Source organism: Mytilus edulis, chromosome 9 (genome assembly GCF_963676685.1).
Source record: "Mytilus edulis chromosome 9, xbMytEdul2.2, whole genome shotgun sequence".
In the NCBI taxonomy this organism is placed as follows: Eukaryota; Metazoa; Mollusca; class Bivalvia; order Mytilida; family Mytilidae; genus Mytilus; species Mytilus edulis.
The window spans coordinates 24,082,138-24,143,085 of NC_092352.1; the positions used below are offsets into that span (position 1 = coordinate 24,082,138).

At 33.5% G+C, this 60,948-nt stretch overlaps 2 protein-coding genes across 2 annotated transcripts; one reads left to right on the forward strand and one right to left on the reverse strand.

Annotated features, from left to right (window-relative positions):
• Positions 1-39,066: 39,066 nt before the first annotated feature.
• On the reverse strand, positions 39,067-40,571 carry LOC139489878 (uncharacterized). The gene is made up of 2 exons (XM_071276724.1): positions 40,323-40,571; positions 39,067-39,738 (listed from the first exon to the last, which is right to left on the reverse strand). Exons 1-2 carry the CDS (start codon positions 40,569-40,571, stop codon positions 39,067-39,069), a joined length of 921 nt encoding a protein of 306 aa, XP_071132825.1.
• A 528-nt stretch (positions 40,572-41,099) lies between these two features.
• LOC139489879 (uncharacterized) lies at positions 41,100-41,986 on the forward strand. The gene is made up of 2 exons (XM_071276725.1): positions 41,100-41,619; positions 41,880-41,986. Exons 1-2 carry the CDS (start codon positions 41,238-41,240, stop codon positions 41,984-41,986), a joined length of 489 nt encoding a protein of 162 aa, XP_071132826.1. The 5' UTR covers positions 41,100-41,237.
• The last annotated feature ends 18,962 nt before the right edge of the window (positions 41,987-60,948 follow it).

The following is a 60,948-nucleotide window of genomic DNA, read 5'->3' on the forward strand; positions in this document are numbered from 1 at the left end:
TTTATGGTTCAACGTATTTTGTAATTCACAATAGAAATACATCATATGACATAAAATAGGACAATATTATACTGACGGGATCTTTTGAAGTACAGAGTCACGATATAAGAACCAAAGAACTACAAAAGGTCGCATATACAAAACACGCCACCATAAAATGAAAGACAATACAATCACATTATGAGCCCTGAAGTTGGGGAATTTCAAATATAAAAACAAGCATGTCTGAGAGTACTGCATGGCAACTATGCAAACACATTGTCCCGTACGTATACTGGTTAAGAATTCATTGTTCTGAAACAAAATTCTGACTTGCCTATAACTTGTCATGGTGTGAACTATATTTCAAATATAAAGTTAATATACTCCTGCATGGCGAAGATAAATGTGGGAAAATAATTATTTAATTTTACAAGTCCAAGGACCATCACTCTGCGCACAATCATCAGACTGGAATATATATCAAACTTATTCTGTAACTTGCCATGATTAAATGTGGAAAACTGATTTGCCTGACTGACGGAAGGACAGACAGACAGGCTAAGTGCAAACCTAAGTCCCCTTCGATTTCCTTGGAAGGGAACTACTTATTCTACTCTATACAGCAACAAACAACTCACTAAGTTCCATGATACTCTTGACTTTGAGGATACACACAGATAATAAAGTAGGGTGGTTGATTTGATATGTTGTACTGGCATGTTTTTTGGTCATTTCTGTTACAAATGTATTAAACGTACTCAGCTTAATGTGTTCATCTTATAATGTTGATTGCAAGAGTTGCTTGTAATTGACATATTGTCCTTTGTTGTTGGGATGTACCATGTCCACTTGTATTTTTGTCCATCTGATGAGTTGGGCCCTTTTCAACTCATTGTATGTATGTGCCTGTCCCGAGTCAGGAGTCCACTTGTATTTTTGTCCATCTGATGAGTTGGGCCCTTTTCAACTCATTGTATGTATGTGCCTGTCCCGAGTCAGGATTAGGGGTTGTCGTTTTTTTATGTGTTGCATATTTTTTTTTCTTTTATTTTTTGCAATGTTTACTTAAATTAGGCCGTTAGTTTTCTCTTTGAATGTTTAACATTGTCATTTCGGGGCCTTTTATGGCCGACCATGCTGTATGAGATTGCTCATTGTTGAAGGCTGTACGGTGACATATTGTTGTTAATTTCTGTGTCATTTTTGTCTCATTGGGAATCATACCAAATCTTCTTTTTTTATATATTGTTACGCCATCTATCTATTTTTATATTGTTAAAGACTGAATGTTGACTTTTTACTGCAGACTTGAGAGTAAAGCTAACACCTATTAATTTTTAATATTCTTTATGCTGAGTTTCTGTTTCATTCATATACATATATATATCACATCAACTGTTTCATGTTCAAACATTAAACATTATTATACCAGATTAAAAAATGAGACAATGTTTAAGTGTGAAATAGATTTTCCATTGTGGAAATTTTGAACATAGACAGCTTTCAGAATTGATGCACTTCTAATACGTTCTATTATGTGTTTTTTTTTTCATTTTCAGGTTAAGTCCCTTAATGCATTAATGATCATAGTCAAAACTGATCCCCATCTTAACCTTCCTTTTTTTTTAACTTGCAAAATTCTTATGTATAGTTGAGACTTCTACATCATTTTATAGCTATACATGCATCTCATAATCTATAGTCGTATAGATGTACATTAAAAAGCATTTTCAATAAAACAATACAACAGTGTATTTAAACAAAAAATATGATTTAATTACGTAACATACATGATACAATATGCATGTGCTTTTTATATATATATATATATATATATATATATATATATATATATATATATATATATATATATATATATATATATTGGAGAAACAACATGAACAACAAGCTTAGGGTTGACATCAAAAGATCGATGTAGGATAAAAAACTTAAATCAAATAGTTTGGGGGTGGGGGTCAACATTGCTGCAAGTTTTGTTTATCTAAAATCGATTTTACATATATCCCTATTGGTCAATCAATTTTTCCCAAATTAAGTTAAGAGGGGGGTGTGGGTGTCAGTGAAAAAACTATGTGAATTAAGTTTTTTATCCTTCATTGAACTTTTGATGTCGTCCCTTAACCCACATTAAAATTCAATTACATTTTATAAACACAGTTAAAAATAGATATCTTTAACATAAACATGATAAATGAACTGCATGTATTTACAAAATGTACAATCAGAATAAATATATATCACAGTTGGTGGAATTAACAGTATATCACAGTTCTTGAAAATAAGGTATATAACATGTTAAAACTTTATCACAGATGTTGATTTCATGTATACAGGATTGGTTAATACCAATCACTCAACTAACTGTCCAGAAACTGTTGTCAAAGAATCAGTAACTGAAGATTAAACAAAGGTATGTTAAGAAGGGCATCCTGACCTGTAAAGAAATATAGACAGTTCCCATGTATAAAGCTGTATCAGTTCTGAAACTGCCAGTAAAATAGTTGCATGTACATGTACAAACACTTTCTTTAAAATAAATGATTGGAAATAACTGTTTGACAGTAAATAAGTTTTAAAGTGCAAGTGTAGGGAGAAACATTTTTCTGTGGTAATTCAAATTAAAAATATTCTATTTTCCCACTGTCCACCACTAATCCAGTTATAGCCATCCAGTTTTTAATTTTTTTTTTAATTTTAATCGATGGCATTTTTTTTTAGGTTTTAAAAAGTTTCCAGTATTATAGATAGGAAATCACTTTTATAGAAAAGATGGGAGTTTTTCTGTTTATCACATTTCTTACCATGCTTTAAATATTAAATTATTTTTTAACATTGCTATAAGTACAATGTATGTTTCATAAACCTACATTTAAAAATATCTTTTATAAATAAAAATTATGGGGTGTTCATGTTACTATTTTACTGGCATGAAAGAAAGACATCACAGTTTCATCTCTTCCAGTGGCGAATTCAGTGGTTCACTGAGGTTCCGGTGGTTAAAAATTGAGAAGCAGCGAAGGCAGACATTCTTCGCAAGAGCAGGTTTTGTGCAACACCTGTTGTGTACCCACTGATCACAAGCATCACACTGAAACCAGGATATATACTTGTCCTTTTGAATAGGTTTAGGTGGGTCAATGCTACCACAGGTATTGCACAAAATCTCATCAGCATCATTGATGGTATCAGAGACGGTGTCCTCATAAGTCATTGTCATTTTCAACGTCATTCCCCTCCTCCAGCCTCTGAAAACATGTAAGGAATTGTCCTTTGGCTGTCTTGGCTGTCATCGTCCGTCATTTCAATCACCACTGGATCGACGTCTTCGTCTCTGCTGCCATCAAGTTTCCTGAGATTTTCCTCAAACTCCCTTTCCACGTAAGTCTCAAATTAAGCTCAGCGCTCCGCATTGATATGGGACTTGGCCTCCTCAAAAAGCTTGATAATGTCTTTTTTCTTGCAACTAGAATTTAATCTAGCTACATAGCCTTTTAAGTAAGACCAAACCATTTCGATGGGATTGAGCTCACAATGATAAGGAGGTGTGCGTAAAATCTCATGGCAATTAGCTGATGCAAGGTCATCTATTATATACCTAGGTTGAGGCTATTTTTGCTTCACTAAATCAACCAGCTCGGCCTTTTTCATTTTCTTACTGAAAAAACTGTACAATGCTCTTCTCCAGCCATGCCGAGATCTCTGACTTGTTGCTGCTAGTGTCTGATACCCTTGAGTCAGAATCTAAGTGGCTGTGATACGGAGCATTGTCCATTATGATTACATACCGAGGAGGCAGTTTAGGGAGTAGTGTATTTCTGAACCACTCTGTAAAGTGCTCCTTATTCATCTCGTCATGATAATCAGAACTGTTGGTTTTCGACTCAAATATAAGACCACATCCGGGGATTATGCCTTGTTGAGAGGAGCCAACATCTAAGATTATCAATCTAGTACCCTTGCCAGAAAGTACTTTCCGATGGGTACCTTTACAGTGGGGCTCAAAGACATGGACGTGCTGGGAACATCCAGCCAGCCATCAAGATGTATAGATGATGTCTTTCAATACTGAAATGTGTATTTAATGCAGATAAATATTTCATTACTTCAAGTTGTATAAGTGTTTCAGATTTTGGAATCAATGATTTTTATGTTGTTTGTGCTGTATTTAGACACCTAACAAGAAATTGGTTTGCATGCACACGTACAGAAATAGAGGTTTTTATGCAACGCCCCATATATAGGTTTGAATGAGCCTGTCTGTTTTCATGTTTGAATTGTTTTACAACAATTGTGATTCAGGAGCCTCTTATAGCTGAGTATGGGCTTTGCTCATTGATAAAGGCCGTACAGTTAATTTTTGTGTCATTCTGGTCTTTTATGGAGAGTTGTCTCATTGGCCCACATCTTCCTTTTTATATTCGAAAGTTTTTTTTCAATTTAGACTGGTGTGTATATATAATTGATAATTAAGCATGTAAAAAGAGATGATTTAAGATGCATGTTCTACAAAGCAATGGATTAAGTCCAAACATAATGAATGAAATTAATTACCAAAACCCCAGTAAACGCACTGTTCTCGACACTGTTGATATGGAAACGTCAATGTCTTTCTTTTTCAGAGCTTGCTGCAGTCTTGGCATGGTCACTGACTGGGATTTCTTGTGCAGATCATAGATAGTCCTTCTCACCACACCTTTGTCGAAATCATCAAACTTCTGGTTTTTCTTGACGTTTTCTGGACAGCAGCCTTATGAACTGCCTTCACCACATCCTGCACAGCATCATCGCTGGCATCTGTATGGACATATCTTCTTAATGTAGTTGGTTTAATCCCTAAAATTTCAATTGTCCATGTATTTCAGCATATAACATAAAAACGATAGAAAAACTTGTATATAATTGTATAGAGTGTATTCAAGGTGATTGGGGGCATGTATTTATCTTCTTGTTTGCATAATCATAAAAAAATGTTCGAATTGCATAGCTTGACAATATATTTCAAGTTTTCTTATCCCCACTTAAAAAAATTATACATTTGCCCCAATTACATTGTTTGAAATTTATCATTTTAATATACACGTAATTCATTTAAAATTACTATATTCGGTGTATGTGGAAGGATAGGAATGGAATTTATTTCCAATGGTACACATGACCCTTGCATCCTTTTCATGTTTAATTGTTGATGTGTATTTACAGTGAGCTGTAATACCTGTAAATGTTGCTGTTGATGCCTTGACCTCAAGATCCCAACGATTCAGGTCTCAAACAAAGTTTGTCTGCTTTGAAATCATAATTGTTGATTTTTTATGCAAATAATTTTATTTCTTAATAAGATTTTTTTTTTAAAGTTAATTTTACCTGTTGCCTTCACTAATCTTTTAATTGGATTCTGTATTGACCATGTCTTATTTTTCTCCTTTTCTGTTAAAAAAACTGGAAAATTTTCCTTAATAGTTCTTTTGTCTGAAAAAAAACCCATGTACATATTACCAAAGGGGAGGTAATCCATAGTAAGAATGGGATGTGATTTTTCTACTTTATTCTTGTAAGTTCCAATTTTAAAAATGCAGAGGCTTTGTTAAAATGACAGTGTACAAAGATTACATTATGTAGTTATGTATATAATTTATGTTATTGTGTAATGATTTTTGTATAAATGTTTTCTTTCATTAACCAATTTTTAAGGTGTTTTTATAATTGCAAGACACTGACATACTGTATGGCTTTCTTAATCAACAATTATCATTTATACATTATTGTTGTATAGTAGTATATAGAAGTTTTTGTTCTATTGTAGCTGTGAAATTGATTTAAGGTACCACATTTTTAGAAAAATTTAAATAATTTGAAAGATTTTTGCTTTAAGCACTTCTTGGTGATATTTATATTGTAATTTTGTGAGTATATAAATAATTGTATTATTCTGGTAGCTGTTAATACTTGCATAACCATCAGTCATATTAGGCGGTCAGGATAATAACTTGTATTTCAATTGCTCTGAAATTGACCACAATGTTTAAAACAACAAGTAGAAGATTTGGATTCATTTTAGGGGTTATAGGGCCAAAGTTTAGGATTAGAGGGCCAAAAACAAGCATTTTTATAGTTTCCAGATAATAATGTGTGTGTAATTGTATGGATCTCTCTAAAATTGTACCAAAATGTTCCATTTAACAAAGAAGAGGCTCAGATGGAGTTTTTTGTTAATTGCTTAAAATATGTTGGAATTAGGGGCCAAAAAGAAGCATGTTGTTAGTTTCCAGACTTGCGTGTTTTAAGTTTTAAATAAATATGGAAACTCGTATCTTCTCAGTCAGTCTGTGTGTTTACTCTGCCTGCATGGTTGTTCAACACTTCGTACTTAATACATTAATCACACATCATACAATGATATACTTTATTTATCCACAAGCAAATGTGTGGGATTCTATCGGTATCTCGGCCTCATAGCAGGGAGGGTTCTAGTCCAAATAATTATGACGTCTGGGAAGGCTATTCTAAATGCTTGCTTTGACACCCTTCTGCGACTATGTAAGGCGTCAAAAAAAGATCTATCAAGACGTGATAGTTATTTGAACTAGTAGGTATAAAAAAAAGATGTGGTATGATTGCCAATAAGACAACTCTCCACAAGAGACCAAAATGACACAGTAATTATCCATCAATGAGCAAGGCCCATACCGCATAGTCAGCTATAAAAGGCCCCGAAATGACAATGTAAAACAATTCAAACGAGAAAACAAACGGCCTTATTTATATAAAAGAAAAAGAACGAAAAATAAATGCGTGACACATAATTAAACGACAACAACTGAAATACAGGCTCCTGACTTGGGACAGTCACGTATACATAACAACAACAAAAAGACACGAGGAACAGATTTGAGAGTACTCTCAGTTAATTGACTTTACTTAAAGTCACTTAACAACTATTAAGAAAATCATGCATCTAACATGCACTAAATGGGTTCATAATTTAGGTTGTCATATTTATTCACCGGCTCCATCAACAATCGTTTTTTCAGGACTGACACTTAAAAGAGGGACGAAAGATACCAAAGGGACAGTCAAACTCATAAATCTAAAATAAACTGACAACGCCAGGGCTAAAAATGAAAAAGACAAACAGACAAACAATAGTTCACATGACACAACATAGAAAACTAAAGAATAAACAACAACACGAACCCCATCAAAAACTAGGGGTGATCTCAGGTGCTTAAAGTTTCACTCATACATGCATCATTTTGAAATTCCAAAGATCTTTTAGAGTACATACAATCTAACTCTCTTTCATCTTGTAACAGTATTAAAACATTTGACTTTTCTACTCTTTACACAAGTATTCCACAATCCAAACTAAAAGACAAATTGAAAGAGTTGGTATTACTTGCTTCATAAAAAAGAATGGCCAACGTAGATACAAGTATCTTGTCTTAGGGAGGGATAAATCATACTTTGTAAAGAATCACTCTGATTCAAACAACAAATTCTCTGAAACCGATATTATCAAGATGCTTGATTTCTTGATTGCCACATATTTGTAACGTTCGGAGGACGTGTTTTTCAACAGACTGTCGGCATCCCATTGGGAACAAAATGTGCCCCTCTACTTGCCGACTTGTTTCTTTATTATTATGAGGCTGACTTCATGCAGGAACTTCTTAGGAAGAAAGATAAGAAGTTAGCAATATCCTTTAACTCTACTTTCCGCTATAAAGATGACGTTCTTTCACTAAACAATTCAAAATTTGGTGACTATGTGGAACGCATCTATCCCATCGAATTGGAGATAAAGGATACTACAGATACAGTTAAGTCGGCTTCATATCTTGACTTGCATCTAGAAATTGAAATGAGGGTCGGTTGGATGATTTCAGTTTTCTAATTGTGAACTTTCCATTTCCAAGTAGCAACATTCCAGCAGCACCTGCATACGAGGTATATATCTCCCAATTGATACGATATTCCCGTGCTTGTATTTCCTATCATGATTTTCTTGATAGAGGGTTACTGCTCACAAGGAAGCTAATAAACCAAGAGTTCCAAATGGTGAAGTTGAAACCATCCCTTCGTAAATTTTACGGACGCCATCACGAGTTGGTTGACCGTTATAGAATAACCGTTTCACAAATGATATCGGATATGTTCCTTACGTCGTAGCTACAATCCCCTTCCCGTTCATGAATGTGACCTACCGAATTAGACTATTTACCGGATTTGTAATCACATAAGCAACACGACGGGTGCCACATGTGGAGCAGGATCTGCTTACCCTTCCGGAGCACCTGAGATCACCCCTAGTTTTTGGTGGGGTTCGTGTTGTTTATTGTTTAGTTTTCTATGTTGTGTCATGTGTACTATTGTTTTTCTGTTTGTCTTTTTCATTTTTAGCCATGGCGTTGTCAGTTTGTTTTAGATTTATGAGTTTAGCTGTACCTTTGGTATCTTTCGTCCCTCTTTTTATACCCCACGCAACGAAGTTGCGGAGGGTATAGTGTTTTTGACCCGTCCGTCCGTCAGTCCTGTTTCTTGTCATCGCAACTCCTCTCAAACCACACAACAGAATTTCACGAAACCTTTTCAGATAATAAGGACATACTATGTAGTTGTGCATATCGACGGGAAATTGCGATTCAATTTTTTTTCTAGGAGTTACGCCCCTTTGAACTTATTTACTTTAATGTATTACTGCAACAGTTTGTCATCGCAACTCCTCTCAAACCACACAACAGAATTTCACGAAACCTTTTCAGATAATAAGGACATACTATGTAGTTGTGCATATCGACGGGAAATTGCGATTCAATTTTTTTTCTAGGAGTTATGCCCCTTTGAACTTATTTACTTTAATGTACTACTGCAACAGTTTGTCATCGCAACTCCTCTCAAACCACACAACAGAATTTCATGAAACTTTGTAGATAATAAGGACATACTATGTAGATGTGCATATCAACAGGAAATTACGGTTCAATTTTTTTCTAGGAGTTACGCCCCTTTGAACTTATTTACTTTAATGTATTACTGCAACAGTTTGTCATCGCAACTCCTCTCAAACCACACAACAGAATTTCACGAAACCTTTTCAGATAATAAGGACATACTATGTAGTTGTGCATATCGACGGGAAATTGCGATACAATTTTTTTTCTAGGAGTTACGCCCCTTTGAACTTATTTACTTTAATGTATTACTGCAACAGTTTGTCATCGCAACTCCTCTCAAACCACACAACAGAATTTCACGAAACCTTTTCAGATAATAAGGACATACTATGTAGTTGTGCATATCGACGGGAAATTGCGATTCAATTTTTTTTCTAGGAGTTATGCCCCTTTGAACTTATTTACTTTAATGTACTACTGCAACAGTTTGTCATCGCAACTCCTCTCAAACCACACAACAGAATTTCATGAAACTTTGTAGATAATAAGGACATACTATGTAGATGTGCATATCAACAGGAAATTACGGTTCAATTTTTTTCTAGGAGTTATGCCCCTTTGAACTTATTTGCTTCAATGTACTTCTGCAACAGTTTGTCATCTCAACTCCTATGAAAACACACAACAGAATTTCATGAAATTTTGTAGATAATAAGGACATACTATGTATATTGACAGGAAATTATTATTCAATATTTTTTCTTATACTTATTTAATTTCTCCAATGACAATGTGGGGACGTGGGGTATGTGAGCGTGCTCACTAAGGTTCTTTAATTTTTTGAATATTTCTGTTACGCCGGAATGAACGTGTCTTCCGATGTACTTTTACTCAGAAAAAAATCAAGATTGCGAAAAAAACATTTGTCCGTGAGAAGTTCCAGATTTGTATATTCTAGCACACGATGTCAAATACATGGGGTTATTAAAATCTTTTAGTTTTCATTTCCAAAACAAACAAAAAATACGAAAACATAATTTTTTACCCTTGTAAAACAATAAAAACACAATAAGTCCTGTGCTAAATAAACCTCAACAGTTCGGTCCCAAAAGAACACGTCATTTTAGGGAAACCCGATTAGTTCGCTGCCTAGCAATTTTGATAAAGCTTTAATATACGATATTTTAAATTTGTGTTTGAATGCACACAAGTGGTTCTAATATACTGTGTATTTGAACGGAAAACACACCATCATTAGCTGCGCCTGTTGTCCTGTTTAGTGTGGAGCTTTTTGAAAAAACCAAGAGTGGTACCGAAGCAAAATGAAACATTTTGCAAAGTTAGATCATCGGTGCCTTACGTGATCATATAAACATAAACACTAATGACTTCTTTTCGTCTATTTGTCTCATTTTGTGTCACACTGTCTGCAAACAAAACGCGGACAAAAACCCGATAAGTCTGTTACCATTCTACACCGTGATATTTTGATTTAGAGAATCGCCCCTTGTAATTTCTAATAGATGGCACAATTTTCTTTAAAGCAGACGTATAATTCAATGAAATGTAACATATTAGTTTCACTGAATTTAAACCCCCGAACTACCTAAATAATGTTATAGGTTATAAAAGCGTTTACTATGCGCACATACAAAATGTACTTCTGTCAACGCTTTTAAGTTTGAAGATGAACATAGTCTGCTGCTTTTGATATTGAATTTACATTATCAAAATCCAAAACTTATATTTTTAGTAATAAAAAATTATTTTGGAGATTTAAATGAAATTTCTAACAATTGTTAAATTTTTATAATGGTAAAAAAATCAGTTTTTGAATAAGTCATGAGACAAAATACATGTTTCTGTTTGCTATGTTGTAGCATTACTATGAGTGTATGCAATATTTAAAAAAATAAATCGGTGTCATGCTGTTTAAAAGTGTTGTTGCTGATTTCTTAGTACCTTGTGCCTGGAAATACATAGTCATCTGTAGTATTATTATTACATAAATCAAATTTACAAATATCATCATCTATAATTGTTTCCATTATACTTTTCAGTTTACCATGTTTACTAAGTAATTGTTTCAGTGCATGAATTTCGGATATTTTTAACAATAGCAAAATTTGAAAGATTGGTTCTATTCAAATTAATATAAATGTTTATTTCTGGATTAAAATTTTGAAGAAGGCACTACACAAGTATCTAAATTGATTCTTATAGCAACTTAAAGGACATAAAAACCAATTCAATATAGTTCTGAATCTTTTTAAATATTTTTTATCCCCCAAAAAAGGATCACTGCTTCAATAGTTATCAAAGGTAATAATATACCGGATCATCGCTTATTTTCTGTAACATATTGCAGTCCATAAGGAATCAATATTGCAATGTTTGCCTCTAAATTTGAGAAGAAAACATGTCATCTATTATATGAAGTCTTAGAATCTTCTTAAAATTTAAAAACAAAATGAATTTACATGGTAATTCCACATAATATCTTATAGTTGTAACAAATATCAATAGAATAATGCAAGTTTGGTACAGTCATTAATTTCTGGATGTTGGTACATGATGTAATTTGGATGCATATTTTTTTTCAGATCGGCATCCAGATAAAATTTAATTAATATTTGTATGAAAAACTTTTTAAAGATAGATTATTTACTTTCACTTTCCTTATTAAATTATTGAGTGACGAAGTCGCATGTATTGACCAAAATGTTATAATATTAATTTATGCGACACTAAAGATTTCGTCTTGCTTACTATTTGATTCGAGACTATTTATACTTGTCTATCCCAAATTCATGTACTGTAAACCAACTTATTTTCGCGGATACTTTATTTCGCGTTTAGCCCTTTCGATTCCATTTCGCGGTAATTTAAATTTGCGATTTTCTAACTAACTTCATGTAGTTAAATAAGGAAAGATGCAAGTTTTACATATTCGCGACGATTTAAATTCGCATTATTTTTCTACTTGCGAAAGTCGCGAAAATAAATCGCTCGCGAAATTTAGTTGGTTTACAGTATTTGGTTTTGATGTTATATTTGTTTTTCTCGTGGGATTTTGTCTGATGCTTTGTCCGTTTCTGTGTGTGTTATATTGTAGTGTTGTGTCGTTGTTTTCCTCTTATATTTAATGCGTTTCCCTCAGTTTTAGTTTGTTACCCCGATTTTGTTTTTTTGTCCATGGATTTATGGGTTTGAACAGCGGTATACTACTGCCTTTATTTAGCTCGAATTTATTGCTGGTTAACAGGACTACTATTTCTATAAACATTTAGTACTAATATATAATTGTTATTTAATGCCAAGACAATTTTAACAAGATTAATTAGTTGTTGTTTTATTATGGTCAATGGCTTATATTTCATGCATGTTCAAGGTGAAAACAAACATTAACAATACAATTCCATGGAATACTTTGTACATTCTTTTTTTTATTTCTGAATGTTTGACCATGATGTTATTGACGCAATAATTTTTCATATCAGCATCCGAATACAAGTTTTATAAATATTTGCAACGAAGTTTCGTAATTTCCAAATGCCTTGCAGGGTATGGAGGAACCCATGACAAGTGTGCACCATACTAATTCTTTAGTTAAATTAAATGGTCATAACTTTTCCAATCACCAACCACAGATAACATGAAGTACCAATGTCAAATTTAAAAGGAAAATTTAGAACTGATTCTTTTTTTTTTTTTTTTTATCATAATGAAAGGTTGCAGCTAAGAAACTCCCTCTGCATTCAAAAACCAATATACGAAAGCAACAGTAGTATACCGCTGTTCGGCTAAGAAAGACAACTAACTACCACCTTCAAAGGTGGTAATTAGTTTCGACAAACCCACATCGTATGGATCAACCAATTAGTGATGGAGTCCGTAAAATTTACGGAGTGTCATTTTTAATCTGTCCACCTCATAACTTTGTTGGAGCAGTTTGTGCGTTAGGAGCATACTACTGTATATGAAGTCCGCATCGTGTGAACATGCACGAGAATAACGTACCAATTGAGATATGTAAAACACCATACGATGGAACAGAATGTATGTTACTGCTGAGAAATGGGAAATTGATAATTTGGGAAGTTGAAATCGTCTCGTTTATCATAGATTTTCGTGTAAAGTCGTCCATCTGTGTCAATATTGAGGAAAAGATCAAGGTATGAATCAGTCTTTCTACTATCAGTAGTATCCTTAATTTCAAGTTCACTGGGATATATGAGATGCAAGTATTTGCTGAAATATGGGTTATTCAATGATAGGACATCATCAATGTATTGGAAGATAAAATTAAAGAATTTCGCAAGGTGCTTTTTCTTTATGTCTTTTACATGTTTTAGAAGGTTCTGAATTAATTATGACGCCCATCTTTTACTGTAGAAAGAACAGTACTTTAGAAAGATATTTAGTCGAACATTTTGATGATCCAGCTATGTAGCTTTCGTTATATGGAGTTTTCTGTAGTTTTGGTTTCCAGTATAATGATGGTAAATCCTCTTCGTTTTCTTTTATTGTAAAACCAAAAGAAAGATGAACATATTCGTGATTTTGTAAAATTTCGTCCTTGGTAAATGATGTTAACCAATATGAAGGATTAGCAGTAGTATATTTATTCCAAGCTCTGTTGTGAAACATTATGAATAATGATTTTTACACATGAAGACAATATTATTGGAGGCTTTATCTGCTGGAACAACGATATATTTGTCAGGCAAATAGGATAAAGCATCCACAACATCCGGATTCTTAAAAGGGTGAGTAACTATTGTGCTCATAGTACGTCGTAGTTTATGAATGCGCTTCTAAATGCATGATCGAATAACTTTGATCCATTCAGACAAAGTGTCTAGTTCTTGTTCGTATGGTTCGCACTTTTTATTGTTAACTGTACAAAACGACGAGTCCTATTTGTTGTAATCCTAGCCAGGTTTCTGATGTCCCGGCTAGCGGGACAGGAGTATACACAGGATAACGGCGCTCCCGCAAAGAAAGTCTGAGATCCTGCATTTAAAAGTCGCAAGTCGTCCTATCGACGGGTCTAGCGGTCGGTATAATCTGTTCAGCTGGTTTGCCTAGGTGTCAAGATCAGTGGATAAATATATGAAATCATCTTCGGCAAATTTGCTTCTTGTATTGTTCTCTGTTTTTGTTACATGGCTAGCATAGGAATGGTCTGCTTCAAAAGATGCTCTATGTGTTGTTTCTTTTTTGTTTCAATTGAACTCTATCTTGAATAAATTTGGATATTTTTTTAACATAGTTTGATGGAGAGAATCGCCCATTGTGATTTCTAATGGATGGCATAATTTTTTTATAGAAGACGTTTGGGTTTTGCTCGTTGTTGAAGGCCGTACGGTGACCTATAGTTGTTAATTTCTGTGTCATGTTGGTCTCATTGGCAATCATACCACATCTCCTTTTTATTAATGACCTCAATTCTAATTAATATATTGTCTTGTATGTGATATAATTTTAGTTCATTTATAGGTTTTTGATTGTGACGTCCATTTTCTCTGAATTAGAACACAAATTTTAATTAGGGCCTATGTTGTGTCTTCTTGCTGTGCTGAAGACCTATCGGTGGCCTTCAGCTGTGTTCTGCTCTTTTATCAGGTTGTTGTCTCTTTGACATATTCCCCATTTCCATTCTCTATTTTATTGCATACTAATTTTTTTAACTATTGATGTTAAAATTAGAAGATAAACCAATCATATTTTAAAGAAAAATCACAAAGAAGCACAATTAAAAGTAGATGATAATTGACTGTATTGTGAAACTATAATAATATAATTACCATATGCCTTGGTGTGCAATTCAATTATTTGATCCTCATAATCACTCAATATATTCAGACAATCCTCATTTTTTATTCATCTTTGAGCATAATTTTTAATGTGAACCTGTTGTTTCTTTGACATACTGTCATTGTAACGTAAATAAAGAAAACATATAAGCCTTATATTCAGAGTAGGAATAAAGGATTAAATGAGTGAAGGAGAAGGCATTGTTTCTAATACATTTCATTTGTAATGAGATTGATGATTTATCCTATGAAAGTAAATGAGCCAGAGATTCAGTTATTATTATTATATTCAAGTTATCTGATATTTGCTCTGGATTTTTTGCAAAATCTGCGTACACAAATTAAAACAGACAATATGTCTAGTTTTTTTAATATTATTTGTAGTGTAAATATTGACATCTATTTGTTTTAGGTAAACTATCAAATGTAAAGCATTATTTAAGCAAAATGTGTAACAAAATTATGAAACTTTTTTCCAAAGTTCAGAGTTAATACTGGTACCGATGTGCTATGTGTTGTGGTAAAAAAAATTCAGCCAATTAAATTCATCAGTCACAAAGAAGACGACCCAATAGCACTTTCTTTACGTCATTCATGTTAACTGTTTCACTGTCATTCAAAACAAACATGTCTATGTCTTCTAGTCTTACATTTTCACAGTCTTGCAATACAGATGAAAGAACCCATTTTTCTTCGTTTAATGCACATTTGATATAATGTTTAATGCATCTCGGGTAAGTAAAGCGTCATTCTCTTGAAATTCCCACTTGTTCAGTCTTCTTTTTTTCAGTTTTATTATTTCTTCCTCTAGTATGAATTTTTCTTTCTGTACAGTCAACACGTCATACTGCTTCCGTGATGGCATTTCTTGAAGTCCTCAATGGTTTCTTCTCGGGTTAAGGAGTACTAGTAAATATTGGCAAATAAATTACAGTTGCGGTTAAACATGTATCAGAAATTGCAATGGCGGCAGTACATGTATCGGCATGGTGCTTTCAAACTCTGCATCATATAGCGTATATCTTCCACATTTCTTACGACTGGGATAAAAAAAAAATCTACATTTTGTCGACATTTATATTATATATCTGAATAGACATTGAGAGCATATATATATATTGTGACAAGTAACCCCCAGGGCATATATTTTTTTATTTTTATATTATGCTGTAAATATGTTATTTCCTTGTTATAGATAAGATATATGTTTTGAATTGTTAAGAATGTTATTTATTCTATATGAGTCCTAAGTTCCTATGATAATAGAACTAAAATATTTGTTTATTGTTCATTGAAGAGATATTTTCATAAAATAATCCAAGTCAGAATTGTTTTCATTTTTGCATAAATTGTAAACATCAAGATTTTTGTTAAAATGACTTTCCATATATTTTTATGTTTACCTAGTCTTGGTAAATGCTTTAATAATTGTGTTGTGTATTGACTTGTATCAACAAATGGATAGAACATGAGAAATATTGTGATATTTAGATTTTTGAGACTTGTTGTTATTTTGAGAAAGTTCCCGTACTTTTTCATCTGTAACTTTTTCGGGATCGACCCCACTTTAGACATACTTTCTGTCAATTTTGGACAATGACAGCCAAACTTACTTATATACACTCTTTTCGAAAGTCGAATTGAGTTTGAGAATTTACTTTTCCCCACTGAAGGTTATGCATTTTGCTTAAACTTGTCGATCTTCGTTTCTGTTACAGACAGCATGTATCGCTATCCGCCATTACTTCAGATGAACGGCTAGCGATTTCATAGGTTGATTAAAAGAATAAAGTATTTTACCTTAATTTTTGTAGAAATTGTTATAGAAATGTTTTATTTTACGATTAATGTTAGAAAATGTAAAAGTTTATATTTTAATAACTTTGTATTCTTTGTCGATTCAACTTGTTAAAGAATGGAGCTTTTTGATTGGCTATTGGTTACTGTGCACTGTGCAAGATGGGGCACTTAAGGGTATCGTGCATGCCCCTGTGCGGTACATTTGCACTGTCGTGCAGTGGCGGGTATTATATAACCTTTCGAAAACGCTGCACTGACGTCACTTTCACGCCATTTTATTAGGGATTGAACCGCTGCCAAAATTTTATTAGAAAGTAAGGCCAATTTTTACGTTTAGAAACTTATTTATTTAACTAAATTTTCTTATTGGAAAAACGTAATTTTACAGAGATTTTAATGATAATTTCTAGAAGTTTATTTTCATTTCAAAAGTAACTTTTAAAGGCTGTTTTACGAATTTATGGTTCAAAATTTCATTGTTTTGGAATTGTAAAGTTTTGTTTAAGTACATTTTACCGGAAAGTTAGATTTTTCTATTTAAGAGTCCAAAGCCAATCAAACTATTTTTGCGTTTAAATTATAGACTGTGTTATAGGATTTTAAAGGTATATCTGAGAGTTCTTTGCTACACTTTTATTGTCCTCTATTTTACAAGACATACGCTACTAGTAAAGTCTCTAGTACACTTGTCTACATTTACGCAAATTAAATATATTAGATAAGGTAATAGGGACACAAAACATACGCTACTAGTAAAGTCTCTAGTACACTTGTTTTGTTTAAATAACTATAAATAGGGAGATTAGTTAAAAGACATACTCTACTAGTAAAGTCTCTAGTATTTTGTCGTGATTAAAATAATTGGAATAAGGATAAAGGGCTTACGCTACTAGTAAAGTTTCTAGTACATTTGTCCTGTTTAAATAACAGTTACTGTATAAATAGGGAGATTAGTCAAAAGACATACACTACTAGTAAAGACTCTAGTATATTTGTCCTGTTAAAGTAATTAAGATAAGGATAAGGGTCTCAGGACTACACTGCTAGTAAAGTCTCTAGCAATTGTCTTGAAGTAAATAAGAAAACCAAGTTACAGATAAACACTATTTTGAGTAAACTTTGAGATAAATTAGATGGCATATGCTGCTAGTAAAGTCTCTAGCACAATTGTCATAATAGCTTAAATTTGTATAAACTGAGATTAATTGATTTTCTCTTCATAAATCTATTTGTACATTCATTTACAAGTAAATACTAAAACACCTTTAGATCTAAGGCATACGCTCTAGCACAGGGTCAGCTAGCACACTTGCCTCTAAATTTTGTACACCTGATAACGCTCTAGCACAGGGTCAGCTAGCACACTTTCTTGTGTACTAAAGTTATAACGTTTATAATAAAGAATTTAATACATTAAAAACCTTTTAGAACTTAGGCATACGCTCTAGCACAGGGTCAGCTAGCACACTTGCCTCTAAATTTTGTACACTTGATAACGCTCTAGCACAGGGTCAGCTAGCACACTTTCTTGTGTATTAAACTGTTGAATATTCTTATTGTCTATGTAACGTTACCAATTTAAACTTAGAAGTTAGGTACTCAGTTAAACCTTTAAGTGATATATATATACCTCAGATATACCTTGTTAATATTAGACATACGCTACTAGTAAAGTCTCTAGTACACTTGTCTCTTTGTTATATGTAATATTTGCTACTGGTCTCATTGTTATATACCAGTGTCAGTGTATCTGAAGAAAACCCTAGTCAAATAATAAACACACTATTGTTATTCATATTTTTATTGGTTAACGGTAGTCCTTTAATAGTCCATTATATATATTGAAAGTGACCATAACATCAGGCCAATAATAAAGTATTGAACTTCAAAACGTATTTCCCTTTACTTTAGATTTTAACAAATCTAGCGAGACATAGAGTTTGCTTTTCCAGTTATTATATCTGGTTTATTGTGTCACCTCAGTTGGTTCTGATTTTGAGATTTAGTCTTGGGTCAAGGTCTTGTGTACGTTCATTGTTTGGGAGTTTGCTGACAACCTTATTTGCCATATAGCTCTTGCGCGCTACATTTTTGGCATCCTCGGTGGGATCTGCTTGTCATTTGCGGATCCAGTGATACGAATATCTTTTAATTATGGTAAAAAGGAAGAATCCAGCACTACCCAGACCAGGTGAAAGGAGCGAAATAGACACAGAGACGGATGCCATCGAGACTGACACAGATTGTAATATGTACACAGACTTTTCAGAGCCAGAAACTGACGACAGAGATGTTACAGTAATACCAAAAGTAAGCGTGATAAACTTGCCCAGCACTAGCTCTATACCAATTAGTTCAGATATCAGACCAAGAAGAAGTTTGAGACTGTCCAGGAAGAGAGAAGTCCACACAGAGAGTGAGAGAGAAGAACCTGAAATGCAAAGTCATGGTGACACAGCTGGTGTTTATGGTATAATTAAAGGGGCATTTCAAGAAATGACCGGTCAATTGGTGACAGCAATCCAATCAGCATTCAAGGGTTTCCACAGTGATACCAAGTTAACTGAAAAGGGGGAGACTAGAAAAGCAAAGAAAAGACCAACAAAGTCCAAAAGTGACCCAGGCAGATTACATCCTGTGATGTCCAACTTTGCCATCCAGTCAGACAGTGATGATAGTTCAGATGAAAGCAGCTATGAAGATTCTATAGAAGGCAGTATAGATACATGTTACATAACAGAACCCAAAAGAAAACCTGCTATGTCTAGTAATGTTAAATTACCTGCTTATATAGGCAAAGAAAAATGGGAGGTGTACTACAATAGATTTGAAGCTGTTTCTAAACTGAGTCATTGGGACGACAACACCAAATTAGCAGAGCTACTTCCTCGTCTACAAGGAGAAGCAGGTGACTTTGCCTTTGATCAACTTGCCCAAAGAACATTATCAAGCTATACTAGATTAACCAAAGAGATACACAACAGATTTGGAACTTTCGAGACCAAGAAAAACTACAAAACATTGTTTAATAGACGAAACCAGAAATCTGACGAGAAACCAGAGGCTTATGCAGCAGAGCTGAAACGGATTTATGACAAAGCTTACAAAAACAGAGATATGAAAATTAGGCAAGAGGACCTGTTACAAAGATTTCTGATGGGACTTTCTGACCATGACAGTAGGGTCCATGTGGAGCTATGTAAAGAACCAAACACCATTGAAGAAGCAGTGCAAGAAGTTATCACTTTTACTGAAGCTATAAGTCCACAAGAAGACCATACAGTAAGCAAATTTAAGAAGCAAGTTAGGCAGGTTAAGGGAAAACAGAAAACTTACAGTAAAAAGGGCAAAGACAAAGGAAAGAAACAAGATGACCAATCACTTAGTGAAGACAGTGACCAACCTAACCCTCCTAAACCAGGATTCACCACTGTAGATATTGAACAAATTAAAGATATAATAAAGCGAGTAAACCAGGAGCAAAGGAGAGATGAAAACATACAGAAACCAAATGGGTACCAGGGGAACTCCCATTTTAGCTCTTCACCAAATTATGTACCAGATTCTAACAGTTACAATAGAAGAGAAAACATAAATACTGCAAATCCACCAAGTCAACAGGGGTATGGTAGTCAAGATACAAAGACAAATTTTGCTTGTTATTATTGTGGCCAGCCAGGAAATTTTGCCAGGAACTGCTTTAGTAACCCAAAAAGACAACCCGACTTTAAAAGAAGCCAACCATGGAATGAAGGAAGAACAAGGGAGGTTACTCCACCAACTCTAGATTTTAGGTCAGGGAAAACTGAGTCTTTCCCTGAAATAGCTTTAAACTAGAGAGGGTCAACTCCAATGACCAGGAGCTGACCCAGGGTTTTCAGGAGAAAGGTCAAATTTTGAGAGAGGAGAATAAAGAAGTGTTACTTAGCAGCAGTAGTTCAGTAGAGGTTTTTAGTAGAAATAAAAGTAGTTTTAATGAGGTTATTGATTTCTCACAGGGTGAGAATGAAAATTTATGTTCAAGCTGTGACGACAGCAGTGAACAAAACTTGATTAGTCCACAATTTATTGGACGTCAAGTACTCCGCAGCGAAGGAGTTTATATTGAGGGTCATGTGCAAGGCACTGAAGTGAATTTTACAGTTGATACAGGGGCCTCTCGAACAGTGTTATCGAGAAGGGCTTTTCAACAAATACCATTTGCTAAAAGACCCCTCTTAAAGAAGTCAAATATGCTGGCTAGTGCCGATGGCAAACCACTACATGAGTTAGGGAAAGCCATTTTTGACATCAAATTAGGAGATTTACCTTTTGAGATTGAAGTTGTAGTTGCAGAGATTGAGGACGAAGCCTTGTTGGGTCTTGATGTACTTATGAAGGCAGATTGTGGACCAGCTAATTTAAGATTAAGCGACGGGATTATGCTGCTAGGTGATACTTCCATTCCCTGTCAACAAATTGGCTTACCTGAAAGAGTAAGAAAAATTAGAGTAGCTGATAATTTTTCTATACCGCCCAGAAGTGAAATGCTTATAGATGTTTTTATAGATAGATATGAAGATGACCAAATTTTAGGATCCTTTGATTTTGTTTTAGACCCCACTGAAGATATATTACAGAGATACCCCGTTGTTATGGCCCCTACTATAGTTAACATTGAAAAAGATGTAACCAGTTTAGTTAGAATATTAAAACCTTTTGATACAGAGTTTACTTTATATCAAGATACAGTTATTGGAGAAGCTGAAAGCTTGATAAAGGAACCAGAAATTTTAGTTTCATGCGAAGATAAAGCTGAAGTCAGTAATTTTTCAGTAGTTAGACGTATTAAATTAGGTGACCATAAACCAGTTCAGTGGGAAACCAACACGGGAATTATTAGGAACATTTCAAAGAAAGGGACTGCAGATGGTGGGAAAAGTGGTATTGTTCCTGATCACTTACAGGATTTATTTTTAGAATCTACTAAAGAACGTTCAGCAGAAGAATGTGATATTATTTGTAATTTATTAAATAAATTTTCAAATGCTTTTTCTAAAAATGACATGGACCTTGGTTTAACTAATTTAACAGAACACTGTATAGAGACAGGGGATGCCAGACCAGTGAAGCAGCCACCATGAAGAGTACCTGTGGCCTATGCTAATGAGGAAAAGAAGTTGGTAGACCAGATGTTACAACAAGGGATTATCCAGAAATCGCACAGTCCATGGGCATCTCCACTGGTTTTGGTTGTGAAGAAGTCTGGTAAGCTGAGACCATGCTGCGATTTTCGCAGGCTAAACAAGCTAAGTCGGCTCGATAGTTATCCTATTCCACGCATACAGGACTGCCTGGATACTTTGAGTGGTTCTACCATTTTCAGTACTTTTGATTTGATCAGTGGTTTCAATCAAATCCCTGTAAAGAAAGAAGACATCCCTAAGACTTCATTCGTGACTAAGTATGGTCTATTTGAATACAAAACTCTCCCTTTTGGTCTTTGTAATGGGCCGTCCACCTGTCAAAGACTAATGGAATTAGTTTTAAACGGTTTACAGTGGCAAACTTGCCTAATTTACCTGGACGACATTATAGTCTTCTCCCCTAGTTTTGACCAGCATATTGAAAGACTAGAAGAGGTGCTCCTTAGAATTTTGGAGGCAGGGTTAAAGCTGAAACCAGAAAAATGCACTATGTTAAAGTCAGAAGTTGCATTTCTTGGTCATGTTGTATAATGGAAAAGGGGTTCAATTAAATCCAGATAACATTGCCAAAATTTTAGCTTGGTCAGTGCCAACAAATGTAACTGAAGTCCGTCAATTAGTTGGGATGGGTAGCTATTATCGTCGTTTTATTAAAGATTTTTCTTCTCTTGTGAAGCCTCTAACAGAGCTCACTAAGAAGTCAAATGCATTTATCTGGTCGAATGAGTGCCAAAAATCTTTTGAACAACTTAAAGAAGTATTTATGAGTCCAGAAATAATGGGATATCCTTTAGACAAGGGAGATTTTATATTAGATACGGATGCAAGTGATTTTGCCATTGGAGCAGTTTTGAGCCAAATTCAAGATGGAAGACCCAGAGTGATCGCTTATGGCAGTCGTACCTTAAATAAAGCTGAGTGCAATTATTGCGTGTCAGGACTGACCACCAGGCCTTGATATGGTTATTTAGCCTTAAAGAGCCTAAGGGCAGGATTGCCCGGTGGATTGAAATACTATCCGCTTTTGATTTTACTGTAGAATATAGACCAGGCCCCAAACATGGAAATGCAGATGCTATGTCACGATGCATAAACCCCCGTGAGTGTGATTGTCCCCAAACAGACCATATGGAATATTTGAAATGTGGTCCTTGTGCGAAATGCACAAGAAGAGCTCGTGACATGGTGACTTCCATGATTTCCCCCCCCCCCCCTTTTATAGAAGAAAAGAAAGTTTTTAAAAGTCTTAATGTAGTAAAGACAAGGAAACAGACAGAGGAAGCTAATACTTGGACCATTTGGAAAACAGGACATACTATACCAGAGCTAAAGAAATTACAAGAGGAAGATGAAGCCATTGGCCATATTTTTAAATGGAAAACAGATGGGAAGAGACCGCCATGGAGAGATGTGGAAAGTTTGAGTCCAGCTACCCGACATTATTGGCACCTTTGGGAATCCTTATTTTTTAAAGAGAATTTACTCTTTAAAGAATTCTCTAAGCGAGATGAAACTGCTGACCAAATACAGTTTTTAACCCCACAGAAATTGAAACCTGAAATTTTAGCTCAAATGCATAATTCCATTACATCTGGGCATTTGGGAAGGAAAAAGACAAAGGCAAAGCTTTCCCAGAGATTTTATTGGTATGAGATGAGAGAGGACATCACCATATGGTTAGCAAAGTGTGATATTTGCCAGGCAAATAAATCTCCAGTAAAAGGATACAGGGCCCCTTTAGGAAGTATGCCTACTGGTGGACCATGGGATAGATTGGCTACTGATATTTTAGGCCCTCTTCCTGTCACACCAAGACATAATAAATATGTTTTAACGGTAACAGACCATTTTACAAAGTGGGTCGAGGTTTTTCCTGTACAGGACTCCACTGCTGTTACCTGTGCTTACTTGATTTTAAATGATGTTATATGTCGTTATGGTTGTCCACTTGCCTTACACTCTGATCAAGGTCGCAACTATGAAAGTGATATTTTTCAAGAGCTGTGTTCTATGTTAGACATTAGAAAAACAAGAACCAGTGTAAGAAATCCAAAGGGTAATGGTCAAACATAGCGATTTAATCGTAGTTTACTGTCTATGATTAAATCTTATTTACAAGGTGAACAGACAGACTGGGATTTAAATCTTGGTTGTCTTGCAGGTGCTTACCGGTCTACTCCGAATGCATCTACAAGTCTTACTCCTAACTTGTTGATGTTAGGAAGGGAAATCAGGTTTCCAGTTGAGGTGATACAAGCAAAAGTTTCGGTTCAAGGTGAAGTCCAAGTAAATCCAGGCGATTTTGTCTGTGAATTAAGAGAGAGGTTGCAAAAGGCTCATAGTGTTGCCAGAAAACATTTATCAGCAAATGCTAAAAGGCGTAAAGATTACTATGACCAGAAAGTAAACTTTGTCATTTATAATATTTTTGATAAGGTTTGGTACTTAAACAAGACAAGGAAGGAAGGCATAAGTCCAAAACTTCAACCCTTATACTTGGGACCTTGCCTTATTACCAAAAAGTTGAATGAAATTAATTTTGAAATACAACTAGATGCTAAGGGAACCAGAAAGGTTATTAATCATAACAAGTTGAAACCTTACATTGGTGAAAACATACCCAAGTGGATGAAAATAGTTGAAAAACAAATTTCTTAACTGTTGTTAATGGCCGGTTAAACTCCATTATCCTTTGTCTGTACTATACTTGAGTGATGAACTGAAAATTTAAAAATAAATTTTTGTAAATATCAGTAGAGATATCAAATATGAATTCATTATTTTTATGAATTCTTCCAAAGAAATCTAACTTGACAAGTTAGGGATCAAATTTATATTTTGCTTACCAATATGAAAATTGTTAAGTATTTAATTTTATTTTAAATAATATAAACTTGGTGTATGAAATTTTTATATACCGTTTAATAAGTATGTAATTATCTCCCCTGTATAAAGCTAAAATAAACTTCAGATACACTGCCAGGTTATTTCTGGGACCAGACCTATTAAACTGGACAAGAGTTTTAAAGGTCCTATACTCTTTTTAGATGAGTTTCCAGTATGATGCCGCCAAGGCCAAGAGAAGGGCAACCATCTGTCTTCTCTGTACTGATTCTCCTGCTTATATGGGCCAGAAGCATAGAGTTGTAACACACATTTTGGTGAACCATGTGTCAGTTTCGAGAACACATTACTTCTGCACACTTTGCCAGTTTAGATGCACCAACATGGATACTCTGAAACAGCATGTGAACTTTCATAGGCCTCATCAGACATTGAAGGATAGCTTTTCAGCCTTGCCAGACAAGGACTACTTTCTTATCTCAGATTCACCTTACTTCCCGCAGGCAGGAAGAGATTTTAAACTGTTGCCTAGGCAGAGACCCGGTTTGGGCACTACAATAGACCCAGTAGAATTGAGTTCAGGAAGCAGTACTGGTGGAGTATCGCCTCCCACTGTACCAACATGTGTGATACCAGAACGACCAGTAGGAAGGGCCACTGTTTACATACCATCTTTTATGCCACCACCAGAACCAGTCCAGTTTGTAAATTACACTTCTCCATCTGATATTTCCTCATCTCTACCTCCACCTCCTTTCGACTTCAACCCAGGACACTGGTCATCACCCTCCATCCAAGCTTCACCACCCTTGCCAACAGAAACCAACATTGTTCAGGAAATAATACAGGAGAACCAGGCTGCCCTTGGGATGGACCTCCAGTACACAAACACCATAGATTTTTTTGATTTACCAGAATCGCCATTGGTATCCACACCAGAACTGGCCTCTCCAGTGAGGAACATCATTATGAGAGACAGAGAAATAGGGGAAGAGGAAAATTTGTTGCCCCAGCTGTTAGGTGATAGCAACCCACCTGTATCACCCTCAACAAACCATCCAGCCACGGAATGGAATGGTGTTCCTCTTAGTCAAGGTCCAGAACTTCATTCATCCTCATCCTCCTCTTCATCTTCATCATCATCTTCATCTGATTGCTCTGCTCTGGGAGAGGTGAAACAGTCAATATCCACTTTACTAGAGAACACTGCGGCAGAGCATTCAAAGACCAGAGAAAGTATTGGCCAGTTGGGCACGGTTATTGAAAGTCTGGTGTCGCAGGTACAGGGTTTGAGATCAGTGGTAAGGGAGCAAGGGGATGAAATCAGGAGATTAAAGAACGATCGACCGAACACAACTACCATCGTAAACAGATCCAGAATTCAGCAAAGGCGCCGGACGCCGACACCCAGCAGACAGAGATTTGGCCATCCACTTCCACCTGCAAAAAGAAGAAGATAAACTTGTTATATTTAGGGTATTATAAATTTTAGGTAAATATTTAGGGTAAAATGGTAGAAAATCATGAAATCAATTTGAAATTATGTAAGGGAGAGTAAATTAAAAACATTTTTAAATGTTATCCAGCTAAATAATGGTTTTATTCAAGAGATTTTATAAGTATTGAAAAATTTTCAGAAATCAAGTTTATAATTGTTTAATTCAAATTGTTACACTTTTAAAAATAAAACATACCTTTCTGTTCAATCATTTTCTTTTAAATTCATTAGATCAATAGCATTTCCTGTCATACTGAAAAATATAATTTTAGATTTAGCTATGTGTTACTTATAGCATGGTAAAGGGTCGATCATTTATTGTTGTGTATTTTAAACTGTATGTATTAAAGTAAAGTAATATGATATAGTTAATATTGTATTGGATAATGGTTGTGGATGTACCTAGTTAAATGGTGATACATTATTAGAAAAGAAATTTTAGAAATTATTTTTACTGTTAAATTACTATAGTAAAGTAAAGAAATTATTACTTAACTCATGAGTTTCTTAAAGATACGTACCTTCACTTTGGAAAACGTCTCTGCTTTAATTTATTTATGACTAAACACTAGTCATAATTTGTTGAAGAAATATTTTGGTGACAATAAATATAAATTTTTGATATTTACAAGATAAATATTTGGATGTAATAAATTTTGAAAAATGTGGAAAGCTTTTCAAAGGTGACACGATACAGGGAGAAGATGTTTTCTAGTCCGTCCAATTTGTGGGGACACAAATTTTAACAGGGGGGTAAAATGTGACAAGTAACCCCCAGGGCATATATTTTTTTATTTTTATATTATGCTGTAAATATGTTATTTCCTTGTTATAGATAAGATATATGTTTTGAATTGTTAATAATGTTATTTATTCTATATGAGTGCCAAGTTTCTATGATAATAGAACTAAAATATTTGTTTATTGTTCATTGAAGAGATATTTTCATAAAATAATCCAAGTCAGGAATGTTTTCATTTTTGCATAAATTGTAAACATCAAGATTTTTGTTAAAATGACTTTCCATATATTTTTATGTTTACCTAGTCATGGTAAATGCTTTAATAATTGTGTTGTGTATTGACTTGTATCAACAAATGGATAGAACATGAGAAATATTGTGATATTTAGATTTTTGAGACTTGTTGTTATTTTGAGAAAGTTCCCGTACTTTTTCATCTGTAACTTTTTCGGGACCGACCCCACTTTAGACATACTTTCTGTCAATTTTGGACAATGACAGCCAAACTTACTTATATACACTCTTTTCTAAAGTCGAATTGAATTTGAGAATTTACTTTTCCCCACTGAAGGTTATGCATTTTGCTTAAACTTGTCGATCTTCGTTTCTGTTACAGACAGCATGTATCGCTATCCGCCATTACTTCAGATGAACGGCTAGCGATTTCATTGGTTGATTAAAAGAATAAAGTATTTTACCTTAATTTTTGTAGAAATTGTTATAGAAATGTTTTATTTTACGATTAATGTTAGAAAATGTAAAAGTTTATATTTTAATAACTTTGTATTCTTTGTCGATTCAACTTGTTAAAGAATGGAGCTTTTTGATTGGCTATTGGTTACTGTGCACTGTGCAAGATGGGGCACTTAAGGGTATCGTGCATGCCCCTGTGCGGTACATTTGCACTGTCGTGCAGTGGCGGGTATTATATAACCTTTAGAAAACGCTGCACTGACGTCACTTTCACGCCATTTTATTAGGGATTGAACCGCTGCCAAAATTTTATTAGAAACTAAGGCCACTTTTTACGTTTAGAAACTTATTTATTTAACTAAATTTTCTTATTGGAAAAACGTAATTTTACAGAGATTTTAATGATAATTTCTAGAAGTTTATTTTCATTTCAAAAGTAACTTTTAAAGGCTGTTTTACGAATTTATGGTTCAAAATTTCATTGTTTTGGAATTGTAAAGTTTTGTTTAAGTACATTTTACCGGAAAGTTAGATTTTTCTATTTAAGAGTCCAAAGCCAATCAAACTATTTTTGCGTTTAAATTATAGACTGTGTTATAGGATTTTAAAGGTATATCTGAGAGTTCTTTGTTACACTTTTATTGTCCTCTATTTTACAAGACATACGCTACTAGTAAAGTCTCTAGTACACTTGTCTACATTTACGCAAATTAAATATATTAGATAAGGTAATAGGGACACAAAACATACGCTACTAGTAAAGTCTCTAGTACACTTGTTTTGTTTAAATAACTATAAATAGGGAGATTAGTTAAAAGACATACTCTACTAGTAAAGTCTCTAGTATTTTGTCGTGATTAAAATAATTGGAATAAGGATAAAGGGCTTACGCTACTAGTAAAGTTTCTAGTACATTTGTCCTGTTTAAATAACAGTTACTGTATAAATAGGGAGATTAGTCAAAAGACATACACTACTAGTAAAGTCTCTAGTATATTTGTCCTGTTAAAGTAATTAAGATAAGGATAAGGGTCTCAGGACTACACTGCTAGTAAAGTCTCTAGCAATTGTCTTGAAGTAAATAAGAAAACCAAGTAACAGATAAACACTATTTTGAGTAAACTTTCAGATAAATTAGATGGCATATGCTGCTAGTAAAGTCTCTAGCACAATTGTCATAATAGCTTAAATTTGTATAAACTGAGATTAATTGATTTTCTCTTCATAAATCTATTTGTACATTCATTTACAAGTAAATACTAAAAAAAACCTTTAGATCTAAGGCATACGCTCTAGCACAGGGTCAGCTAGCACACTTGCCTCTAAATTTTGTACACCTGATAACGCTCTAGCACAGGGTCAGCTAGCACACTTTCTTGTGTACTAAAGTTATAACGTTTATAATAAAGAATTTAATACATTAAAAACCTTTTAGAACTTAGGCATACGCTCTAGCACAGGGTCAGCTAGCACACTTGCCTCTAAATTTTGTACACTTGATAACGCTCTAGCACAGGGTCAGCTAGCACACTTTCTTGTGTATTAAACTGTTGAATATTCTTATTGTCTATGTAACGTTACCAATTTAAACTCAGAAGTTAGGTACTCAGTTAAACCTTTAAGTGATATATATATATATACCTCAGATATACCTTGTTAATATTAGACATACGCTACTAGTAAAGTCTCTAGTACACTTGTCTCTTTGTTATATGTAATATTTGCTACTGGTCTCATTGTTATATACCAGTGTCAGTGTATCTGAAGAAAACCCTAGTCAAATAATAAACACACTATTGTTATTCATATTTTTATTGGTTAACTGTAGTCCTTTAATAGTCCATTATATATATTGAAAGTGACCATAACATCAGGCCAATAATAAAGTATTGAACTTGAAAACGTATTTCCCTTTACTTTAGATTTTAACAAATCTAGCGAGACATAGAGTTTGCTTTTCCAGTCATTATATCTGGTTTATTGTGTCACCTCAGTTGGTTCTGATTTTGAGATTTAGTCTTGGGTCAAGGTCTTGTGTACGTTCATTGTTTGGGAGTTTGCTGACAACCTTATTTGCCATATAGCTCTTGCGCGCTACAATATATTTCCTCTTTTATACGGCATCGTATTTTTGAGACAATCTAGCGAGAAAATTTCGACGACAGCATATTTTTCTGTCAAAATCTCCTAGTACCGAAACCAAGATTATTTCTGAAAATAGATTTGTATAAACTATACATTTGTAAATAATTGTACATAAATAGGAAGGTCGATGGACCCGTCCACCGACCTATTTATCTTCTGACGTAACGGTAAAGAAGGGGGTAAATAAAAGGTTCTGTTTCGCGTCATTGAGGTCATTGTCCCAGAAATATTAAAATAAATGATGACTAATGACTATTGACCGTCTGGATAACAATATTCATAGGTTTTGAAGAGGAACACTGTCAATCACCTTGTAAAATTCACAAGTTGTCAAGTTTCGTTTTTATGAAGGTCACCATTTTGAATCTTCGGCCTAAAAATGTATAAAGCATGAGTTCTAATTGTCATATATATAATAAAAAATCGCATAGACGAGATTTGAGATCAAGAGCCATGCTTTCCATTGATATGCAGTCTGCTTAAGGGTCAAATTATGATTGCAAGTTAATTTTTTTCGGGTAAATACTTAATATTGACGAAGATAGTTAACTTCTGGAAATAGTTACAATGATAATTTATATTATGAACTTTAATTTTAATACAAAACAATGTTAAAAAATGTATCACCCGCCCAGTAATCAGCACTTCGGTGTTGACCTGAATATCAATTATGTGGTCAATTTTATAAATTTCCTGTTTACAAAACATATAATTATTCGAAAAACTAAGGATAGTTTTATCCCAGGTATAGATAACCTTAGCCGTATTTGGCACAACTTTTTGGAATATTGATCCTCAATGCTCTTCAACTTTGTACTTATTTGGCTTCACAAGTATTTCGATATGAGCGTCACTGATGAGTCTTGTGTAGACGAAACGCGCATCTGGCGTACTAAATTATAATCCTGGTACCTTTGATAACTATTAACCAGAAAACTAGCACTGGTTGTTGAGAACGGCTGTCCTCATGATTTAAGCATGTAGAAACATTTAAAAACAAAACAAAAAATATAATACTGGACCAATAAAAGCATCATAGAACAATTAAATAGTATTTGTATAATTATAGAGGGATCATAATTTGATTTAAAAAAAAGGGGCAGTCATCCCTTTCTGATACAAGTGTTGCAGTTTCTATGAACAAATTATAGACAACTTCTCAAATAGTTCAATTACACTTCAAAAAGGTGTAATATATATCATTTTCGTTTTATGCTGAATATTATATAATACATCTATTTGTGCAATTTATTACCGTCCTATAACTTTTGAATGGCATGATCGACATTAATGATACTCGGTTAAATCGTTATCTATTACAAAAGAGGGACGAAAGATACCAGAACAAAGTCAAACTCATAAATCGAAAACAAACTGACAACGCCATGGCACCATTTGGAACTCTTGATTTAATAGCTTCCTTGTGAGCAGCAACCCTCTATCAATACCTTCGGAAAGGCTTACATCAGAGTTCATATCTCAGCATATACTAATAAAATAAACGTGCACAGATCAGAATGCAACGAAAGGGTCACTGTGACATAATGCATATTTTTTGGTGAATGTTTTTTCTATTAAGGTAAAATAAATATTAAACATTTTTAGTAAAAAATAATACATAAAATCAGACCACAAAGACCATTGTTGAGATTGACAAAGTCCAAGAAGAAACAATTTCCAGTAAGAAGTATTAATGCCAATAATGGTGGTGGTAGTGACTAAATTTAGTAGCTTATATTACATGAAGCAGATTTAGCTAGTACAGCATGTACTCTTCAACCTTTATATACAATAGCTTATGTACTTGTCTATCACAAACTCCATATACCAAAGTAACCAGCACGATCTTAACAGCTCTTTATCTAAGCTTGTACATTTTAATGATGAAACACAACCTCGTTCGACAAACATTCATGATATATCATATGTGGATGAGAAAATAAATTATTCAAATGTTAGATCAGTGACTCTGTAATATTTATGGTAGAATCAGAAAAATAAGTACTCAAATAATGCTATCTGGTGTGTGCATTTTTTTATGATTACGTGGTTAATTTTCATTTGTGGACTTTACACAGATACACAACAATGACTATAAAATGTAATTTTTCTGATATATACCAGGGTAAGTGATTAACTAAAAGAAAATAAACCAATTTACAAGATATAATATTTAATGAATTTTAAAATCAGCAAATCTTAGACATTTATGAAAAGAAAGGAAAAACTGAAAGTGTGAAATTATTACTCGTATCAGAGTTAAGAAATGTTCAAGTGATGCTAGTTTGAATTTATAACAAGAATTAAGAAAAACTGATGAACATGAAAGTGAACACGAATTGGACAGTAAAGTTAGTAAAGTGAGTTTAATCTGTTGAATAACAAATAGTTAAAATCTAAGAAAGAACTGAAGAGAACTAAGACACGGGAAACATACTCGAGAGTACATCACAAAAGATTGATGCAAAAGTGAACGGCCATTTTTTGGCAAAACAAGTTTTGTAGTCAATTTTGCTATCGATGAATCTGACGGAATCTTAAATGTTTATGAAGAGAAAAGTAGTCGTTGTTATAGTACAGAACTTAAGACTTGTATTTATGAACTTTTGCAAAGCAAATGTTAGTGCTTCTTAAATCCCGTCTGTAATAACATTTGTTTTATACTTGGTTAAGAGGACTCCAAATCAGCTTCCATCTAAATCTAGTTTTAGATTTAAATTTACAGCGCCTTAGCTTGGCTTAAAAACAGATAACTGATTTGTTTTTCTAGAGACAAGAATACGAATCATGTCACTGACGAGACTTCAAAATTTGGAAACTAATTTATAGAAAATGAGGCAGTCGATTCAAATGGCAATTTATGGTTTTAGGGTTGCGTGGAATAGAGACAAACCCTCAAAAGACATTTTAAAAGTTTTTAAAGGAATACATAGTTACATTAATGACATAGGTGGTCAAGCAAACGATGCAAATTTAAGAGACATTTTGCATATCTGTGCAGAGCCACTACAGAGGTGAAATTTAATGTAAGAGTCATATCGAACAGAACTACTACCCTTGATGTACACTAACTTTGAGTCTTTATTCTAGGGAAGAGAAAAGTACAATAGAAACATTGTACACTGTCCCTTTTTTTTTTGGCCTACACTCGTTTATTAATTAAGCTGCTGCAGCAAAGACTTCAATAGTTGAAGTTGACTCTAACAGTTAATTAAGTTTAATCTCTGTAGCGGCTCTATGAAGGGTCGATGGAAATCAGTTGCTTACAAATAAACTCATCGTAGATACCAGGACAAAGATCTCGTATAGTATTTAAAAAAAAAAACCTTAATGTTAGGACATCAGAAAGATATTTATGCAATTTGCTGTTCAATTATCACGCTGATATAAGGCATATAGGTGCATCGCTCGGATTAGATAAAATTGGACGTCGGTAAATATGGGTCAGTATGTCGGGTATGGAATGGCAGTATTTTATAGTTTTGGTTCAATTTATTAATAATTGGAGAAGCATGCCATTTGCTGTTATTATTCAAAGAGGGGGTAATGACATTAGGGACAAACCTTTCGGAGAATTACTCTATCATTTGAAATTTGACATAGCAATTCTCTTAAAGATGTTACCTGAAACTGCATAAGGGTGTTCCAGGTATTTTACCTTGATTTAAATGGAGGTCAACGAAACTACTAGACGGATAATACATGAGGAGATGCGCGTTCATATTTGCTGAAAATAGGAGGATTCGTGATAAAACATACAGATTTTGAGGATAAACATGTAAGCCTTTTTAGTGCAGATGGGGTACATCTTTCCTTCATCGGCAATGAAATATTCCTAAATCAAATTCTATGTACTCTGGATTGTTTGGTTAATTTTAAATTTCCTCATTGTTTGGTTTTCCCATACAATGAATAAATTAGCTCCATATATTGTTTAAGTTTTTTAGTTTTTCATTAGAAATTGTAATTACGTTGATTGTATTGAATTTAACTTAGAGTTGATGTTATTTCAATTTGCTCAACTGGTTAATTTGGCCGAATTTAATTTATGCTGCCATGGATTACTCAGTTGCTCCTCGTATAACTTTGTTACTGCTCGATCGCCCTTCAGTAATTTAATCGTCATTAATCAAGTTTTGATTGACAGGTTGGTTGTGTTTCTTTAATGCCATTACAAATTTACAGCCAAATAAATCTTATTTTCTTTTAAGCTTTTGATTCATCGTTTATTTGTTAGATTCATTACATCATGAGGTCAAACAATGAGAATACAAATTTAAACACTATAATAAAATTGAGAATGGAAATGGGGAATGTGTCATTTACATATTATCTAGGTTCCTTTTCAATCTATGTAAATAGTTTGCACTTAAAACTTGTCTTAGTGGATCCATTACTAAATCCCCTAAGGCCAACTAAACTTAAATCCAGCAGATGAAAAAAAGTGAGCTGTTGTTAGTAAGCATTAAATTATTAATTTGCATTTTATTGTCATTGTTAAATGGGATTCTGCAAGGACAACATGGAAAATAGAATATTAGACCAATTTGATTTACCAATTGACACGGATGAAACATTTAAGGCAAAAGGCAGACATTATCTAGCATTAATAGCATCAAACTTTAAATCACACAATAAGGTAAAAAATATAAAACTTATTCAATTGGCAAAGGGGGAATGATGAAGTCTTAATCTTCGTTTCTGATAGTAGTATAAAATGATATTTGGAATATTTTAGTATTTGGTGGTCCATGAAAAAAATCTTCTTAAAAAATTAATTAAACATAACGAGGTAGATGAATGAAAAAAATGTGAAGATGAAATATTCGTAATTCTATACGCACCTTACATGTATATCAATGAAAGATTAAATGATTTGAAGGAAAAAATATCATCAGCTAAAAGTGTAAATTTGACAATTAGTTTTGGTCTAACAGGCAAATGAGAGCATTTATGGGGATAAGAGGGCATTTCATTCAAGACTGGACGGCTCATACTGTTATGATTTCATGTAAACGCTTTGGTTGAAAGCATACGGCAGACAATATTCGTTACGAGTATGAGGAAACTCAATCGGTATTCGAAACTGCTGACAAGATTATGCTTCAAACATGGTGAATGCGTTTGAAACGCCTTTGCCAGGATTCGAGGATACAACAGATGATGGTAAATAGGTAATGATAAACCAGAAGATATTGATTGTGATGATGAAAACGAAGATAAATTCGAACATTTACCAAAACATTGTGTTATGCGCATACACTACAACTGGTTATAAAGTATTGATAGTATTGATTAAAAGACTGTTCATCGCATATCTATAATACTAAAATAACGAGGTTCAATTTGTCAGCTGACATGGGGTAAAAACGACAAATCAAAGAATTCAACTTTTATATATAGCTAATATAGGACAATGGTGTTGATTAAAAAATTACACCACTCCAGACCCAAAATGATCTCCCCATTACGCCAATTCATTTTCACCATCGTAGAAATGGAAGCCATTCTAGGGATAACGCGCTGCCAATTTTGCTCTTGAAAACCGATTAATTTATCCACATAGCACCATTACGATCCTTATATGTCAGTTGTATTTTGAAAGACAAATGTATCTACTAGCTAATGGACATCAGTTAATGATCTTGTCTGCATTGATTCAACTTGAAACTATTGTCTGATCGGTTGTCAGGTGGAATTTTTGAAAATTCTTCAACATTTAAAAAATGTCTAATTAAATATTTCGTGGAAGGGCAGACTAAACATTTTCAGTGGTTGAAGATTATAAACCCTAATTATCACACAAAAAATTATATTTTTTTCGAAGATATGCATTATCATCAACCAACTTAAAAGACTGTCGTCAAGTACTTTTAGTAAAAAAATATAGCTCTTCGAACACACTTACTCTGTTTTTGTGATTCATTAGATATGTATTTCACTTGACCCATATATTTCATCTTTTCGTACTGTGATTTTTTTATGTTTTATAGTCAACCTGTAGCTTTGATATATAAAATGATAGAATCTGAAGCGAGATGATAAATCAAATTATTTTGCTTTGAAGGTTTTAAAGACGAAATATACATCTAAACACGCCCTAACATAAAAAGGTGCACTCGAATTTCTCTTATCGATACAAATGTTACCCATTTTTGGAAAAGAATGAAGGGCAGACACGAAAATTTGAACTAATAGATTGATACATTCTCCGTCCGTGGTAAAAAAAATTAAATCGGAGGTTATGCATTTTCTACATCCAACTTGATAGATACCCATGTCGTCGACTTGATATCTAATTGTTCTGCATTACTATTTAATAGATAAATTGAAAACTTATGCAAATGTTGTTTTTAAAATAAAACACTTCGTAATTGAGAAGAAAATTGTCGTTTTATTTGTTTCTATTAAGGTTCATCATAACCTTTTGGCTAAAATGGCCGTATTTACACCCCAAATTTTACTCTGAGTACAGACTAACCTATACACCTGCAACAGTTTTAACTACTTAGTTAATTTTTGCACCTTCTGCAGGAACGAAAAAAAATGGATAGCAAAATCTAGAAAAGTTTATAATTTTCTAAAAAAAACATAAGATGCATTTAAAATTTATATATCTAGTTCCTGCCATCCCTCAAAACTGTTGCAGGTGTATAGGTTAGTCTGTACTCAGAGTAAAATTTGGGCTGTAAATACGGCCATTTTAGCCAAAAGGTTATGATGAACCTTAAGGTTCTACTAAAGTCAAAATATAGGACACTGCATAACCATCAAAACTTTGCCTGTATTTTTCAAACTTAAATGAATATAGACCTGAATTATGGGAACATATGTTCATTTAAATCAACTTGAAAGTTTATGTTGTGGCCAAACCGGTTTTTGGGGTGAACACTAAATTTTCCAAAAAATCTGGAGGCTTGCAAGATGACTTTATTCGTATAAAATTGGTATGAATGAATATGTATTTGTTTCCTATTGTAGTATTTTAATCAGTATGACTTTAAATGATGACAATACGAATACTGAAAATTAGACCTAAATTAAAATAAGGTGTATAGGTACAGTTATTTGTTCATTTATAACTAATACTGGACAATGCTGTTGATAAAAAATTACTCCATTCCATTAATAATTGATAAGTCGACGGTTTCAAACAGAAAGATTTTGAAAGTAGAGAAAACTGCATCTTGTAATCAGCGACAATAGCAATACTAAATATCCAGGCTGAAATTAGGCTTACACATAGTTATATACTTTAATTCAGTCACGGACCAGCGATTTCACGGGTGTGTTCTAGTGTGTACTGTTATTGCAAAAGCATAGAAAATTGACAATACTTTTAGATCAATTCATGCAAGTGGAATGTTAGGAAGTGAAAATAAGTTTAACAAGCTGCAAAATTACGAGAGTGAATTCCCAACTAGCAATGATCAAATCTATTTTGAAAATTTCAAAAAGGAAATTGGACAAAGTTGACAGTCCAGTTAAATTGTCAAGTTTATACGAACGGAACATTCTTTATGAATTAATCTTAATTCTTGATCCATCCGAATACCATTGTTAGTACAAAACAATGTTAGTGCTAGTCCTATAATTTCTGAAACTCTTGGTCTAAAACACTAAGTGAATCAGCTGTCAAGTGTGTACTTAAATAAGATGATGACAACATTGAAGAGCTTAATTAGACCAGAGACTCGGTTTGAGGAGAACATGACTTCATTTTGGCTGCCATACTAGATCCAAGAATTAAATTTAGATGGAGTGAGCCTGAAACGGTTACTCCTTTTACATTATTACTAAAAAACACGACAAGTGATCTTGATTCACATCTAAATCATACTTTTTATCAAAACGATGGATGTTAACTGTAACGTCGCTACAGCGATATTAGTTATCAAAGGTACCAGGATTATAATTTAGTACGCGCGTTTCGTCTACATAAGACTCATCAGTGACGCTCATATCAAAATATTTATAAAGCCAAACAAGTACAAAGTTGAAGAGCATTGAAAATCCTAAATTCCCAAAAGTTGCTATGTTTATTAAAAATGTTACACATGAACATTCAAAAACACGTGTGTATATATTATACACAACTACAGTGGTGATCACTTCTAACCTCGCATTAAATCTGTCAGGAGAACGGTTCTATGACAGTATGTAGAACTGTCAGCCTGACACCTTTTAGACAGTTCTACCGAGAACCGGTCCTGGCAGTCCTACCCTAGAACAGTTTTAGACATTAGACTTAGAATTGATTTAAAAACTCTTTGTATTAAATATATAAATGCTTCGGCAAAATAGCGATTTATAAAGAGTTTTGCTATTTTGCCGGTCTTATTTCAGATTTTTTAATCAAGAGATGTGTGTGCCTGTTCCAAGTCAGGAGCCTGTAATTCAGTGATTTTCTTTTGTGAACGTGTTCATAAATTATGTTTTTCGTTCATTTTTTGTACATAAATTAGGACGTTAGTTTTATCATTTGGATTATTTTACTTTTGTCATTCCGGGAGTCGGGATGACTCGTATAACAAAATTATTTGACCTCATTAACCAAATGTAATAACTTGTATCCTAATCCACTATTACTCGTGGGATTTTGTCTGATGCTTGGTCCGTTTCTGTGTGTGTTAGTTACATTGTAGTGTTGTGTCGTTGTTCTCTTATATTTATGCGTTTCCCTCAGTTTTAGTTTGTTACCCCGATTTTGTTTTTTGTCCATGGATTTATGAGTTTGAACAGCGGTATACTACTGTTGCCTTTATTTATAAATAAATATGTTTTTAAAACCATATTTGCTCTTCATCATGTAAATCTATATACATGTAGCTGCACACTGTAGTAATACAGTTATATTTTTAGGCAAGGATGGATGGATCAAGTATAGAATACGTGATTGTAGTACCATCGGACTTATATTTAAGTCAAATGAAGTAAATCGGTTCTTATACAAATTACATAATTGTAGTACCATCGGACTTATATTTAAGTCAAATGAAGTAAATCGGTTTTTATACAAGTTAAATTATTTTCCAGGTTTATTATTTGAAGATTTTAGTTATGTTTAATCGCCATATTAAGTTGGGATTGACAGGTCGACAGGTTGACAGATTGACAGGTCGACAGGTCGATAGGTCGACAGCGACATGTCAACAATTAGCTTGATTGACAGTCCGACAAGTCGAAAATGTAGCTATTTCTTTTTTTTTATAATTTTGAAACGTTTAGGCAAACGGTTTTACAGATAAAAAAACTTAAGCATCAACACATCCAATAACAGTATAAGCTATTTATAGTTTTTCATCTAATATATAAAAGGAGTGATTGTATATTTTATTTGAGAGGAAAAATTAAATTTCAACAAAACAAAACTCGTCAATTACTTTTTCTTTAAGTTTACAGTGGCGCTTTTTAATCCATTTTAGTTTATCTTTTATTGGCCTTTTCATTTTTTTTCATTAAAGATTGCAATGTCCTTTAAAAATTTATGGAAAACGTCTCCATTTGAAAACCCGTATCTGTATCTGTAGCAAAATTCATTTAATATGTCACCGATTCTTTCATGTCTCACTCCTTTCATTGATTTGATTTTCAGTTTTGCAAGCCCCCATATGCCTTCAATTTCATTTGTGCAGGTTCCATCTTGTGCTTTAAATTCTTTACTGTGGTTTACAGTTTTATGCACAAATCCTTCCTTTTCCAATTTGTTATACGCCGCCCAACAATCAGAGTTAATGTGTGCTCCTTCGGCAACATTTTCCTGAATAATTGGTAACAAGGTCTTACGATCTCTTTTTTCCACTATTTGCAAAATCACTTTCCTTGACCCCTTCTCCACCATTCCAAAAACCCAGGTATCTCGTTTTCCTGTACCTCTGTGATATTTTCTCTTTTTTCCAAAGAGACTTTCATCGATTTCAATCAAATGCTCACTGTTTGATCCCAATAAGACTGGATCATTTGTTAACGATTCCTTACATACTATCCGGAACTGGTCAAACCATTCAATAACACTGACATGACTGATATCGGAAAGTTTTTCCACTTCGTAAATTTGAAGATCTATTCCAAAGTAGTAAACTAGTTCCATTAGTTTTCGTAGTGGCAGTTTGGACTTCTGAAAAAAAGAAGAACATGAAAGTGTGATATTTTTTTAAACTTTGCTGTGTATAACAATTCCCAAATAAAAACATAAGAAATACTGTTACATGAATATTCATTTACTTAATCTTTCCATACTGGTTAACACACTGAATAGCGATGATTACACTGACCATTATGTTTATATCACACAACAAAACGCATAAACAGACTACATGTAAATTTTATTTTACAATCGGTATTCAAACCTGACATGCTACTGTTGTATTAGCCTATACATACTGTTAAATAGCGCCAAATAAACTTTTTAGAATATTGCAATTAATATCAAAACTCAAAAACTAAACGCCAATTCTAATGGATGGATTATGATAATCTATCTATTTTCGGTTTACTATATTTGGCAAACTATCCACAATGACCGGGTGATGCCCGTCCGTATCTTATGTCCCATACTCACTGTACATATAATCAGTTATGTTAACCACAACAAATCCCTCGGAAGATGATTTATTTTTTTATATCAACAACAGATGTAGATATGATTGGTTCAATATCCATTAACAATAATTAAATTTTGATAATAATCTTTTTATTTACCTCAAAAATACTACTCCTCCTTATGGAGCTGGTTAACAGGCATGCTGGGCATTTCCATTGTAAAGAATCTGAAATGTCTTTCCGTTTACACAAATTCATATCTGAAGCACAATGTGTGCAGGTCATTTCTTTCTTTAACAATCCATTATCCATCATATAAGGTACTATTGATTCTTGGCTAGCGACTACAGCATACCAATTTATCGCCTTTGGTGCTCGATCTAGTAACGGAGTTCCTAAGTTTTCCATTTTTTTTTTCTATACTAATTTTTAACACAAACTACGTGCACACAAATCAGAAAACTGACTATAAAGGATTCTCCCAAACAACTTTATGACGTTAAAAAACGGGAAAATATTCAACAGATTTTCGCGAAACTACATTATGACGTTACGTTATCGCTGTTTTGCTTTGAGACTGCTGAAGATGGCTGCGGCTTTTAAAAAGTTCAGAAGCGAGGATATTTTATCCCTTTACAAATCCGCTTACAATACTAAAATTCCTTGGAAAGAAGTATTTGAAGAGGAAACAGAGAATTATTTTTCTATATTTGAAAAAGCTACAAATTGCTCCCGAAGCCTAGTTTCGTCTACTTTGTGTGGTCCAAATACGAAGATGACAGTTGGAGACAACTCATATTCTACCGTGTTAAACCAGTATATCGTTGCAGTATGTGCACCCGGTGGAGGAAAAACCAATACATATTACAAAGTCATTGATCCCGTGGTGGAAAAAATAAAATAAAAACATGGAATTGCAATTCAATTGAAGCTTACACGACAGCAGGTCTCCAGAAACACCAATTAAATAACCAAGGGTATGGTATCATCACGTGTGATGAAGGACACAGGTTTTTGTCATCTGTAAATGTAAAACAATCGAAGGGTGAAGGCGAGAGATCTCTTTTGTGTAAGATGTGGGGAGGAAAAGGAGACTCCAGCATCCTAGTAACAGGAACAAGAGGTTTTTCCAAAACATCAATGTCTTGCTGTCTATTTATTCAACCTCAACCATTACTTTCAGAGTTATGTCAACTTGGTGGAGATGATGGTTTAATGGATCGGTTTCTGTTTTGCGTTGCCAAACCAGTCTTTAATGCCACGGCAATTACTAAAGCAAATGTACCACTATTACGAGACACCAAATTGCAGAGTTTTGAAAATGTCATGAACAACATTTACGAGGAACACCTAGCAGGGAAGCACTACAAGTTGTCCGCAGATGCCGAGAGTGTGTTTGATGGTTTGATTGACTCATATTCCGACTACATGAATGCCAAATATGGATCTGACCACGGTAAGTAAACAGTATAGTCATGAAAAGAAAGTGAACTGGGGTTATATTTCCAATATTAATGTCAATATCTTTGTTCAAGATAGCAATATTATATTTATTACAATAGTCAAGAATAAAGTATTTTACATCTGCACCCCCCCCCCTTTTCCATCCCCACCTCCTCCAATGTACACAGAATTTTTCAACATTTATTTAAGTTTGCTCATTTAAATTTCAATGTTTAAACATAATTTACATTATTCTTATCGTTGTATTTGCAGAGGAAGACAAAGAGAATGAAACTCCTAATCTTAACATATCACTAGATGAAAGTGAAATGATGACAAGTAAAGACACCATTCATATTCTTCGTCTCCGACACCATTAGAAATAACCAAATCTAAATTAAAACAAGCAATGGTCTTGTATAATTCATTATCTCAACAAAAATCACTGTTTGTTCAGGTTAGTCAAATCATCCTTAGTCTTAGTAATTACATATTAATGGTCTATGATTACACCTAGCATTTTGTGCATTAATATCAAATTGTAATATCAATTTGAATTTGATTATTTAATAAAACATTTCTTCAATTTAGATGACACGCAAATCTTAATACGGAACTGTACCAAAATTATATTAAATTCTTGATAACAAATTATTAAGCCAAACCAACGGCAAATTTAAAATCAATTAAATCTATTTGCGAAATAATTATCGCTAAATTATAACAGCTGTTTTCAATTAAAAAAAATTTATTAATTTTATGTAGAATACAAAACATCAAATAAAAAGCTTAAATATTAAGTAAATTAAAACTTTCTTACAGGCTATTGCTTCATGTGATCGGGACACACCAGCTCTTCATCTAAAACCAGTGGCAACTTTTAGGGACAGAGTCGCCAAGGCCATGTGCAAATCGTGTGGACCATTTGTTACAAAACGACAATTACAAAAACGTCTAAAACGTTCACTTGCCGAGAACATCAAAAGTAAGTTTCCGTAATTATTAATAATTGTTTAAAATATTTTCCCTATTGTCAAACAAGTTGTTTCATTGGTAACCCATACTGAATACACATCAGCTCCTTCCAATGACGCAAATATACTTAAATACAAGGTAAAATATACATGTTCACAAGAGAACGCTCCAAAATGTATATTTGTTTATGGTATTATTTACGAAATGATGTACGTTTGATACAAAAACTCAATTATTAAACATCTTTTAATGTATTTTTGCGTGGGTTAATGATTTTGGGTTGGGGTTGGTGTTTTTATAAATATCAACATGTGCGTCACTCAGTATGTCCTTATACTTTGAAAGCACAGATGCTCCTTAAAGACACAAAATTTATGCAATTATAGTACATCACCTAGTCATGAGCTTAAAACAATCAAATAATCAATGGAACATGATTCTCATACTACATACAATAAATTTTACGCATGTCTTTGATCATAATTCTTCCAATATTTTTATATTACACATTTTAATTATACGCATTATACTTTTTAGTTGAACTTGAAATGTTGCAACAAAATGGATTCGGCACATTAAAGACAATCAAAACCCGCCATGGAAAGCGTAACTTTTTCTTCAAAATACCAGGCAATTGCATCGATATGGAAATTGGTGCACATTCTACAATCATCAAATCGGTGGGAATTAATATTGACACATATGAGTCAACATTCAACGACTTATCAACTCTTACTGATGAAGAAAAGAACTTTACTATTCAACATCATCCACATGCAGAGGGAGTCGAAGGACTGTGGTGAATTTATTTGATCACCAAACACACGCATTTTGAAACTAATTGTAATCAATTTAGTATCATTTTTCAAGAAAACATAATTCTCATTATATTTGTTTCATATCTCATCTCAACTGAAAACTTTTATTCCTTTAATTGTGTTTTTTCAAACAATCAAAGCGTTTATGGACTGATTTAAATAAGTGGTTATGGATGAAACAACATTAAACATTTTCATTAGATAAATACATGTACAATTATAATTTTGAGGCTTTACAACGAATACAGAGTTCTGTGAATAAAAGTAATAAACATGCGAAAGCACATATAATTCAGTGGTTTTAATTTAGTTTAATAGAAAAGTGAAAAGCAATGGTGACTGTTTAAAAAAGAAACTAACACCCAACAAGCAGTAACACAATACGATACAGTTCAATTGCTGACTTGTCGACTTGCTGACTATTTTTTTTTAGTACTCAACTTCCCCCTACACAACATCCTGACTTAATGACAAATAATCTATGGATAACATGAAACATCTGCTGACCTGTCGTCCTGCTGACCTGTCGTCCTGCTGACCTGTTGACCTGCTGACCTGTCGACCTGCTGACCTGTTGACCTGCTGACCTGTCGACCTGCTGACCTGTCGTCCTGCTGACCTGTCGACCTGCTGACCTGTTGACCCGTCGACATGCTGACCTGTCGACTTGCTGACTATTTAACTGAGTACCAAACCTTCCCTCTACACACCATCCTGACTTAATGACTAATAATCTATGGATAACATGAAACATCTTCTGACCTGTTGTCCTGCTGACCTGTCGACCTGCTGACCTGTCGACTTGCTGACCTGTCGACCTGCTGACCTATCGACCTGCTGACCTGTTGACCTGTCGACCTGCTGACCTGTAAACTTGCTGACTATTTAATTGAGTATCCAACCTCATGCTAGTCCCTATCCACATTGACATATTAGCAACTGTTATGTTAACCCCCCAAAACACCGACCCACAAGAACATATTTAATGTTTCAGCGAATGAATATTTCGATTATTGCCGGAACTAGGCCATCAGATTGTTGCGCGCCTAAACATATTTAAAGTATTGGCGGATGGATATTTCGAATATTGCCGGAACTACTTAAACGTATTCTATACTTGGGCCGGATGGATTGTAAATGACAGCAATTATACATGTATTGGAAAACAATGACTTCAATTGTTTGCATCAATTTATAGTACCAGCATGTCAATGTCCTCTTTTTATTCCAAATATAGAATCGTAAACAAATATAATATCTGTTTACGAGTTGTGTTCATACCTCGGACGGACCCGTTTAACAAACATCTTTTGACTGCATCAACCTACACTGACATTATTTGTTCCTTTTTTCTGCAAATCTATATAGTTTCACTATAATTTACCGTCAAAAGGAACTGTATAAATATAAAGTTATAGCAATATTGGAAAACAATGACCACAAATTTTTGTTCGCATCAATTTATAGTGCCAGCATGTCCTCGTTTTATTCAAAATATTGAATCGTAAACTAATATCAGTAGCTTTCATACCTCAGACTGACTCGTGTAATAAAATCTTTTTACCACATCAACCCAAACTGACCATATTTCCCTTTTTTTTATGTTAATCTATATAGCTGCACAGTAATTCAGTTATAATTTTAGGTCAAGAGGGACTGTAGTATACAAATAACCGCAATATTGGAAATCAATGACCACAATTTTTTTTTCCGCATCAATTGAGAGTGCCAGCATTTCCTCTTTTTAAACAGACAGATTAAAATGGACACTCCGTAAATTTTATGGACACCTTCGCGAATTAGTTGATCCATACGATGTGTCTTTGACCAAACTAGATAAGGACATGGTAGATTGTGGTTTGTCATTACGTCGTCTTATCTTTTAATTACCGAACGTGACTTATTCCCGATTGTGACGGTTTTGCTGAGTGTGAATTCGCATTACTATAAGACGTGTTACGGTACTTGTCTATCCCAAATTCATGTGTTTAGTTTGATGTATTTGTGGTTCTCGTCGGATTTGTCAAATCTGTTGATGTCTTTTCTATTATATTCATGTGTTATGGTAAAGAAAATTAATCACCGCCTTCATTGAGGGGGGATAGGACCTTTATCGGGACTTCGAGATTGACCCTTTCGGGATCCGGGAATTCTTTTTTTCCAATTTCGGGACCGCGGGATTTTTGGCGTTTTTAAGCCCGGGATTTCGGGATCATGTGTTTTTAAGTCCGTGATTTCGGGATCAGGACCCCTCTTCATTTATTAGATTTGATTTTGTTCAACGTTATCTACGATAATTTACGTTTGAAGTTGGATTCAAAACAAACTGGACATATATATATTATAGTTAATTGCTATTAATAAGTATTGCAATGTGCATTGTGTTTAAATGTAAAATAGTATTTAGTTCTATTATAATCTTAAATCAATCCTAATTCTATCTTACTTTTGAGATATAGTTTTTTCAAATGTGACGTCATTTTTGTAATGTTTCAGAAATTCAAATGTGACGTTATTTTTGTGCCTTTCCACCATTCGTATGTGACGTCATTTTTATGACTTTTTGCGTTGAGGCCTGGACTAAGTCGGGTGTGTCTATTTTTCTGTGTTGGTCTTTGCATTATGTATTCGGGTTTTGTTTTCTGTAATTAGTTAATACTTCAGTTTCATTATGTATATCTTTTATATTCATTTGATAAAATTTACTGTTTGCATATCATAAATTGATCTTTAGTGCTGTACAACTTGGAACTTTTTTTTTCACTTTCGATCTTTTATATCTGGGCGTCACTGGTGAGTCTTGTGTGGACGAGGCGCGTTTTTGGCGTATTGAATTTTAAACCTGATGCCTTTTGTTATCTATTAATCATGTGTTTCTTTGTCTAATACGTTCTCCTATTTATTTGTATTGTAGTCCTGTTATATTATGTTGTCATTTAAATGTTATACTTAACATTGCCATTAAAATGCGAGGTTTGGCATGCCACAAAACCAGGTTTAACCCACCATTTTTTCAATCGTTACGATCGATTAAGAGTTAATCAACTCAATCAACTCTATCTTTTATATTTCAAGGGTCACAATCGTATCGATCGTGTTCAATCGTTACGATCGATTAAGAGTTAATCAACTCTATCTTTTTTTATTTCAAGGGTCTCGATCGTATTCAATCGTTACGATCAATTAAGAGTTGATTAACTCAATCAACTCTATCTTTTGTATTTCAAGTGTCACGATCGTATTGATCGTGTTCAATCGTTACGATCGATTAAGAGTTGATCAACTCAATCAACTCTATCTTTTATATTTCAAGGGTCACAATCGTGTTCAATCGTTACGATCGATTTAGAGTTGATCAACTCAATCAACTCTATCCTTTTTTTCAAGGGTCACGATCGTATCGATCGTATTCAATCGTTACGATCGATTTAAGAGTTGATCAACTCAATCAACTCTATCTTTTGTATTTCAAGGATATGCATTTACACAACAATCCCAAATGTGAATTCCACCCAAAACTAGAAAAGTTTGTAGATATACATGGTTCAAACACAGAAAGTTGTGGACAAGCATTCAAGAGACTAAACAGATTTAAGCATTCAACAAGGATGATGACACGGAAAAAAAAGAAAACTATTCTTCATTATCATAAACAATGACTTTAATGAAAGGACAGAAGAAAAGAGTAGTTAAGCTATACAAATTTATAATATGCAAAAAACTGTTAATATTGAAATTATATGTTAACTATGTTATGTTCTATTTGCGATTCAAATGATATAATGTGGCATTCCCAACTACAAAAAATGTATGGTATATACTCTTCCAGATGGAAGCAAAGATCATATAACAGGCCAAAGCCAAGCTTGTAACTGTGTATACCTTGTATAAAACGTGAATTACATTTATATTCTAGTCAGCAGAAGTAGCCATACATACCTTTCAACTGTAATATATCACAAAATGTAATATATAAGGCAAAGTGAGGAATACCATTAAAAGCAGAATTAATTTTCAAAGTGTTTGCATATAATTAAAATAATATATTTTGTTTATCTGTAAACGAGTACAGTTAGTGAAACGAAGAAATGAATACGCAGACAGGACTGCCCCTTGCGATTCCCAGTTCTTGATTTGTCAGTCTATTTATAGTTTTTTATTAGATAAGTTCCAATGAATGTATATTCAATACTCAGACTCTTAACCACTGTAGTAGTGATTACCAGAACTGACCGTAAATCAGTCAGGACTGTAGAACAGTTCTAAATGACGTCACTGCAGAAAGGACATCTTAGAATTTAGAGAAAAAAATCAGTTCCAATTACTTTACTGTATAATAGCAGATTTTCTATATTTTTACTGATCAAACTTTACTTGTACATATATCGAAGTGGATAGAGAGGTTATCCAACTCATCGGAGAAATATTTTTATATGATTGCACATAAACATCGTGGTTTACGTTGCTTCGTTCCCAGTTTTTAACAGTATCTTCCTAAAATATAACTCTGCATTTAATTAATGGAATTTTAATCGTAACTTACCTTGTTTGACTTGGATTTACATTCATGACTTAAGATTCTGTTATGACATGTTCAAACGAAAATTGTACAGTGGATGAATTATTGATATTGATGAAACACGTGTTGTGCAACTTAAGTAAAAAACTATGTACATTTGCACAATCTCGTCAATTTAGACAGACTTATATAATATGAAACATGCATGGATTAGTTTTTATCCATGTTTCTTTTAACCTTAAAAATTGAAAGAACATCCCGTATTCCAATTTGACATTATCAGTGAGGAACTAAAGAACCATTAAAACGGAATTTTGTCTTTTCTCATTCAGGACTACGGAATTTCGTGTCTTCATATTCAGGATTTCTGGATCGGACACCCCCAAACCCCTAACCCCCAAATTTATCGATTCTTGAACTAAAATAACTTAACACTGACACTATTTCCAGAAATAATTTTAAATCACGGACCTCAATGTACATGACGGCGGAAACTCCAGTCCAATTCTCCTGTACCCATAGCATACAAGTAAACTAATAATAGATAGAATCATATACAATATTTCCCTATAGATTATTTACTCTTTGTAAGCTTAGATGCAAGTTTAATATGTTGAAACAACGACTTTATGGTTGATCTTACGGTAAAGCTTAATTATGTTAATTCCCTTTTGCAGACACAACTGTTGCTGCTACCGAATTGCTGATGCCATCATGAAAAAGGAATCGGAAGATGTTGGTGAAAGTGTGCTACCGCTAGAAACCCAGACTGTCTGGAACGACTAAAAACTTGGGAAAGGGCATGCATGAGTGGCGAGAGATCGTGCGGTCTTGCCTTGCCCCATGTCCATCGCGATAAGGTTGTCAGCAGATCAAATATTCTGAAACGATTTGACGAAACCGGCCGTAGAAAAATGACAAACTCTACTCAATCGATATTTATTCGTGTTCTGGCGACAGTCTTAAATCGATATTTGGATCTTTATCTGACATATGAATTTAAATAAAGTTTATTGTTAAATTTAAAAAACTTTAAATATGAACAATTTATAAAAAAAGTGTCAAAATTTGAAACATTGTCAAATTCTCTGGAAATGCCTAGAATGCAGGATTTTGCACAATTTATTCTATACCATTTCGACTCGCTTCGCTAATATGCCTAGATGATTTAACGCAATGGCGATATTTTCAGCCATTTTGAATTACCGAAATGAATTAATGATTCAGGTGAAAAGTTAAATAACAAAAATACCGACCCCCGAGGGAAATAACAAACGGAAAGTTCATAAGCAATTTTGCAAAACAAAAATCTCAAACACATCAAACAAATGGATAATAACTGTCATATTCCTGATTTGGTACAGGTATTTTCTTATGTAGAAAATGGTGGATTAAACTTGGTTTTGTAGCTATCTAAAGCTCTCTCTCACTTGTATGACTGTCGCGTAAAATTCCATTATATTGACAACGATGTATCAACAAAAAAAACCCAGATATAATAGGTAATTCTAAAGATGTCAGTTATAGGGGCACAGCAGTCAACATTGCGTTATAATCTTGATAACTATAAAAGCGAACACATGTGTCAACAAAGAAAAACTAAAAGGCATATACACGGCTGGTAATCTACACACGCAGAACATTTGGTTCTGCAATAAAAACCGTGAGAGGATTTTCCGGTTGTGCTTGAGTGGAGTAATTGTCACCGCTTCAAAAGGTATGTACATTTCTAAATCTCAATTTTCTTATTCAACTGATCAAAATATTGAAAATCGGAGAATGCTATGCTGTGGTGAATACTTTAACGAAGAGATACATGTATCATTTACTGTTGTACGTAGAGTTGAACTCCTACAAAATCAGTTGTCCCACGAGAAATTGCCTAAAAAAGTAACATTTCAATTTTGAAATGGTTCTATTTACAGACTTACAAGTTCAAATTTAGTTTTTTTTTCGGGCAATAGGTATGAATGTTGTTTTTGGCGGCGTGTGCGCTGTCCTGTGTTGATAGACGTCTTAATAATTCCAAAAACAACATTTTTCCGTGAAGTCATGCGTGAGGGGAAGTACAAACATTTTTTTTTAATCTTTGGCTTTGTGACTTTTGTTGACTCAATAAATGTGATCAATGCTGATTAAAAGCACAGATTTATCCTTATACTTTAATAGATGTAAACTGATCACTGATTCAATGAAATCAAACTATTAATTGTTTGTTCAACTTCAGAAAATGCCATTGTTCAAAGGAAAAAGGAAGAGGACTGAAATTGACTCTCTACAAAAAGCCATGGAGATACAAGTTATCCCCGCCCTCGAAGCGAACTAAACCCTCTGGGAGTAGTCCTGTCGTCAAATATACGTCACAGAGATCACCACATATATCTAAGAAAATGATATCGCCGATGAAAACTTATTATTTGTTTAAATAAGTCTGGACATTGAGTCTCAAGCACGAGAAAACCGATCCCCGCGAAAAAGTGACCGGACGAACAAATTATATATAATACATAAAAACAGTAAAATGCGAATTTACGATGACCCATAACGTTACAGTAGAACATAAGAACGAACTATAAAAATCAGTTGAAAAAAGCTTAATTAAGATTCATGTTATACACATTTACGAAAGGAGTTATCTCCCCTAAAATAGTTTATTTAAAAAAAAAAAGATGATTCTCAAAACACAAAATTTGATTTTTGTTCAAAGATTTTGATTTATACAATAAATCACCAAATATTCTTTATGTGAATAAAGTCTAGCTATTGAATTGCAAATCTGTCTCAAAATTTGCAGATGGGGGCAAATAATCGGTCTAGTTTTTACTTGTAGCAAGAAAACAAAATCGTTGACAACATTTTTTGTCTTTATTCTTCGTGAAACATATTATTAAACCTAGGTTCCTACAATTATTTCAAATTCAATCTCGTAATCTTTTTTAAGCACACTCACATATGTGTTTTTTCATGAACAATGTAGCCAAATTTTGGTAAGTTTCAACGACTGATAGCTTGAATATTAAGATAAGATGTGTACCTCCCCTCACGCATTCACGATGTCCTCAATCAGAACCGATTCCCTCACGCATGACTTCATGAAAAAATTTAGTTTTTGGAATTATTAAGATGTCTATCAACGGCGGACAGCGCACACGCCGCCAAAAACAACATTCATACCTATTGCCCGAAAAAAAACTAAATTTGAACTTGTAGGTCTGTAAATAGAACGGTTTTTATTGCAGAACCAAATGTTCTGCGTGTGTAGATTACCAGCCGTGATATAGACAAAGAACATTAGCAATACAAAAAATATATCATGGCACAATGAGGGGATGTAAAAGTACCGAGCCACTTCAAATACATATTACTAAAAACAGACTCAACAGTAAAATAAAACAATTACACAAAGACAAATAAAACATAACAATAAGACTTTATTAAGATAATAAACATTGTCATTAACTAGATACTTTACTTCAAGACCATCGTGTATTTTTTGTGGAATATTTATCAACAAGTTGATATAGTAAGATGTGGTATGTGTGCCAATGTGACAACTCTCCATACAAGTAACAATTTACAAAAGTAAACCATAAAAAAACAAGGTCTTGGTACAAATGTATCTTGATTTTTTTTTTTTAGAAAAAGGTCGAGACGTTCTTTGACATACCCCTGGTTAATCAACTTTTTGCTCAGACACTGGTGACTTAATGTCTGAGTAGCAGTTGCAAGCTCTTGAATAACAATAGAAAGAAAACAAATTATTCGACTTGCATAGAATTTGCAAGAAAATGATTATAATCTTTCTTGAATAATTCCACAATACGACCATTTTTAATAATAGTAGTAAATTATTCTATACCATGGTTTCAGAACAATGAAAAAATAAGAAATTGTATTTGGTTTTGAACAAATAGATCATTATTAGAGACAGATCGTAAGTTGTGGTGTTGCATATCATAAATATTTAGCATTGCTAAGAAATTAGGTGATAGTCCATTTACAATTTTATACATTAGAATTGATTGTTGGTATTTTATACTTATTTGTAAAAGATTTTAAAGATGAAAACATAAATAAAGGCCTGAATCGCTCACCTTAAATTTTTTGCTTAAATCTTCCATGAATGATTATTTTGGGTTTTCAATTTATATAAATGGCTCTTCGATTCTGTCATATCTTCTTCAAAAGCAAAAACAAGAGTGGACACACTGAAATGTCTCGTTTGTCTCGTGTTCATAATATACTTTATGATGAAAGTATAAAAAAAACATTGTATACCCCAAGCATTACATTATTGCTGTTTACAGTTTATCTACATCTATAATAATATTCAAGATAATAACAAAAAACAACAAAATTTCCTTAAAATTACCAATTCAGGGGTGGCAACCCAACAACGGGTTGTCTGATTCATCTGAAAATAGACATTGACCTGATAAACAAGTTGCTCCATGTCAGATTTGCTCTAAATGCTATGGTTTTTGAGTTATAAGCTAAAAACTGTTTTATTTTTAGCCATGGCGGCCATCTTGGTTGGTTGGCCGAGTCACCGGACACAATTTTCAAACTAGATACCCCAATGATGATTGTTGCCAGGTTTGGTTCAATTTGGCCCAGTAGAATCAGAGGAGAAGATTTTTGTAAAAGATAACTAAGATTTACGGAAAATGGTTAAAAATTAACTATAAAGGGCCATAACTCCTAAAGGGGTCAACTGACCATTTCGGTCATGTTGACTTATTTGTAAATCTTTAAGTTACTTTGCTGAACATTTTTGCTGTTTACAGTTTATCTCTATCTATAGTAATATTCATGGTAATAACCAAAAACAGCAAAATTTCCTTAAAATTACCAATTCAGGGGCAGCAACCTAACAACGGGTTGTCCAATTCATCTGAAAATTTCAGGGCAGATAGATCTTGACCTGATAAACAATTATACTCCTGTCAGATTTGCGCTAAATGCTTTGGTTTTAGAGTTATAAGCTAAAAACTGCATTTTACCGCGATGTTCTATTTTTAGCCATGGCGGCCATGTGTTTTGATGAAATGGGAATTAAAACACAAACTTTATTCTAGATACCCTAGGAATCAATCAGATGAAGTTTGGTTTGAATTGGTTCACTAGTTTAAGAGGAGAAGGTCTTTGAAATAGTTTACGACGACGGACACCAAGTGATGGCAAAAGCTCACATATCCTTTTGGAAAGGTGAGCTAAAAACAAATCCGGGTTACAAACTAAAACTGAGGGAAACTTATCATATAAGAGAACTACGACACAACACCGAAATGCAACACACACAGAAACGAACTATAATGTAACAATGACATACATAGACAAATAAAAGATTACAATAAGACTGTATTAAGATGACAAAACTGTTGGAACAGAAATATCGCATTCATGTATAACTCTTGCCACTCTTTTTTGAAGTGTTATGATTCTATCTGAATCTTTTTGTAATAAATTTCCCAAAACTGAACTACAATAGTCTATATATGGTAGAATACATGCATTACAAAATAGTGGTTATTGTGTGTATAGGCAAATATACTTTTAATTTTATACAAAAGTGATATTGTAGATGAGATAATCTTACATATACGGTCAACATGAACTTCCCAGCTTAAATTTTCATCAATATCAATTCCAATGCTCCTCAACTTCGTACTTTATTTGGCGTTTTTTTTAACTTGTTTGGATTCGAGCGTCACTGATGAGTCTTTCGTAGACAAAACGCGCGTCTGGCGTATATATAAAATTTAGTCCTGGTATCTATGATGAGTTTATTTTCCAAGTATTTTGAAAGAATAGACATTCTCAATACATGTTTCGTTGACGGTAATACATAATTCTGATAGTTGTGTAAGCATTTGTTTTCAACCCAATTTCATAATTATTGTTACACCCAGATTGTTTAGCATTTGAATGATTTTGCAATATGCATCTTATTTTATCAATATTTTCATTATGAAAATGCAGTGTTGAACATCAGCATATAACTCTATGTCGGATGGTTGAACATGAGGTGGTAGATCATTTATATTAATTAAAAATAACAGGGGACCTAAAATAGAATATTGAAGCACTCTATATTTTACAAACGATTCATAAAATCTATGATAAACGGGACGATTTCAACTTTCCAATTATCAATTTCCCATTTCTCAGCAGTAACATAGTCCTGCCCCTTCGTATGATGATTACATATCTCAATTACTAAGTTAATCTCGTGCATGTTCACACTATACGGACTTCATTTACAGGAGTGTGCTCCTAACGCAGAAAATGCTCCAACAAAGTTAAGAGGATAGATTAAAAATGACACTCCGTATTAAAATTATACGGGCACCATCACGAATTGGTTGATCCATACGATGTATCTTTGTACAAAGTAACTATGGACATTTTTACCACGTGTTAGATTGTAGTTTGTCATTACGTCGTCTGATCTTTTTATTACCGAACTTGAATTTTTCCCGAATGTGACTGTTTTGCTGAGAATGAATTCGTATTGCTTTAAGACGTGGCACGGTACTTTTCCATCCCAAATTAATTTGTTGGGTTTTGATATTGTATTTGTTGTTGTCATCGAATGTTGTCAAAATGTCTTAACGTTTGTAGTTGTAAATCGTATATTTTTCTGTTGTATTCGTGTGTTGTGTTGGGGTAACTACTCATCCAGTTCATTCGGTAGATTTAATTTTGGATCAACGAAATTTAAACGATATTTTTGGTTTGCATTTTGATTAGAAGAAACACCCAGAAAGCTAGATAATACAAATAATTATCTAATTACTTCTACAATTAAAAATTAATTATTAGTATAATTTTTACTATTATTAATATATAAGTTAGATAAGTCATACAAATCTAATCTTGAATTGCATCCGAATTCTTTCTTAATTTTCGGAACACGTTTTAGAAATTTATATGTGACGTCACTTTGGGCGTTGCATTGACTGGCTAACAGGGCTGTGATTTTGTAATGTATTCATTTTTATTCCATAGCTAGTCACCACTTCAGTTTAATCAAGTATATCTATTATATAGTCATTTTATATAATTTACTGTTTGCAAAACTATTTACTGTTCTTGATAATAACATGAATAATGATGTGTTTGTCCTAGGCGGATATACCTGGCCTCACAACTTTTTGAAAATTTGGTCCTCGGCGATCTTCAACTTTGTAGTTGTGATGGCTTTCAAACTATTTATATCTGAGCATAGTTTTTTTAGGACGTAGCGCGTGTCTGGCGTATAAAAATATTGTTTAACTTGTTACCTTTTGATGGCTATTATTCGTTTGTACTATATTTTCTCTTATTTATCTGTTTATTTGTTGTAACCCTGTCGTGTAGTGTTGTCATTTTAATGTTATAATTAACACTGCCATTAAAGCAGGAAGATTGGCATGTCACAAAACCAGGTTCAACCCACCCTTTTTTCATAAAATGCCCTGTACCAAGTCAGGAAAATGGCCATTGTTACATTTCGGTATTGTGTCGTAGTTCTCTTATATTTGATACGTTTCCCTCAGTTTTAGTTTGTAACCCGGATTTGAGAAGTTTATGAATTTTGAACAGCGGTATACTACTGTTGTCTTAATTTATCAGATTTAATGTTCGAGTATCGAACTTATTGTTATCTTTCCTACAGATATGATTTAATCCAATCTATCATATGTTCTCTGATATGATAAAATATAACTTTTCTTAAAGTATGGCATGGTTAATAAGGTCAAAAGCCTTACTGAAATCTAAAAACAATACTATTTCTCAGGCATCTAAATATTTTAACCATTTATTATTTAGTTCAGTCTGCGCTGTTATATATGAATAACCTTGCCTAATTGCCTGAAACCTGACTGAGCAATATGTAACATTTTTTTTTTTATTGTTTAAGGATTCATATAACTGTGTACATACATGTCAAAATATTCAGATATGGTATTTAAACAACTACTTGTTACATCCATGTACATGTGCATACTTTTTCTTATGCTTCATGCATACAACATACTGTTATTCAATTTTTGTTCTCACAATTTTTTCATATTTTTTACTTACAATTTTTTCACAGAACAGATGAAATGCTATGGGTTATTAACTTTGTATACGGCCGCTCTCAGTTTGACCAATTTCAGCCAGATGTAACATAACTTATGGGGGTAGGAATCGAGTTATATCGTATGAGAGTTGGCCAATACTCACCAGGCAAAAACATCAAACAGACTAAATTATATTGACTTTATCTGTATTAACTTATTTCTCGCTTGTAAAAGTGTATCGCAGGCACTGGTGTTATCAACTTTAATCTTCACGTTGACGCATCAACTAGACGTGTGCCTTAAACCCTTAGAGATGAAACATGTAGACTCAAATGTACAAAAAAAACAAGTGTAAATGTTAATCTTAGACTATTTATTATTTTATTTTTACTATTTGTTATTCAAATTTTGCTTATCTTAGCAGGAATAGAGGTAAATCCAGGTCCCAGTGACGATATCGATTCTTCTCAAAGTTCAATTAACTCAACTGAAATGTCGGATTTCGGTGAACTTTTTTCAAATTCAGTCTCAATTTTTCACTTAAACGTACAAAGTCTAGCCCCGAAAATAGATCTGATTCAAGCTGAATATTCTGATTTCGACATTTTAGCGTTTAGTGAAACCTGGTTAAACAATAATCATACAGACGAATCAATTGAAATCCTAAATTACCAACACCCCTTCCGTCGTGACAGAGGTCCTCACAAGGTTGGAGGGGGGATAATTGTTTATGTAAAAAATGATATACATGCTCAACGTCGAATTGACCTCGAAAGCGAAAGCTTGGAAGCAATATGGTTAGAAATTAAATTTAAAGATAAAAAGGCTTTGCTCGGAACCTTTTATATACCTCCCAACAGTGGACCAGATATCTGGGAAAAAATTGAATATTCTCTTGAGATGGCGTCTAATGATAATACTATTAATTACGTAATGGTCACAGGCGATTTTAACGATAACCAACTACCCCTGTTAATTCAAAAATTACACCTTTGTTAAGCCAATTTAGTCTTACTCAATTGATAGATGAACCTACTCATTTTACTGAATCGTCGTCGTCATTGTTAGACCTTTTTATAACAAACGATGCTCACATAATAACTTACTGTGGAGTCGGGCCACCTTTATTAGACCAAATACGCTTTCACTGCCCCATAATTAGTCTTTTGAACTTTCCAAAATGTCGTCAAAAAACTTTTAAGCGGAAAATTTGGCTATATGATCGAGGAGATTATGACAGATATCGTAATATTTTATCTGAAAAAAAATGGGATTCCGTAATAAACTTAAATAACGTTGAACAATTTACAACCGAAATAACAAAAACTATCATAGAAGCTGCTGAAAAATGTATTCCAAATAAAATAATAACTGTTCGTAAAAATGAACTTCCATGGCTAACAAATGATGTTAAAAAAAATAGAATCCACAGAAAGGCTAAAAAATATAATAACCCATCGGATTGGTCAAAGTTTAAGAAAATACGAAATGAAGTTACCAGTTTAATAAGAAAATCAAAGGAAGATTATAACAACAATTGAATTAAAAAAATCATGAACAGTAGCCCGTCCACTACTAATTGGTGGAAAACGGTTAAACAAATATCCGGATTAAAAGCAAACGACGCAAGTGTACCTCCATTAATGGTTAATAACATCTTAATATTTGATGAAATCGAAAAGGCAAATGAATTTAATCGATTTTTTTCTTCCCAGTCAAATATTGATGATTCAAGTGCTATGTTACCTGAAGAACTTAAAACTATTAGTGATGACATTGGTTATATAGAACTTACTGTTACTGAAGTTGAAGATATATTGAAAATTGTTAATCCCACAAAAGCTTCTGGCCCAACCCTAATAAGTCCCAAATTGTTAAAAGAAGCATCTTCTGTTTTGAAGTATCCACTATGTAAGCTATTTAACTTCTCGTTAAGTACGTCTACTTTTCCAGATCAATGGAAAAGAGCAAATGTTACTCCAGTTTATAAAAATAATAAACCGAATGACGTTAAAAACTATAGACCTATTTCCTTGTTGAGTGTAATTTCAAAGTGTATGGAACGATGTGTATATAAACACGTTTAACGTTGTGCACGATGTTCCTACAACACGACGTTTAACTAAAAATGCGGCGTCAAAGAGGGTTTTTGACTTTGATTAATTGATTAATAAGTTTTATTTGGGTTTTTTTATATGTTGTTGGTTGATTCTGTTTCTGTTCTTTTTGTGATATCATTTTATCATAAATGACTTCAAGTTGTGGAAATCGATTTAATGTTTACCTTATAATCCCGGGTGTTATTAATTCAATGAAACAGTTTTCGTCTCTGTTTTGGATTTGTCTTTCAATTACCTCAATTTCATGCACAAATTAATATTGACGAAAAGTTCCGGCTTCGCTAGTACATGTAGTGCAGGAATTACTGTCAGTTATAACATGAATAGCAGGACAAATTGCGAAGTAAAACATTCCATGGACTTGTATTAAGTCTTTTAATATAATTGGTGAATGCACCTTACTGAAGTGACGACTTTAAATGATCTATTTCGTAGTCCTTCCGCAACATAAATTAAAATTCGCATTTTACATTTAGAGGATTGTCTTTGCAAAAGTTGAACGAAGTTCATGTAATGAGATTTAATTTCCCTTTTCTCGATTCTTTTAAATAAATCGATAAAAGCTATAAACGATCAATAAAAATTGCAAAATTTAACCTGTGTCGAATCTATTTTCCGGACAGAGTCTATACATGTAGCAACATTCTTTTTTTTTCGGCAGCCATCAACATCTTTTTCCAAATTTCACCAAACGATTTGTTTTAATTATCATGAACATTTAATTGAAACTTTAGGACATGTTACGTAGGAAATTAGCGTTTTTCGGATTTTTCGACGTTTTTAAACGTTTGGACAAAATGGCTACCGTTTTGTAATGTGTTGAAAAAAATTATTCCTTTAAGACCCAAATATGTAGTTAATAAGAAAAGAATTTCGGCATTTTGTACTTTTCGTGTATTTAACTTTTGTTTTGATCAATTATAAATAACTTATTGAAATATCAGTTAAAAAATACGCGTTAACTGCTTTGAAAAATGAAATATCAACTTGGACAAAATGGCTACCGCTTGAAAAACGACTGTGTAGAGAAGATTTTATAAAATCTGCAATATTTGAACTCACGAACAATGAGGCAAATATTTGTACTTTTGGTAGATGTTATTATTGTCTTATTCTTTTTATTCGTTTTCCGCTATATCTACTTATAAAATTCACTTTCAGTCGTTAAGTTACCGAAAAACGTGGGCAGTTTTCTTATTCCAGATTAATATTCTGCCACCGAGTTAAATGAAATTTGGCAAAATAACGGCTTTTACGCCACAAAGAACCGACACATGCCGTTGTTCCTGCCAAGTTTTCGGAAGATCAGAGAATAAGAAATATGATCACTATACATAAGAGTCAAAACAGTTTTTCATAAATGTAACGTTGGACATCCGTTTTTTTTCACATAGCTTTGTTATTTTAATCCTCAAATATACTAGATATTACTTAGTATACGATCAAGAGCTATAAAAACATAATTTAAAACATATTGAATTTGTTTTAATAGTGGTTCGTGTTTGCTAACATTTTTATTTTGTTTTGCGGAGGAAATTTCAAAGATTGTGTTACAAATCCTAGGGGTTGTAGGAACAGCGTGCGTAACGTTTTTACAATCACCTTATGCGTAATAATATTTTAACGAAAAATCAATCAGGCTTTACACGGGGGGGATTCAGCGGTTAATCAATTAATTAACGTTTCAAATGATTTTGGGAAGGCTTTAGATAGCGGTAAAGAAATAAGGGTAGTATTCTGTGATATAAGTAAAGCGTTTGATCGAGTCTGGCATAAGGGACTGCTATTTAAACTTCAACAAGCGGGTATATCAGGTTCTTTACTAAGGTGGTTTGAAAATTATCTTACAAATAGAGTCCAGCGGGTGGTTATTAACGGTTCATGTTCCGAATGGTTACCTGTAAATGCAGGCGTCCCACAAGGGTCCATTCTAGGCCCTCTCCTTTTTTTGATATTTATAAATGATATTGTAGAAGACATTCAAGCTCAAATTAAGCTATTCGCAGATGACACTTCATTATATATTATGGTTGACAATCCAACAGAAACAGGTACAATTTTAAATGACGATCTAGATAAGATTTATAATTGGTAAAAAAAAAATGGCTTGTGAATTTTAATGCCCAAAAAACTAAAAGTATGATAATTTCAAAAAAAAGTAAATAGACCCTTTCATCCTCCATTAAATATGAATACCCAAGAGACACGAACATCTAGGTGTCTTTTTTTCTAACAACGGATCCTGGAACGACCATATTGAATATATAGTTTCTAAATCTTACAAAAGAATAAATATAATGAGAAAAATGAAAAATGTTCTTGATAGATTTTCACTTGAAAAAGTTTACATATCATTTGTTCGCCCAATTCTTGAATATGCCGATGTCGTTTGGGACTCCCAAAATCAGAATTTGATTGCTAAACTTGAAAATATTCAGCTTGACGCAGCGCGTATCGTCACGGGGGGTACTAAACTTACTAGTATAAACAATTGATATGTTGAAACTCGATGGGAAAAATTATCTGAAAGACGACGCAATCATAGACTAATTCATTATCACAAAATTTTGAATAATAAAACTCCAGAGTATTTGAGAGACTTCGGCTTGTTTAAATGATTTTCATCTTAGTTTTCATTGGTGCTTACTTGTTAATAACTTGATTAAAAAGTTCAAATTTAGTTTTTTGTCCATGGATTTATGAGTTTGAACAGCGGTATACTACTGTTGCCTTTATTATTCATACCATTGTCGACAGTAATATCAATATCGTCTTCCATTTCAACACTATGAAATGGTGTTGACGTAAGTCTACACAAAAGGCATCTTCATTAAATTTTTTGAAATTCCTTTACTTTAT

Bases quoted from the DNA above. Each gene is read 5' to 3' on its own strand.
- LOC139489878 (XM_071276724.1), bottom strand. From the start codon at position 40,571: ATGGAAAACTTAGGAACTCCGTTACTAGATCGAGCACCAAAGGCGATA. The intron at 39,739-40,322 runs GTAAATAAAAAG...TCTTTTTTTCAG, and splicing joins GGAGGAGTAGTATTTTTGAG to AAGTCCAAACTGCCACTACG.
- LOC139489879 (XM_071276725.1), top strand. From the start codon at position 41,238: ATGTGGGGAGGAAAAGGAGACTCCAGCATCCTAGTAACAGGAACAAGA. The intron at 41,620-41,879 runs GTAAGTAAACAG...TTGTATTTGCAG, and splicing joins CAAATATGGATCTGACCACG to AGGAAGACAAAGAGAATGAA.